The 67,783-nt window shown below is 36.6% G+C and overlaps 2 protein-coding genes across 3 annotated transcripts; one reads left to right on the forward strand and one right to left on the reverse strand.

Annotated features, from left to right (window-relative positions):
• Nucleotides 1-6,612: 6,612 nt before the first annotated feature.
• Nucleotides 6,613-59,942, forward strand: LOC140162395 (uncharacterized). The gene is given in 12 exon segments (XM_072185600.1): nucleotides 6,613-6,802; nucleotides 7,469-7,890; nucleotides 7,893-8,668; nucleotides 9,263-9,518; nucleotides 27,295-27,363; nucleotides 31,178-31,453; nucleotides 32,632-32,754; nucleotides 51,545-51,726; nucleotides 53,242-53,330; nucleotides 54,252-54,486; nucleotides 55,602-55,754; nucleotides 56,633-59,942. Coding segments are annotated over 11 exon segments (2,706 nt in total). The 5' UTR covers nucleotides 6,613-6,802; nucleotides 7,469-7,622; the 3' UTR covers nucleotides 56,912-59,942.
• On the reverse strand, nucleotides 18,273-22,253 carry LOC140162396 (uncharacterized). 2 transcript variants are annotated; one of them, XM_072185602.1, is made up of 3 exons: nucleotides 21,865-22,253; nucleotides 20,102-20,331; nucleotides 18,273-19,243 (listed from the first exon to the last, which is right to left on the reverse strand). In XM_072185602.1, exons 1-3 carry the CDS (start codon nucleotides 21,971-21,973, stop codon nucleotides 18,695-18,697), a joined length of 888 nt encoding a protein of 295 aa, XP_072041703.1. In that variant the 5' UTR covers nucleotides 21,974-22,253; the 3' UTR covers nucleotides 18,273-18,694. The 2 variants fall into 2 exon arrangements, with proteins under 2 accessions (XP_072041703.1, XP_072041702.1); XM_072185601.1 differs by having other exon boundaries at nucleotides 21,859-22,253.
• Nucleotides 59,943-67,783: the final 7,841 nt, after the last annotated feature.

Below are 67,783 nucleotides of genomic sequence, written 5' to 3' on the forward strand. Positions count from 1 at the left end.
GTACTCAAATACATTGAAAATACATATATAGGAATAATATCTAAGAATACAGTGTCAAACATTTTTGACAAATAATACCACGATACATGTAATATTAGCGAAAACGATGTTACTAATAATAAGAAATACAATGAGTTCATGAAGTCAACGGCGTAGATAAAAACACCATTGATGACAAATAAATGAGCATAAATAATTAAAAGCTGTCCTTCTAAGTTACGATCTATTTTTATATTACTACTCATAAAAAATGAAATAAGGTATGTTAATGGCCACAATAAGAGGGCAGCCCCAATGATTGGTAAACTCATTAACAAAATGGTGTACAATAATAAACTGCCGATAATGTTGAGCTTTTGATTCAAACCAAACGCTTTCATGTATTCATGTAGAAACAATAATCCTGATTCAATGGTATCTTGTAACGATGTTATACATTTTCTGCTATGACTATTTCTAATATGACTCATACATTTTTCTAGCATGTCTGAAGCTTCTAGATCTTCTTCATCCAACCCCAAATATTCCCAAAGAACATAAATTTGTAAATGGACCCGTTTCCAACCCGGATTTGTTTTACTCATATACCATTTGTTAACAGATAAAATCACAACCCAGATGAAAGTTACTGCATAATGGTTAATCAAATTTAAGTCCATTCCGTACATGATGAAGCCTATATCGGATAATAAAAAGATACCTATGAGTAAAATAATCCATCTAATTGGATTCAGAAATGGTTTACAAAATATGGTAACATATTTGAAACCAACTGGCAATGGATTAATGTTTAGATTTAGCCTACAAAGAGTTTCATTTTGAAAGCATGTTTTTGGAATGGGTCTTGATATGAAGGTTAGCATTAAATATATCAAATAAAAAAATAAAAAGTTACATGTATAATAATACCATGGATAATGATTATGAAACAAGGCGTTGCTACAATACTGACCATACATTTTCATATTAGCATGAAGTATGTCTTGTTTTGCAGAATAGTTTTGCTTGGTGAGCTTCTGCAAGACGGTTGTAGTTATGTCATCCAAACACACTTTAGTGATGTTAGCAAGTTCAGTTTCAGTTTGATTTCTCAAGGATTGGCATTCTGGTACCAAGAATCTCATACTTAGGCTGTATACTCCATCATCAAACATGCCAAGTATGATTGCTAACCATCTTGAAGGACTCAGGCTCTCATGAATCCAGGTTCCCTTTGCATCCAGTACCCAGTGGAACACTGAGTTGCTTGGTAATGATTCAATTGAGTCTGAGAAGGACACATCAAATTTTACAAGAGACAGTTTTTGTTCATCCAAAGCTGTGTGAAGCTTAACAAGGATGTCTTGGTCAATTAGCCAACCTTCAGAGTTACATTTGTACAATGCTTGATCCGTTCCATTTGACGCAGTCGCTAGATGTGCTCCTTTGTGTTGTTCTGTTGTAGGATAATCATGTGGTACACGCACTGAAGAGTCATTGTTATCCATCCACCACCTTTTGACTCTAGTGTTGACCATCTCTCCATCAACATCATAATCTGTTAAAAAATGATACAAAATTTAAAAAGTAGCTTTTGAAAAACTGCTCATTTTAACAAGAAAAACATGGTGTCAGTTAGGGGTTGTGTAATTGTCGGGGAGGGGGTATGGGATTTCAAATTGTCTGCCAAGAATGCTTTCCCCCTCCTTCAGCATGCCCCCAAAAAACCCTCTTATTTGTTACATGCAGGGTATTCTTTGTCCGTGGTGTTCATAGCAAGTTGCTGTTGAAATCCACAGACCCCTATCAAAGACAGCAGAAGCCCCCCCCCCAAATTCTAATAGAAGAAAAAAAACAATAATTGCCCTGTGCCCTTCCTTAACAGCCCAAAAAGGTTGATCCAATTTTTTTTTCGGTTGTTTGAAAAAGTGAAGCGCTCTAAAATACAATTTGTTCAGTTTTTAATACTTTTTCAAATTTTTTCCGCCCTTTTTTCTTTACTAATTCTTTTTGCCGCCCTTTCTTATTCCGCCGCCCCTTCGTTTTGGCCGCCTCCTGTATTACCCCGGGGAGCTCGCACCACCAAATCCCCCCCCCCAAATATGCGCATGAGACCGAAGACATGTTGGACAGATGGAATCAAAGAGTCTATATGATTATCTTACTGCAGCCTATCATCTTCCACAAGACCGGAGTAGCTGGAATGGCACCAAAAGGGCCACAAGGGGCGAGTCAGGACCAGTGGCGGTGGCAGGAATTTCAGAAGGGGGGGCAAAATCAATCAGTTTTGCACAAATTACTGCAAAAAGTGGAAATTTTCAGAATTTTGGGTTTTTACTGGGGGGAACTGGTGGGCAAGAGTTCTGACTGGGGGAATTTTCAAACCCATCCACCCCCATGCCAGACCTAAAGCTTCACACAGGGAGTGTGAATTTCATATGGGGTTACCTGAATGGGTGGCCATTTGAAATTAATACCCCCTTTGTGGGAGCTTAGGGTCTTCTCTTCCATAGGGTTCAGTGGCAGCTGAAGCATTAAAAATGGGGGGGGGGGATTGGAGCATATTTTGTTCAGATGTTATTGGGACATTTGCTTGTGAAGCTTTCGAAATTTTTTTTTTAATTTCAGACTCGTCAAATTGTATTCCAAAGCAGTGGCGCCTTCCAGGGGTGCCTTCCATAGCTAGGGGGTGTATGAATTTCAAATGGAATAGCCCACTTCTGGTCTAAATACTCTTACCTGCTTCTTGTAGTAGGCCTACATCTGTTTCTACTGATGTATTAGCATGGTAACCACAGTGGCTAGTAGAGAAGAGATGTGCCATATAAAGATAAATAATTACAAGTATGATCCTGAGCTTGGCCATGATAAAAGATTGCTAACAACAACCAACAAATGTCGATTTCTGTTCTGTCCTGTGTGTAGAAAAGGTGTTCGTCTGACCTCGGCGTCTGACTTTCAATTCTGTAGACTTTTATTGTTTTGGATGTCACATATACCGCTGTACAAAGTTAATTATGCTGTTGAGTATTAATGATGCTGCAGTTATATAGATAATATATATAGATATCAACTTCTCTCTGTGAAATCTTCCTACTGCTATGGAACAAGATGCTGAAAATCAAAATGGAAAATTTCAATTTTGTTCATATATGGGGAATTACCCGACACTTGTCATCATACATGGTTATGATATGGGTGAATATTTGAGGATACATGATCATTGTGTATGACGGTGTTAAATTGTGACGTGTCATGTCAAAAGCAGACACTTTTGGGCAGGTTATCAATTTTGAGGTTTTTACATATCGTAAATATAGAGATATTTTGCTCCACAACACCGTTTTCCCCAATGAAATCGGACATTCCTAAGCGAAGATATTGAGTTTGTAAGTTATGGTATTAAAAATTGGAAATTGAGATATCAGCCTTTAAAAATATTATTGACAATGTTGAGAGTAGGAATTACCTTGAAAAATGTCTCAAAAAATACAAGAAGCCAGTTATATTCCGGTCTGAAACTATCAGATAATATTTTTACCATTAATAACATCACAAATTTGCAACAAACCCAAATTGTGAAAAAATCACCCCCAGATAGATTTTTGGCTATTTTTCCATTTACGATCCTGCCCAAAAGTGTCTGCTTTTGACATGACACGTCACAATTGAGACTGGAATAAAGAATTCACTGAACCAGAGAAATAACTCTTTGAACTGGCTCTTTTTCTTTGAACTGGCTTTTGCCAAATGGATGACTGTTTTATTCAGGTGGTGATCGCCGTGCATTCTCTAAATTCAGGAAATTTTCATCGTCAACCGTGTAATTGAATGGGATTATTTTGAAATTCTAAAACGCTTGAAGTATCACAAACAAATAGGCCTATGTTAATAAATAATATAAATACAAGCTAAAACCGTTGAGGTTCGATAATGAACCCTAAAAAACTAAATGCCATACGGCTGAGCAGTTTTGCCGGCTCTCTCCTACCATCATGCCACCCGCCGCCTGGTGGGTGGCATGATGGTAATTATTATTAGTTATTGTAGGTAATATCATGTGACCATTTTGGGATTCCCAATCTGATGTTATTTCAACTTGATCTTTCCAAACTTCCTGCAAGAATCTAATCACTTGTTCTTGGTAAATTAATTAACTTTGTACCGGCATGAGAATATCCATGTTTAAAACTAAATTCAATTACTGTTTTGCCAAAATTTACTTTGAACTTCAATGTCAAGTGTTTTTTAGTATTAGGAATAAATGTTCAAAAAGGCCATTATTAAAAACATAAAAGCAATTAATTTGTTCCAATGTACCTATTGTGACTGAGCCGCAGTTCAGCACATGAGTTCCTTGGTGGGCCAAATTGAATTGAAGTATGTTATTATTCAATTGAAACAAAAAAAAATCATCAACTAGAGAAAAGTTGTGTCAGTGGACTTTTGGAAATTCTGCACCTTTGCAAGTATCCTGGCTATGGGCGTTTTTGCACATTTTTGCAAAGGTCGCAGCAGATTCAAAAAGGTGTCATAATAATTGTCCCAATGCACTATAGTGTAGCCTACAGATACCGGGGGGTGGGGGGGGGGGGGTACTCAAGTTCAGTTTTGGTAGGGGTGTGCCACTGAGAATTTGAAAGTGGACCCATCAATATACCATTTACCGCATTATATACCGCCCGAATTGTCTTAGTTTTGACATATTTTCCCCCAAATTTTATCGAAATTTCAAAAAATTGAGGCAAAATGGGGCTATTTTCCGAAAATTTTTAGAAAAATCATCCATCCATATACCAAAATTGGTCTAGAAAAAGGGGTCATTGATATACCAAAAGGCCGAAAATGCTACCCATGTTTGCGGCACCTCCAGGTATGGCTATTTGTACTGAGTATCCCCCTCCCCACAGATACTTTGTGTGTGCAGCATGGCAGCTATTACATACACTAGTCTTACTCCCATCTTTGTCAGTCTATTGTTATCATACCAAGGATAGGCTTCTATTGTATTTCCACTGATTTGTTCAGATTTGCTCCATTGATACTACACAATAGAAAGTGACACAGAGCTTGTGTTATATTTAGAGTTTTTCAAATCAGTGAGGTGTAAAGAAGGGAGTTGCTAGATTCAGTTTATAGAAGGATTGAATGCAAAAACTTGTCATTATATCATGTATGTTACACAAGATCACATGCACAGCAATTCGCTTAGTGTGTGTGAACGGGATTATGCTTTCAGTATAATTACATTTAGCAGGTCCATTGCCATTTGGTTTTACCAAAAGAATGTTATTGGGCTGTTCCGTTTGAAACCCATACACCCCCTATACCTTACTCATCCACACAGAGCCGGATGTAGATTTCAAATGGAGTCACCCATTCAGGTAACCCCATTTTTAACTCAAACTCCCTGGGGGAGATTAAGGTCTTATCTTCCATGGGGGCAGGTGTGGCAGTGGAGGAGTTTTAGGGGACTGTCTACTCACCTCCCCTTGAATATATATGGTCCTGGACATCAGTGGCAGCGCTACAGAGGGGGGGGGCATTTTTCTTGCTCGCCAGTCCCCCCAGTTTTGAGGCAAAAAAAGCCCCAAATTATGTAAATGTCCGTTGTTGATTCCCCCGTAGAAATTCACTTTGCCCTCCCCTCCCCCACCCATGCAACTGAAAAAAATTTCTGGTGCTGCCACTGTTAGACATTCTTACACCTGTAAGGAGGCAAAGAAGATTTTGAATTGACTCAAAAGGCTAAAAAGCTCTTTCCCCAAATTGAACATCAGCCTCCCATTGTGTCCGCCATTCTTCTTCATTCCCAATTTCTTATTTCTCAACCCAAGGGCTAGGAGCAAAATTGATTTGTTGGGCTGGCCTTTCTTTTCCTTGCTCTTTTTCCTCAATCCTGTTTCTTTCTTTTCAATTCATATGGGTCGATTATAAATAGCCTATTAGGCCTAAGCATTTAAGGCTTAGCTTGAGCATTTTTCTTGAGCCTGGACCCACCAGCAGGACCCAAGTGTGTGTCCGCCCAGACCGACTGGTTAAACAAACAAACAAACAAACAAACGTAATGGTACCCTGAATCTACAAAGGCAACTCACTAATATTTAACTCCATAACAAAGTCAACTCGCTAATCCGTAACTCCAGACTAGATAATTCTGGTTCTGGTTCAGTGATCCATTCACCATGTTCACTCACCAGAGGATGTTTAAAGACATTCCCACAACCCAATGGGGTTTCTGACCTTGTATGTCTGGCTTTTGTACACATATGGTACAGTTGATCATGCCTTGCATTGGAATTGTGTGCAAATATCTGGTGTTTTCATCCTATTATTTAACATTCATAACATTGAGACTTAGGAATAAAATTAATGCAGTGGGACAATATGAATGTTTCCTGTAAGAAAATCAAATATCAGTCCTAAGTCTCAACTATTAGCTCGTTGGCTGCAGTTTTAAAATGACCATTTTGTGTGTGTGGCAATGGGGACTTTGCCTTTAAAATTAGGTTATATTGATCAAATTTCCCAATCATAGTGCATTGTAGGAATGCCTTTAAGCCTCCTCTGTTCACTCACTATCCAACTTGGCTGGACTTGTCTGTGAGAAAAGATAAATATTCTTGTATTTTTGTTCAAAAGTTAGTCATTGTGTTGCTGAACTTTGTTAGAAGTAGTTCATATGGATTGGCATGCGTGGAGACTGGAATATACATGCAGAAAGGGAGATTCATATGCAAGGTATGACTGGTATGTTGACAGTGCATGCAGTGTGTTTCTTTGAGCAGATCTTGTTGAGTAATTTTGTGCAGTGCTTCAATAGGTAAGTAATAAATGGTATCAACAAGTATGCCTATTTATGTAGTAGTGCATGAGAACTGAAATTCTGGGACTTGTGCATGGTGGTGCATGGTGTAGTAGGCCTAATACTCATTATACTGGTTGGTAGTAGGGGGGTAGTACAACAAGTCATACCTAGAATATTTTTACAATTTGAATTTTATCCTTTTTATAATCCACCCAAAAATAAAAATCATTGTGTAGATCCCTGTACTGGGGGGGGCACTCGCTAAAATGGGTGACAGGGATGTGCGGCCACATTGACCCCCATTTTTCAACTCCCTCTCACCCCCAAGTTGACCCCCTTAGTACTAAAAAATTGAGCAAAATTAGTAAATTATACTGTTGTTATAAACTGTATAAATTACCTAAAGGTAAAGGATAAGTCATTAAAATGATCATTGGGTTTTGTTTCTAAAGAAAAAAAGCTAAATTGGTGACATTGGACTTCACCTCATGACAAAAATGTTAACTTCTCCATTGGGGTCAACTTGGGTCAACCAACTTGATCAATCTTGAAAAAATTGTGAACCGAGTCCTTGTTTTTCACAATGAATATTGACATGCTTGCATGTTCAATTATTTTAACATTGTTTTATACAATACTCTGTATAACTTTTTTCTATTTTCTATTTTCACTCCTGACTAGGTACATCCAGTGGAGAAATATCCAATGATTTTATTAAAGATGGTCGGCATGATATCAAATCAGTGTACCTGATACAGTAGTTGATGTCATCAATGTTTATAGCCAATTATATCTGAAGGAAAAGAACAAAACTAGGACCAAATACTCAGACAGTATGTCCCAAGCACGACCAGCACCTCGGGCTGGCCAGGGCCAAGGGCGATCAAATGGTGGTCAGGGTGGACATGTAAGTCGATCAAGAGCGCCGCAACAGAAAGTCCGGCGTAATCGTACCAAACGCAAATCACCTGCGCCGTTACCTGGACCATGGAGAAACTCTGGCGGTTGGACACAAAGTTTCGCAAGCGATGAACCGAGTCCAATAACTGTGCAGGATATAAGTCCTGGATTCGCGCAAAGAAAAGTGGTGCTCCTTGCGGAAAGAGGAAATTCATGGATGCCTCACAACTTCTGAATCAGCTCAACATGGGAACTCTTAGGGCGATATCGACCAGCTTGCCAGTCAGACTCTTCATTGAATGCATACCGGAATCTCTTATAGTACTGGAGAGCATTTACTCAAGGTTATTCATAATTAATGCAGACACATTCCCTGTTGATGATTTACAAGTGGAGGCATTAGTCTTTCACATCGTTCGTTATATGGCAATGAGGAATAGCTTAAGAGACATAACCGTGCCAACGCCCGAAGATGCTATGAACTCGATCACAAATATTTTACGAATCGTCTTATATGTGAATCCCGAACTTGTTCGTACATTGTACAGTAGGAAGAAGCTGATGGACGCAGCGTTGAAAGGAATCGGAGAACATAGCATGATTAGTATGAAAGGGCAGCTGATGAACTTACACGATGCCTTAAAAGACGAATTCGAAAACACGATCACGCAGTATAAAACTGCATTACAAAAACTAGAAGTAATGAATCTCTCGAAGTCAAAACCATTAACCAGCAGGTCGTTTAGGAACAAGCGGCCATCGCAGAGTAACCATCAGGAACTGATGAAGCTTACGAGAGATCAGATTCAGGAAAGACTTTATAAGAACAAGACAATTTTGAATGCCGTGGAAGCTAGCTTGTATAATCGACTCCCTAAATTGCTGCAGATACTTCAGGACAGGATAGAGTTTGATAAGAATGCATTGCTGACTTTTGGGCAACTCCAGAAAGAGATTACAAGCATTCCAGCTAACACAAAGGTAAGAATGAACAGAGGGTGGGAGCCACTCAAGTATAATAGCCATGTCTTAATTTTAAAAACATTTTCAAAAATTTCACAAAATCAGATAATACCACATTGTTCTGAACAAGTAAAAATATTAAGAAATGTACCAAGGAGTGTTAACCCCCTGAGCACTACCTGCCGATCTAACATTGCATCTGATTGGTCAATTACATGATATCTACACTTTAATCACCAATCAGAATGGAGCTTTGCAAATAATTCACCCTGATTTTTGGCCAATCAGCAGGTAGTTCTCATGGGGTTAAGTTTATAGCCACCTGGTGATACCTGAAATATATGATAAAACATTAGGGGTCTTTAGGTGTAATCACAGATCCTGGAAAGAACCAGGATCTGTGGTGTGGTGTATAGACAATTGTACCTCTTGACCTCTTGGCAAACTATGTCAGCCAGGGGGGCAAGACTTCTCATGGGAGGGGCAGCTGCCTCCTTTGCCCCCCTGGCTATGCTACTGAGCATGCCTGGTATTTTCAAAACTCAAACTCTGCCATATTTGATAAAAAATAACACCTGATGATCCCCCCTCACCCTCCACCCCCTCTTACAGGTGGCACCAGTCATTGCCCAGTACACATCCAGTCTCAAAGCTGTACTAGACATCTTCAGAAACCTCCTGGATGAACACGGTTCGGAGACTTCATCTACTCTTGGCTACCATACGGATGACCCGGAGGAAGATGAGCAGGTTCTCCAGCTGGAGACACAAGATGATGGTGCAGATATGCAGCTGCCTCCACCAAGTCCGGACGTATCCCTACAGGTTACGGAGGCAGAATCAGACGATAATATGTCACAAGTTTCAGGTAGGGAAATTTTTAGTTAATTTTTTGGTAATTTTTATAAGACTTAATTACCAGGCCTGTAGCCAAGAGGGTGTTGACTGCAATGCAATGTGCCCTCCTTGACAAAAAAAGAAAAGAAAGTATTATCATATTATTTTATTTCTATTAAAAAGAAAAGATAACAAAGGGGTCACTTTTTCATGTTAAATCATTCAAATTAGACTGAAACAGTAAATATTTAAGACATGCAAGCAAATTTATTTACATGTAAGAAAGAGGTCCACTTTTTATACATTCTGCACCCCATCAAAATGGGCTTACAGGCTTCAGAGTCATAGCCAGGGGGTGCAACACATCCTTAAAATGCCAAGGCGGAATAAAAAAAATGTCCACTTTTTTCAGTAAAAATGGTGAAATCAGCCCTTTTTAGGCAAAAAAGAAAGAAAGGGTCTTGCATTTCATTATTTGGTTCAACTGGGACTTACTGGGTTGCAGTATGTGGCTTCACAGACATACCCAGGAATCATGAGCAGTGAGCGCCCCGGAAGTGACAGAGCCCAATGGTAGTGCTATCCATTGGGACTGATGATATGCAAGCAAGAAAATAATAATTGATTGTATTATTATTTTAGAAATAAAGAAAGTCCATTTCTTTTTTAATCTGACATTTTCATGGACCAGTTGTTTTATGTTTTGTGCAAGCCAATAATTGTTTACAAATTCAACCATATCAATCTGTTATTGAAGCCGCAACAAGGCCACCACTGTAGTGTCCATTGATAGTGGTCACTTAAAATAATAATTGCCGAAATATTTGATATTATTATATCACACCTTTCACACCGAGGCAAAAGTTGTGTCTTTGTCTTCGATGATATGAGAGAAAACACTGATTGCACTAGTAGGTATGGGGTGTGATGAGATACTGTTGCAAAGAGGGCTATTCCACTTGAAATCCATACCCCCTATGGAAAACATGCCCCCGGTTCCCCAACTGAACACAAAAGTTGGTAACCATGTGGGTTACCAAATCTTTCATAGACCTCTTATTTGCAATGATTTTTCATTAAATTTACCCCCTTTTTCATGCAAATTCTAGGATAAAATTTGGCCAAAAACAACCCCTTTTTTGTGGTTTTCAAAGACAAAAATTTCAAACACCCCTTTGACTAGAATTTCAAACACTCCTTTTCAATGACACTAAATATTGACATAAAATTACCAGATATTCCCAAGTACTCCTTTGTTTTATCCAAATTTCACGGCCAGTGCAAATTAAATATCCACTATTTTGCTGATTTCACAGTCAAATTTCACAGACAGTGCAAATTAAATATCCCCTAATTTGCTGATTTCACGGTCAAATTTCACTGGACAGTGCCAATTAAATGCCCCCTATTTTGCAAATTTTGTGGTCCTCGCTGTTGGTAACGCACATGGTTACTAACTTTTGTGTTGAGTTGGGGGACCGGGTACCCATTCAAGTAACCCCATTTGGAATTCACACTCCCTTTGTGGAAAATTAAGGTCGCATCTTCCACAGGGGGTGTATGGATTCCAACTGAAATAGCCCATTGCAGGGTAATTACAGACTTCTGTGAAGAATTACAATGTGTTAGTAATAATTGGTCTTGGACCTGGCCAGTGCATCACACCTCAAAATAACTTCACTGACCAATTATCACTGTATAGTATTTTAATTAGAAATGAATATTAAATAAGGCAGAAAAGAAAGAAAAAAAAATCTGGTGGATCTACCTTTCATGTGAGTTCGTCAAGATCTATCTGTTTATTTGTTGTGTTTTATTTACAAATGACCCTAAAATCACACAAAATTAGCAAATATTTCTTTGACACACTTCACTCAATTTTCACCCCCCCCCCCCCCATCATGGTCAGTGCCCACCTTAAAATATTGAGAATAATTGTTTTATATTAGCTTCAACAACTTTTCAAATCCAATTTTTTTTTTCATAATATGGAATTTGTGGCATATTCACCTCAAAAGCTTGTATGGAAAAGGGCAATTTCAAACTGCTATATTATACAATACAAGGTATATCGCTGCAATTATGTACAACAATGGTGTCACAGTTGGGGAGCCCTTTTGAATTTAAAGAAAGGCCAAAGATTTTGTTTTTGTTTTGCAGTAAAGAAAAAAGAATGTAAACAAGAGGCAGACCTGGGCAGACACAGTCTATTTCTTTATGGTTAGTGATTTGGAACAACTGAATCTGAACGAAATATTGATCTGCAGTGGCGGTGCCAGGATATTTTTTTTTGGGGGGGGGGAAGAGTTTTGACTGGGGGAGGGGACATTTTCCCTATGCCACTGGGCTAGGCCAAAATTTGAGCCCCAAACTCACCGTGAGCCTAGGCATGTGCACTCAAGTGGCCCAAATCGACAGTGGTGGTGAGTGCAATATAGGCCTACAATTTCGAGTGAGATAAGAAAATTTTACAATTTTACCCTCTTTTTGCCCAAAACATGATATTTTTCGGGCTGAAAAGGAAGATGCACAGGGCAATCTTTGGGGCCCGGGTCCGGCCCTGTCAGTATAGAGAATTATGAAATGCATAATACATTTCAGTAGAAATGACCGGATGACGGTGAGAGGACTAAAAATGTGGGTGAAGGTAAATGAGTGGTAATGTGAGGTGCTCAGTAAAACACGCAGATTGATTAGGCCCTTCAAAATTACTGACAATTTCTCATGTGCAATGCATTGCTTTACTCTCTACCCAGCAATTGCACAATATGCGGAGAATGCTGGGTGTGATAGATACCCAAGTATTACTGTTATTACAGTTAGCTTTAATAAGTGAGCAAACTTTCCTAAGCTTTCCTACTCTTATTGACATAATCTCTTTCCCCTTGAGTTTGAATAGGATATGCAAACAATTTGCATGGATTTGAAACACAAAGACTCTATCCTTATAATTCCATTTGCAACACTGTCATAGTGTATTGCTCACACACCTGCTCTGTTGGCCCTTCCTGGAGCTGGAGTTGAGAGCACTGAAATGGGGGGAGAGCTCATTATACCAAAGGGTAATTAAGGGGAAGGGGGCTTCAAATATTTTTGTAATGTGTGCCACCACACAGACTTTTAGATGTTGACTTTCACTATTTTTGTTTTTGCTACCCATTTTATACCAATTTGTCACAAATGCACCCAAATTGCCAAATCTGGTGCTTTTGGGGGCACTTTTGCCCAAATATGTGAGGTTTTTATTGAAAACCCACCCATCGATATAACAAAATCACTGATAAGGTACCCCAAAACTGGGGCACATCACGACAGGAATTCCCCGCACAGCTTCAATCAGGGAGAACCCCTCTGGGGTCAGAATACATTTTTAGGGTTAGGGGTATAAAGTTATGGTTATCAATAGGGATAGGCTCTAGGGTTAGGCTGAGAGTAAGGATTAGAGTTTGGTTAAGTGAATGGTTAGCCTTAAAAGTAAGGTCTTGTTGGTTAGGGTAAAAAGGTGAAGTGTAGGGTTAGGGTTATAAGGTATTGGGTTTTGCACATATGACTCACTTTCAACCTGTATCTCTGAAATACACAGTGGCGTAGCATGGGTCATCACATGGGGGGGCACTGACCATGATTGGGTGGCACTGGATCTGATGGGGGGCACAAGCCATTTTTTGGCACTTTTCCTGTGGGATTTAAAAAAATTCAGATCGATTGAGGGGCATGTGCCCCCCCCCTGTATGATGCTATGGGCCACTGGAAATGTACCTTAAAAGGTAGATTCAAATAATGGGTACTTCTCCTACTCACACACACACATGAACATAATTTATAAATTGGTTATTTTGGTATATCAGCTTAAATACAAAACAAGAACTGTCTTTAAAAAAGACAATGACATGGATGAAGATTATATTTCATAAAACGTTTGCTTTGATAAGTGCCTGAAATGCTGATAATTAGTTTTTATGTGTGGAGTAATTAACAGGGTGCAAAATACGGGTATATTTTTAGCTCATCCTGGCAATTTAAGATACAAAGAATGAAAACAGGCCCAGGGTTCGAATTCAGTCAATTTTTTTGCATCGCAGTTTGTGCTATGCAAAACACATGTTTGCATAGCAGTATAGCACTTTTAGCTATGCATTTTGGGAAAGTGCATAGCAGTTGATGGAAATTGCATCGCATTTTGCGATGCGATACCGTCGAATTCGATCGCTGAACAGGCCTGTATGTGTACTGTACAGGCTCCTTCTTTTGGTGCAAAAATCTTACTTTTTCAGTGGTGGTACCATGGGATGCTCCCTGTTAAAAGTAAGAAATCATGAATCTAATAAACTCTCAATTCCCACTTTTTGGCCAAAAATCTCAATTAGGGCCACATGAAATTAATGTTTTGCTTCTCATCTGGAGTATTTCAAGAACTGAAACTAAAAATTGTATTAAATTGTAAATTAGCATATATGCGCAAAATATTAACAATGCTTATGTATATCAGCATTGTTAATATTTTGCGCAAAGATTTTCAGATTTTTAGCTCCTGCGTGCTAGCCATGCGCTTCAACGGAAAAAGTTCAAGTGTTGAAATATTTTCTCAAAAAAAATCAAGAGCTATCTTAAGAACTATTGAACCAATACTAGGCTTGTTTGTACTCATTTTAATGCATTTTTTATGCTGATTCCAAATATGGTCATGAATGTTTACAATTCTGAAATTTTTGAATTTCTAAAATTTGAAACTTGTCGTCTGCAGTCGACACCCACGTGAAGAGAGTTCAACTCCATTTCATGTAACTTTTTTAAAATGGTAGAACGTTTATATATGGCAATTCAAATTTGGCAAAATGTACATGTATAGCTAGTAAAATAAAATATCTTACCAATAACATGAATAAATCAGATTTTGACTTAAAGTGTTAGACCAGCAATAATGCATTTAACCTGCCCCGTACCAATCAACCAGGGGGGGGCCGGCCAAGATTGGCTCAATTTTGACGTTGTCATTGGTTTTACACGTTTAAGACAGCATTCAAGCTTTGACTTACTTTTTGTGGCCAGAATGGTGAAAACATAAAGTGAAAGACATCCTACTTAAAGGAACATTTTCTAGGTTGAAATTTTGTGTAGAAACTGAATCTGACATAAAAAATGCACAATTATCAACTTGAAAATTTTCCCCATAGCACTGTACAGGCATATTTCTGGCGAAATCCTCAAATATGAGTGAAAATTTGCTCTAAAAAAAATAAGTCCTTCAAAATGGGGATACTTAGGGCTAAATAAACATAAACTTGCTCTAGAGGGAGGTATTGGCAAGAGCAAGTTTGTGTTTGTTTAGCCTATAAACCTCCCAGTTTTGAAGGACTTATTTTTTTAGAGAATCCATTAATTTTTCACGCATCAAAATTCTTAGGGTGGGGGTAGCATATTGCAAGTTATTTTCTTTTCTGTAAATGAAGCTTACTTATTTATTATATTACCATTTAGCTATTGAAATACTGAGCAAAAAGACACTTAAAGCATCCCTGTAGCTCATACCATTGTGGAGATATGGACTTTTCAAATAGAAAATGAGGCGAATATCATACTTTTTTCCAAATCAATTGTCACCCGAACGCTCAAGTTTCTACTGCTGCTACGAAAATAAAGAAATATGTTGATCCCATTCAATGCTATTAATATCACAATTGTACCCTTGTTACACCATTAGTATAGAAAATTAGGCTCTATTTAATAGTGTTCATGTTCATACACTCACAGGAAATCTGCAAGTCAATTTTTTTGTCACCCCAAAACGGCTATTTTCGGCCAAAATCGGACATAAAATTGAATTTTTCTTGAAATCTATAAAAGATAGGGAGTTTTAAGTGCCAAAATCTGAAACTTCATGATATTTTACCCTTGGAAACATATGAAGAGCTTGTTTCCAAAAGACCTTAAGTCCATCAGAATAACATCTGAGAAAAATGACCTTTTTCAATAACAGGCTTATTTTATGTTTCATTTTTATATTGGTTGATTAAAATGTTACTTCTGATGTCTGGAACCAAGGAAAAATGTGTAAATGAAATCCAGCGCATTTATTTATTTTTTTATTACTCTTTTAATGGTCGTCCGGACGTGGACTTAAGGTCTTTTGGAAAAAAAGTATGTAAAATCAGACAAGACATGTTAGGAAATACACAAAATCACTGTTTATGAACAACAAAACAAATTTATTTTATCATAAGTACAACATTGGTAACTAATACTTACTTAATATGGTATTTTCTGGTATCCCATAACAATCCACACCCCCCCCCACACCCACATACACTACCTTGAATGTCATAACACGGAAATTGCGCTTCCATTCCACCCGGTATCTAAAACCCTAATCAAATTGATTTAATCACAGCTATAGCATTTCTAACAACTATTCACTTAACCAATAAGATGGTACGTTCTGGTACCCCATTCCCACCCACACCCCCTCAGTACACATACCCACCCTCACTAGCCAACACACACCCATGCACTAAGCCAAAAGTCAATTTCCATCCCCAATTTATGTATAACATAACACAAAGTTATTGACAAAATAACATCTATCCACTCAACATGGTATTTTATGGACCTTTTCACATAATATAAGTTGTGCTCAGGCCTGTACACGGGGGGGGTGAGGTGTACCCCACCCCACCCCATTTTGAAAAGTATACAAAAAGTCCCAAAAATTTCAGAAAAATCAGGTTTTTTACACTGTTTTAGACAAAAAAAGGTCCAAATTTTGTCTACTTTTCACAAAATTGCCCCCTTGGAGAAAAAAGTCCACTTTTTCAAAATCAGTCCCCCCCCCCCATGGAAATCCTGCATACAGGCCTGGTTGGCGCTTACATTATCGAATGGCTACAGACAAAGAATTGAACTGGAGTCCTTTACCATAATCATGTGCATTCGAACAAAATTAATGTTTCCACCAACATACAATAACAGTGTAGGCCTACATGTACCTTGGTTTTTTGGAGGCATACTTTATAGATCGAATGCACGGTATTGATTTTTGGGATGATGGTACACAGGCAAATATTTCAATGCACATATTGCATTGTTTAAAAACCTTAACAGCTGTTGTGGAGCATACATCAAAATTACAAAGTTTTTCATAGTATAATTCCAAGAAAAAAACTCACTTTCTTTTTTCTTTTTTTTTTTTTTTTTTCTTGGAATTATACTATGAAAAACTTTGCAATCTGAATATTGTATTCTGATGAATCTCTTCAAAACATACATTAAAATGTTTACAAATTTCAGCAAAATGTGAAAGTTCAGCGTAGCTTAGAATAATGCCACATTAAACAGACATTATGGTTATTTTAGAATACATTACACAATCATTATACCTTAATCAGAAGTTGTCACATTTCTTTGTTGACAAATTCAATTCAAACTCTGAAGCATTTTGAACAACCTGAGATGCAGTTTCCTTTACATTTCAAAATTGTTATGAAATTTAAAATTCATTTAAGCACCAGCTTCGTTAAATTACACTTAAAAATTGTTTAAGCACCAGTTTAGCTATCATTTGTTTTGATAAAAAAGTGCATCCATTAGAGCTGGTAGATCAACATGTTACAGTGTTTTAGCACATTTCATCACTTAAGTTTTTAGCACATTTCATTAATTTAGTGCAGTGTTTAGCACATTTCATTCACTTGTTACAGTGTTTAGCACATTTCATTTATTTTTTAGTGTTTAGCACCCGGGTTTAGCACATTTCATTAATTTATTACAGTGTTTAGCACCAATTTTTTGGTTACCAATGTTTGATTTACTTTTTGAAATGTGTATACTTATTTGTGACTAGTTTATCATCCATGTATTAATAACAGGAAAATGCTACAGGGAAGCTGGAATATGTTTAGCTATAATTTGTGCAGCATTTTGCTATGTTATACAAAGTAAATCAAACACTGGTTGTTACATGATATCACACACTTGTACATAATTTTATTCATTGTAAATGCTTTGCAGTCAAATAATACATGCAAACAAAACCTGAGAACTTAAATTGCATTTTTGACTCAAAATAGGAGCAACACTAGGCTGTTTTCATGCAGCGTCTTATACAAAATCCAATAAAAACTTGATAACTTTAAATGATGAGAAGATTTTCTTTAAGTCTTAAAAACCTCTACAGACATCAGCTGACATTGTTGTTTACCCTTTGTTTTACAATGTTTGTTTTAGCACCACTTGCATTTTACCATGGATCTTCGTTTACATCCACTATAGTCTCGTCTTCACTTTGTTCACCATTGTCCGACTCTGAGTCTGTATCCATGGCTACATCTCTGCTACAAATGTCATGGTAAAATTTTGCAACTGCATCACCACGAGCCATGGGCAGAGGAATGTTACCTGGTGGTGCTGTGGCATATCCCATGTTTTGCAAAAGTTTCATGACATCTCGCTTCTTTTCAGGTTTGACACAATTTGTGTCTTCAAGCGGTTCTACTTGCATTGATGACCACTGTTGACCACGCTTGAGGATGGTGTGCTCACAAGGGGCAGCAGTGTAGTGCCCGTAGAACTTGATGGGGGCTGGAGACGGGTTGATTTCAAGCTTTTTGGATTCCGTTATCTTGAATGTATGCTGTTTCTTCAAGCTCTTCTCGACCACTTTCTTGAAGTCATAAGAGAACCAGTCACGCCCATACACATGGACTGTACCAACTTCTTCAAACTCAGCATAATACTCCTCGGGCAAAAGTACTGTCTCAATCTTCTTGAGTCGCTTCCATCGCCAGCGTCCAAAAGCGCGGTCTGGAGGCATGTATGAATGACCACGTACGGGAAATATGTGTGTGATAGGTATGCTTAACTTTGTCGATAATAGGTTGACAGCAGTTAACACGGTGTAGTTCTTGTTTTGACCAACGCAAGAGTCACTGAATAGCACAATCTTCTTGATGCCATGATTTGGCTCACTAAGGCGTTGCTCAATGAAGTCAACAAGGGCACTGGCAATTTGGTTAGCCCCCCTCCCCATTTGGTGTTCTCCCCAAGTATAGAAATGTACGTCTTCTTTGTCCTGTGTTCCTGGAATGTCCTTGTCACCTGTGGCTTTATGTTCTATAATACCAAGGAAGTAGGCCCATAATTGTCTTGAATAATACGCCTCACCTATTGGGGATCTTGGCAGTGCAACATTTTGCATCAAATCGAATGCTACAGTCAGCACCAATTATCTTGCTTGGTGTCCATAAGTTGGTAGAATTTCCTGGCTCTGTGTTTATGCACAAGAAGTTCTGTTATCAGCTCTCTCTTCTTCTGTTGATCTGTGGTAGCTCTTATCTGTACTTTGTGCTCAGTGCAAAAGGAGCACACATCCTTTCTAGGACTACCAAATCCCAAGTTGAAGTTGCTGACAAATACCTGGTGGTAGAGCCCATACTGTACCTCTAGTGGCCCAGTGTATTCATCTTTGAACATCAGGTACATCTTGTTGATGCTTAGAGTGCTGGGAAGAAATTTCAGAGAGGGCGTCTTATTTATCCCATAGTGAGACGACCGGCACCTGAACTTGCGGATGTGATTGCAGATCTGTTGTTTGAGGTCATCATACCCTGGCTTTACCCTTACACCGCCACGTCTTTCTGGTCTTGTGTTGTTGTTTCGCCAAGTGTACCGCATCAAGTTTCTCAGTCTAGTCTCGCCAATGGACAGTAGGCTTCGGAAAGACTTTTGGCATACCTCTACTTTCTCGCCATCTTCCTTGGTCATCTGTAACATAGAAATTTATGTAGGCATTAATATCAGTTTGTTGCATATTTTATTCATTTATCAATTTTTATAAACTAAATAATTTATTTAAATAAACACAATTTTTCACCAGGTTCACCATCGCAAATAATAAAGGAGACAAGTAGAAAAAGTGATCGTGCCTGGGACTCGAACCCAGGACCTCAGGTTTACGAGACCTGCGCCTTAACCACTGGACGACGGGAGCTTCATGATTAGGCTGGTTGAAATTTGAACCCATAAGCGGTCATTAAACTTATGTCGTCCCCAAAAATGGCGACAGCGAACCTGGTGAAAAATTATGTTTATTTATAATTCCCGGTAATCATGCCACTGTTTTTCCATGTACCGGTAATATTCCCTCACAGGGAGGATGGCAATTTATTTCTCGCATTTATGGCCCAAGCTACTATGGGCTATTTTTAGGGGAGGAGATAAGTTGTAGTGACCGCTTATGGGTTCGAATTTCAACCAGCCTGCGACGGCAAAGCTGGTGAAAAATTATGTTTATAATTCCTGTCGATCATGCCATACTTTTTATCAGCTTTCTTTTTATTGCATTATTTCTTTTGATTTTTTTATTAAATTCAGATTGAAAACACTAGGTAAACAGTTCAAGGAGATAAGTTTGAACTTTATTTTAGAGAAGTTACAATATTTTCTCGTCTGACCTACCTCTGTGGGAAGGGTCAAACCCACAGTGGGTCAAACCTCACTCATGCAAACAAAGTGGATTCAAATCTTAATCATGAAAGGGAAAGCAAAATAAAAGATCTTTCACAGCGGGCTTCAGTGACAATAGTTACATGGACTTAGAAAATATTTAAAAAAAATACTTACAAAAAAAGTGGATGTAAACTCCCTCCGTTTGCTTTGATCTTCTCTTCTGAAGCGGTGCCGTTTGACTGGTGCAAGTAGTATGTGTGATGTAATGAAGGCATCTTGTCTAACCTTGTCAGAATCAGTGTACAAATCATCAAACATATCTGCAATATCACCATCACTGAGTGCTCTTGCTTTACAATAGCTGTGTGGAGGATGTGCACATGTCACTGTAGGTGGTCTCTTTGCTGTGAAATTAACATAAAGAAAGAAATTATTATTAAAATATGACAATGAAAACTTAGACTTTCATTTAAGTTTGTATGTGACATGCTTTTACTACCACTTGTCTCTTGAAATTGTGTTTTAAAAGGTTGGCCTACCATTAGGCCTACAAAAAATTGTTTGAATTGAAATTGAAAATTAGGGTAGGTCTGTCAGCATTTTTATTTTAATTATTATTTCTTTACACAAACATTTTAAGCTGTAAATTGCGTATAATAAAGGATTTGGAACTTTAAAAAAAAAAATCTTATTAGGCCCTTCGTAGCACTTGATTATTAGTTTCCTGTTTACCGCTCAGCGTCCGAAATTGAAAATCTCAAAATAATTAATTATTTTATTTTTATTTCTAATTTTCTCCTTTAAAATAACTTTCAACTACTTCTACTTGCCATTTTCTGACTTTAATAATATCAACAATAATGATGAATGAACAAAGAGTACAACTCCACCTTCACTTATTTATAAAATCAAATATTGTTATAAAATAATTAAATGCCCGCTCTAGTCAAAACGAGTCAATAGTTGCTTGTAATAGTTCAAACTAAATAAAGAAAATAAAAGATAATTAATAATTAAAAGTCACCTCGTCTCTTTTTCAAAAACCTAAACAGGAAACTAATAATCAAGTGCGAAGGGTCTTATTATTATTTTTTTTATTATTTTTTTTTTTACAAAAAAATAAGAAAAAAAGTCTAGGGTCAGGCCTATTTTTAGGGTCGGTCAGGTTACGGGAGCTTCATGACTAGGCTGGTTGAAATTTGAACCCATAAGCGGTCATTAAACTTATCTCCTCCAACAAAAATTTTAGGCCTTTGACGCATAATAATTAATACCTTTACATTACAACTAATTATCTGACAAATGCTTCTTCTGTTTATTCTGCACCAATATTCAAGCACAATTTTGTTTTAAATCACTTGAAGAGGTTTTTAATTTATAAAAGAAATGATATAACTTATCAATTAACACGTCTCACGTTATGTCATATTTATTATTGTTGTTGAATACCAAGGCATTTGATTTTAAAAAAAAAAAAAAAAATAGGAGATGGACTACTTTAATTTTACCTGTCAATTAAATAAATTAAAATAATTAAAATTTAAATTAAAATTAGATTATTTTTAATGTTTATTTCTTATAATTGTCATTTATTTATTCATTTATTTGTTTACTTTTAGTAAAAGTGTCCACCAGACATAATGATTTAGGCCTATACTCTCTGTGGCAACTACAGTATTATAATATTTGACACAAACTTCTAACCATTTAATTTTAAATGATCAACTTTAATATTTCTTTTATGTTTGGGATCAAACACAACCAGTAAATCTCTCACTTTATTGATTTATTGCCATAACAAGTCAATCCCTTTGTATTCAGCACATGAGTAAACTTACAATCAATACCATGGTATATCACACACACACACGCCCACTGTACACTGTGACTGTGTGCACTATAGTAAAAATGCATGGTGAATTTAAGCTTACCTTCACCTGAGTTTCTTCGCTGTTTTGCAACATTTTTAGCCCATTCCTTCTTCTGTCTCTTCTTCTTCCTTGGATTATCATTGATAACAACCTGTTCATCTCCACTGCTTTCCATTTTTTTATCAACTATCAAGTTTCCAAAAGTTTGCCACAAGTACAAGACGCGAAAGTGGTGTTGGAAATAATTGGCGCAATGGGTAATACGGGCTGTTGATTAGCACTATACACAGCTCAAGTAGGTATTGGGGGCAGTGTTCATGGACTAAAGGTGGTTTGGAATGAATTAACAATGGACTTAAGGTTGTTTGGAAAAAAGATCAATAAAAATACCTCCCACATAGTGGGACTAAAGGTCTTTTGGAAAAAATGAATAGGATTCCATGAAACTACTATGGAAACACTGCACAATGGTACCAAAAACTCATTTTTGACCAAGTATGGACTAAAGGTCTTTTGGAAACAAGCTCTTCATATAAACAATCAAGAATTTTTAATGTTTTCACCCCTAAATAATTTTTTCACACTTTTGTCCGCCAAACGTAAGTCAAAGCTTGAACGCTGTCGTAAACACAAAAATGTCTCAAATTATTCCAAAACTGTACGTATGTTATTAAGCACTATTTTATCAGTCTAAATCCGTTGAGGTTCGCCAGTGAACCTCATTGTAAGTACTGTTTTTTAATTTTTTGGTATGAATAACGCATACGATATGTTACGATATATACTGAAAATTTCCCCACGTGTATCAATGAGTTTACGTAGTGTAGTGGTTATGGATCTCTACTACCACGCAAAGGGTCCCGAGATCGATTCCCATCCCCAGCGATGATTAAAAATTTTCTTCTTCTTTTTTCTTTGAATTTAAAATTATTTATGTTCATGTGAAAATGTATATATTGCACTGGGAAATATATTTTGTGCATTTTTTTCTGTAATGGGGCCACCCGGCCAATAGAGCTAAGAACGGATCTTGGCTCCGGAAAAAATAATTGCGTCTATCGTGCAGGCAGTGTTGACGTCATATTGTCTGTTTTGTTTACGCTTTTGGCTGTTGCCACATTGAATAATGTAGTCCACCATCGTCTGCAATCAACTTAGAACCAACGTGGTGATATACTAAAAAAGTCATAAATACACTCAAGCGTGTACACAAATATAATGTCAACAAGTATGGACCATTTCATCAACAATGAGGCTTTTTTTCAGTTGAAAAGAGCACTAGACCTTTTTTTCTGAATTTTCCTTCAACTATAACTTCATTTGTGACCCAATCTGATCCACTCAGGCTAAAGTTGGACATTTTGAAATTGAGTTACAACCATTATTAACTTGCTCAGTGCCTACAATTACTGATATTGAATGAATCCCCAGGTCTCTTAAATACTTGGTTGCACAGTTATGACCCGCTAAGAATACGACGAACATCATTCGAACCTAATACCTATGGATTTATATCTTCCGCTCTTCTCCAACTTGCCTCTTTAGCTCAGTTGGTAATAGAGTGCACTGGCTAAAGTCCGATGTATACTCCACTTCGCGACCGCGATTTCGCAGGCTGTGAAGTAACTTGAGCTGAAATTTTACGACTTCCGCGAAGGAATTTCCTTTTGGTGGTAGGCCAGCGAAGTTTCTATATGAAAGCACAGAGCGGGCAACAATTCTTCGCGATACTCTGCTGCGATATTTTGATGAAGTATACATGAATGCCTTCGCGCGAAGCTGCAAGTTAATTTTTTCATCACAGCTTCTGGCGAAGTGGCGAAGTGGAGTATACATCGGACTTAAGAGCTGCACTGCATGGCTACTCCGGGGAAAGATTAAAATTTGTTCAAAGTTATGACCCTTTTATATATCCAATTTCTTATGTTTTGTTATTGCATTTTCTCCTCACTTTTTGCTTAAATATCTCATGTTTCATTATTGCCGAATTTAGCCTGATTTTGACCAGATGTGGTCACATTTATTCTTGATTCATAACATTTCTTATTTTCCTTCCTTTACCCCTTTACCTTAAAAGTAAAAAGACATGAAATACTGTTACACTTTGCTTTGGTCTCCCATTTTACTGATTTCTATTCTGCTATTAGTTTTTTAAAGTAAGGCCAAAAAGGTCTGTTTGCCATTTCATCTCAATTTTTTAGATAGGTCGATTTTGTTTAAAGGCCCGTATTCTGTGGTATCTACAGCTACTTGTTTTAAATATACAGCTTTCATTGATGTCTATAGGTGAATATATTGAGTCTACCCTTTTAAGATCTAAATTTCACCAATATTTAGTGCTGAGAACTTCATCAAAATGTTTTAAAAAGCTACATTTCCACTTTGAAAAAAAAAAGCGATTGTAATTTTTAAATTTTTTCATATCAAGGCCTAATTTACTCACACTAAGAATCATTTTTTACAATGGCATTGCAAAAATTTACTCATGGCCGGCAATTCTTTGCAAGGATATGCAGATTAGATCCGCATTTCATCAGGATCTTTGATTTCATTCAGGACGCTCTGATGAAAAATGACCCATCCATTATAACTTTTCCCAAAATATTTTAAAAAATTTCAAAATTAGTAAAAAAATATTGATTTGGAAAATTGAGCAAAAATGACCCATCCGTATACCATAATTGGCCTCCACAAAAAAAAAACTGGCTACGGGTCTGGTTTTATTCCTTACTTCAAAACTGGACTCCTGGAAAATATAGTTTGCTTCAGGGATTTATATTCAAGAACTTTGAGTAATGAATAAACCCACACAAAATAAAGCAACAATTAAGTATCTGGTATTAATGTTTAATACATGTCAGTCAGTAATTTTACAGAATAGTTTTCGTGACTTAATGAATAGCGTGGAATCCTATGCCACAGTTGTGATAGTCTCTCATGCACATAGTAAAAGGTCACCAAATAAACTTTTGCAAACAATAATTGCTATAGTTACTTCACCACAAATGGGTAATTCCCACGGTTCTAGATCTTAGTCACAATAAAAGGTATTAAATGAATTTTTATTATTGTAAGAATTTTAATTCCAATTTTGAAAACAATCATTATTTACTTGGTGATACACTTTCATGTCTACTGGATAGTTGCTACTTTACTTTGCAATGAGTTTGGTATATGCATCAGTGGCAGCACGGGCAGCATGGGGGGGGTGCTCAGTATACTAAGTACAAGTGACCATATGGGGATGCTGAAATTGAATTGGTCAAATATGGCCTTTGACTGGAATAAGTGTGTTAATCTAATATGGCAAATAATGAGGATAATTTGGCCAAAAACACATGCGTAATAAGGGGGGGGGGGATTGACTGCACTGATGGATCATCCATTCATCTCCCTTGTCGAATCATGGCAAAGGTAGTCTGTGTAGGGGAGAGCGGGGAGTGTCCGCCCTATATTTTTCTGACCAGCCTAGCTATGTCAATTTTAAGGTTAGGGATGACCTGATTAGCCCATGTGAAAGCCCTATGTCTTAGCTATATACGGCCACAATCCCAGAACTATAGGCCTTACAACAGCAACAGGATAGAGCAAACAAAAAGTTTTTAAAGTGGCGAACTTGCCCCATATTGGGGCAGGTTCGCCCATATGGTGGGGTAAGTTCACCCTAATCACAAAAAAAAGGTTTAAACATTGCATAACAATAACATATTAAATTCAAACATTTAGCAACAGTATACAGGGCATTCATTCTCTTCGGGGAGTCACTAAATTTGTTGCAGGGGTCGGGTCAGGGTAAAATGTAGGGGTCCAAAGTGAGCTTAAACTATCATGTTTACAACTTCGGGGAGATTATGGATTAGGTCATAAATGGTGGTATGAGTAACACTGATACCACATAACTTCAAAAAACATGCTTTTCAGTGGTTTTATGAATTTTTGTGAAAAGGGGGCTCCTTGCCCCTTTTCTTTTCCTAAAGTTGCCCTCCAGATTTCCTTTCATTTTTTGTCAGTGGGAACTTTTTGATTTCCTTCATATTTTGTCTGGGGTGGGGTAAGGGTGAGGGAGCACTCTGCCTCGTGCTGGCTACGCTACTGCCCTGTGTAGAAGATTAAGGACATGTCTTCCATAGGGTGTATGGCTTTCAATGGGAATAGCCCAATATTATTGCTGTTCTTTGTATTTATGACATTACTCATGATTAATACAATTTATGAAATATTAAACAGCCATGAAAGTTGTATTATCTGATGTGTGGGAAATCTAGCGTTAAAAGTTCATTGTTCTCTTCACAATATTAACCGCATATTGTCTCATGCCTTGTATACAGTCAAGCATTGTATGCAATGGAGTCAAAAGTTCCTTTCTGAAATATTTTATGATCATTGTGGAATAAATAAATTAGTGTATGCATGATGTGGTGGGGTTAAATTAAAGTTACCTACAATATTTGTAAATGAATTTCATACTTTTTCACACCTGCAGGCATGACAATTTTCAGCATTTTAGCTAATTACAGTGTTTTTCAGCCCATTTCTGAAACAAACCTGAAGTTTAAGCATTTTAATTATTTGGAGACGTTCATACATTTTCCAACCAACATGTAGGTGACATCATGGCATGCACCCCAACAGTGGCGGCACCAGGATTGATTTTTTTTTTTTTGAGGGGGGGAGTTCTGTGCAAAATTGCAGCAAAAAGTGGTATTTTTCGTAATTTTTGGTTTTTACTGGGGGGTGGGCAAGAGTTCTTACCCCCAATTGACAAAAAGTCCACTTACCCCCAATTGACAAAAAGTCCACTTTTCGAGGGCGAAATTCATGTAAAAATGAACCAAAGAAGGTCCAAATTACAAAGTACAAATAAAAAAATTAAAAAAGGCCCATATCAAACTTTCATAATTTGTCATAAAATTTGTGTTATATCGCGAATTTCAAAAATGTTCAAAATACCACAAGGAACCATGTACCATTTGTATTAATTCCTTGTATATTTAGGGAGTCACATATTTATTTTGTTATGTTCCTTATAAGGAACATATAGATGAGTAGTCACTTTAAGTTGTTCCTTTGTTTTTAGGGAGTAGTCACATATTTATTTTCCATTCTCTTATTTTTATTCCCTCATATTCAGGGAGTAGTCACATTATGTCCCATTTGTTTATTTCTTCCATGTTAAGGGATTAGTCACATATTTATGTTCCATTTTTTACCTTCATATTTAGGGAGTAGTCACATGTTACAATTTTTTATTATTTTTTCCTTTGTTTTTAGGGAGTAGTGAAATATTTATTTTCCATTCTCTTATTTTTATTCCCTCATATTCAGGGAGTAGTCACAGTAAGTCCCATTTGTTTATTTCTTCCATGTTAAGGGATTAGTCACATATTTATGTTCCATTTTTTACCTTCATATTTAGGGAGTAGTCACATGTTACAATTTTCCATGTTTAAGGGATAAGTCACATATTTATGTTCCATTTTTTACCTTCATATTTAGGGAGTAGTCAGTCTGGTGCCGTTAATAACACCCCAGCACACCTTATGGCCATAGATCAAGCAGCATCTGGTATGTTATACTTCAGTTATCTCTACTATGTTGATATCAATGTGTGAATAAGTGGTCGCTCAGCGCAGAAACATGCTTGGGTCCTGATAGATATATCAGATATTTTCACATTAAACATATTCCATGAAGACCACCCAGCACATTTGCGGCTTATTTGCCAGAGCACCAGGCACTGGTGTTTCTTTTGCGGGAATTGCCATTTGGTCTAATACCATTTGGTCTAATATCCACTTCGTCTACATCCATTTTATCTAAACCCATTAGGTCTATAACCACTACATCCAATAATCATTTGGTCCTTTAACCATTTGGTCCGATAACCATTTAGTCTAATAATCAATAAGTCTAAACCCATTTAGTCTAACAATCATTTAGTCTAATGCCCATTTGGTCTATAACCAATAGGTCTAATAGCCATTTTGTCTAATACCCATTTGGTCTACAAACAATTTAGTCTTACAAGCATTTAGTTTATTAATAAATAGGCGAAATGGTATTAGACTAACGGTTATTAGACCATACAGTATTAGACCTAAGGGTTATTAGACCAAACGGTTATTAGACCAAATGGTTATTAAAGAAATATTAGACCAAATGGCTATTAGACTATATGGTTAGTAGACATAACGGTTATTAGACCAAACAATTTTATACTAAATGGCCATTAGACTATATGATTATTAGACTAAGTGGCAATTAGCCTGTCTGGTAATAGACCATTTGAATATAGACTAAACGGGAATTAGACGAAATGGTATTAGACCAAATGGCATATCACCAATTAACAATAATATGGGCTTTTTAAATTAACTTATGAGAAAAAGATAACCCTTTAAGTTAAAGAGATATACGATGACAAATTTCCAAATTTAGGCATGTCTAATTTGTAACACCTTTTGAAAACATGGGACATTTTCACGGTATTTTTTATTATATTATATATTTTTTTATTTTAAAGACCCTGAGTGTTCTTAAAGGTGTTTAAAACTTAGATTGAGCACCATACACTGTTCTACACTGTCATATGCACATTTTAGAACATGTATAACACATGTCATAAGTTCTTATATATTTAAAAGGGCATTTCATGATCCACAGCCTCTTCCCCCACTTTTCTCAAAAAAGTTGAGATTTTTATATCACTGGAAACCTCTGGCTACATAATGTTTATGTACAAAATATTTCTTGCAGATTAATTCGTTTAGCAAAGATATCGTGAAATTTGAATTTCGTTCTGGTGCACCAGAACGAAATTACAACGCATTGTCTATGGAGCAGTGTAATACACATAATCATGCATAACTTCATGAACGCATAAAATCGGAATCAACTGAAATTTTGGGAATAGTTCGTGGATATCTAATGAAAAATGACATAAATAGAGGATGCTAGGATCATGAAATACTCCTTTAAGAACACATATCAGGTGTTAAAAAGGTGTTACATTTGTGAACACGTCCAAATTGTCCCATGCAATCTGCAGTAAATAAAAATGAAAAGGCCGATGATAAAATTACAAGAACACATTGATATCATGCTTTAAGATGAGATAACTTAAAGTATAGTTGTGTGACATCTTTGATTTTTTTTAGTTTCGTGAGGTTGTGGATTGTTTTGCTTGTTTGTTGTTGTTTTTTACTTGTTTGTTTACACAATGTGTTGCATTCAGAAGCTTGAAGGGTGTGTATTTGTAGAGGTTGGTGACAGATTATGATGCATTTTGTATGTTTTTAGTTTTAGTGCAGTTTATGTTAGTTTGGTGAAATTGGGGTTTCCTTGTTTGTTATTTTGCTGTCTTGTGTTTTTGTTTGCTGCTTAATTCTATGAGGAATATCTCTCTGATTCTACTGAGAATTCAAGGAATGCTGATTGTACTGAACATTTTTGGTGAAGGTGGTCAAAAACCATCATAGGCATTGTATATACATGTAGTTATGATGGTATTTTATCAGTGTTGTCGTATCGAGCCATTTTAAAGGATGAAAGAGGAGAATGGCCCAGGAATTGAACCCAGGTCCTCATGTTTACGAGACTAGCACCTTAACCACTAGGCCACAGGAGCTTCATGATTGGCTGGAAATTCAACCTATAAGTATAAGAGGTCACTCAACCATACCTCCTTCATCTAAGTAGTTAAGGCGCAGGTCTCATAAAGGTCCTGGGTTCAATTCCCGGGCGGGATCACTTTTCCTATTTCCTCCTTCAATAATGACTTGACGGCAGAGCTGATAAAATATCATCATAGTTTGCTTACTCCTGTCGGAAAAGAGCCACCGTTTTTCATATTATATTTTGATTGTTTAGCAAGGCTGAGGTTTGTTTATTTTTGTGCTTTTTTGTTTGTCTCTAGGCCTGTTTACAAAGCATGTTTAAATCAAAATACTTAAATCTTTGGTTGTAAATAGTTGGTAGCTATAGTGCAATGCTATTCCAGTTGTAATCCATACACCCCCTGTGGAAGACATGACCTTAATTTTCCACACAGGGAGTGTGAATTCCAAATGGGGTTACCTGAATGGGTGACTCCATTTGAAATTCATACTCCCTATGTAGGAGATTAAGGTCATGTCCATGTCTATTGATATGTATTTCAGCTGGAATAAACCATTTTACTTTCTGTTAGCAAGTGTCGGGTCTGTTTTGTCGCATATTTTTTGTGTATGTTATAAAAGCTACATGTGTTCTTGGTGGGAAACCAAGGTTTGTGTATAGTAAATTATTTGGCCAGATGTACGCTATCTGTTTTTGGGTCATTGCGTGAAATCGGAGGGGTCTGTTTTGGGCCGAGGTAATTTTCCCAGTGAGCACCCAAGGAAAAATACAGAGGTCTAGCACAAACCCCAACAATTTCACACAATGTCTGTAAAATTTGTTTTTATCATTAATTTTGCTTCATGAAAGTAACATAATTTTTTTTGGTTTAAAAGACTATTGAAAATGTATCTTTCGCTCACTGTGTTAGTGCGCATTTAAGTATGCAGGCTTGTTCACGATTATTACGCATGCTTGTTTGTGCGTGAAGAGAAATAATATGCAAACGCGGGTTATTAGATTGGAACAATTACGCACTTTCCAGTCAAGATTGTGAGATGTTAATGACCTACATTTGCATCCAAGATTTTTTTTCAGTGGAGGGATTTTAAATCCATTTCACTCATTGCAACAGGGATGTAAATCTTCCAGAAATTTGGCCCAAAAAATATCCAAAAATGCAAATGATATTGAAAATTTAATTTGATAATTTTTAATTTTTAGCATTTCCTGATTGGATAATGATAATTCGGTGGTGACACAGTCCAGCGCATTCCACAGACAAACCCCCCTAAATGTTCAATACCGCACACAAGCCTTTGGCTACCTGTCCATCCAAGGATCGACCAGATGGATTTTCAGGAAATGGATATGCTGCCCATTTACATCCCTGATTACAAGACTTCTTGAGTTTATAAATGCTGATTTATAACAAGTAGGCCTTGAAACATATCTTTACCAATGAAAAGAAAAAGTAGGTTGTTATATTGCTTTAAATGCCCCCCTCATGAATATAATTCCAAAGGCCTTGTGATTATGAAGGAAAGGTGTTGAGGGTCCAAATGGCCCTTGAAATCATCAACTCATTAAAAACACCGCTTCCTACAAAATCATGGAAATAGTGCAACCGAGAGATATATCTCATTATTATTCATCCCTCTTCTTTTACAGATGGTAGCAAAGAGTTTAAACATTTTTGCAAGCAAGATCGATATCAATATCCTATTTTCAAATTTCAGTTGATTAACCAACCATAATCATAATATTATCAATGCCATTCCAGATTCCCCCTCAAATGGCCATGTCAGTCTACGAGACAAACAAGTGCACCAAGCGCCCTCGCAGCGCAAAATCCGTCAACAGCAACAACAACAACAACAGACACGTAGGAGCAGATCGGAGGATAGGAAAGGTTTCCGTGGCAGATCAAAGGAGAGGACACGTAGTAGGTCCGTTGATAGAAACTCAATATCAAGACCACGGAGGGATAGCGTAGATGAGAGCAGTCAATTCCAACAGATGATGAAAAGAATTAATAAGGTGTCTGCTTCTTCACCAGGTTAGTCTGTTTGTATGTTCGTTTGTCTGTCCTTCTAAATCAGGAGTTCTCAATTGTTATCCTGCAGAGGGGGGGGGGGAGGTGTGGCTGACCAATTGTGTTCATGCACCCTTTGAGCACCTGTGAAATTTACAGTAAACTGAACAAAACAAGGTATTTTTGATCTTTGATTGGAGTTTGGCCCCCGGTTCGGCCCTCTGTGGCTTGTGAGCATAAGTGCCAATCTGGCTTGAAATGTGAAAGCCCCCCCCCCCTTGATTGATGCCCATGCCTGTGAGCAAATATAATTGAGAACCCTGGTTTAAAGGGACATTGGGAGATCCGTTGAAGACCTTGAAATATGTAATATTGATTGCAGTTGCTTAAAAACAGTTGATGAAAATTGGGAGAATACGTACCCTTTAATTTTGGTGAAAATTCCAGTGTACTTTACTTTCTTGTCTTTTTTGCACATTGTGTCTCTACTATAGGGACACATGCTTGGATCCATGGAAAATCCATGATCCAGACCTATGCGAAATGCACAAGCCAGGCCTAGTAGCTTAGCATAAAAGCCAGGGATGTGAGAGTTCCTCTTTTCAGCTGATTTCCTCTTTTTTTGTTGCCAAAACTTATGCGTTTTTCTTTTATTTTCAGCCCATATTTGGCGTTTTTACCCTGATTTTACGCTGTTTTTAGTGATTTTCCTCGTTTTTGGTCTGTGGCCTCTCACACCCCTGAAAAGCACGCTGGGCCTTATAGTTAAAATAAATAGCAATAAATAGAAAGAAGCAAAGACGGCCACTTAAAACAATCAATATAACAATCAAGGCCTTGGGTAGAAACTGGAAATTCGGCTTATCGATTCAAATTGTTTGCATTTAAGTAACATTTATTCATAGCTCTGGTTAATTACGCAAGTATGCAAATAATAAATCAGCTAGTGCTATACATTATGGTAATATAGAGAAGAAAACAATCTCTTACACAGTATTTTCAAATTTAGCGTAGGTATGTGTACGTGGAAGAGAGATTCATGCCTTTATGATATATGGAGAATAAAATGCAGTATATGGTTATACTTGTTATGTTTGGAATTGATTTTTTCTTCAAATTATAACTTTTAATAGCATAAAAATGCTTCTTTTTCCCCATTTATCTATAAACTATATTTTATCCACATCATGTTCTGATAATAGCGGTTGGTCGTCGCAAGCTTGAAGCTCGCGGAGTAAGTCCGTCTCATAGCAGAGAATCGTCCGTCTCTCCCAGACTAAGACGTCGCCTCATCTCCGACGCAGCACATTCCATAATGTCACAGAGTGAGCCTCAATAGTTTACTGATTTGCATAAATTTGCATTTTATACATATAGGAGCTTTGCTGGTTGCAAACATTTGGTGGAGTTGGGCTATGGGATATTATTGCCATATGAGAGCAAATTATGTTGTAAGATGAAAGGCTGCCTTGTGAAGTTTAAAAAAAATAAGGGCTGTGCAATAATTATGAGCCGGGGGAGGGGGGGGGGGCTAAAATTTCCAAATGGCAAAAAATGTTTTTCCCCCAACATTACCCTCCCCAGGGCTCATAATTATTGAACAGCCCCTTATGTTGCACTTTGTACATAAGTGAGAAAACTGTCTTGGGCCACAATGGGCTATTCGAGAAAATGTGTACATCTTCTGGGTATTGACCTTTTCCATAAATCCCATAAGCCTTTCCGAGTACACCTGAGATATCGCCATTTGATGTCATGCCGATGCACACATTGTTTAGTGAACATTGTAACTGCGTATTGCAAGTCGGTGTGATGTCAAATGACAACATCTCAGGTGTACTCGCAAAGGCTTATGGGATTTGCAGTAACAGGCAATTGGTTTCCAGATTCCCCCTCCTCATAATCACTGGAAATTGCTTTTTCATTTTATCCAAAAGTAAGAAATTTCAGCAAATAATAATTATTCTCGATTAAAAATATTAATCCTATATTTGAGTGAATTATTTTTGAAGAATTATGAGCTTTTTTATTCTACAACTTTTTTCCTGGAATTTCTGTTGCTTGTAGGAAGTAAACTTCGGATTCCATATACATCCTGCATTGAAAATGTACTCCTCCTATAGGTTTGTGCAATTTTGTTCTGCAGTAGCCCAATGTACAAGGCCTTCAGTCTTCACAATATTTTGCTCTCATACTGACAAGCTTGCAGTAGTAATTTGCATATTAATTCAATAATGGAATTCATTTGATTTCACTTATTTATATTCCACATTTCACATGTTGAAAAGAAACAGAATGAAGAAAGACAATATTGTTACATTATTTTAATTTCAAATAGTCGTTGCATTTGGTTATTCTGAATGAAATCCATACACCCTATGGAAGACATGACCTTATCTCCCCCCCCCCCACACACACACAGGGGATGTGTATTGTGAATGGGGTCACCCATTCAGGTAACCCCATTTGAAATTCACACTCCCTTTGTGAGAGAATAGGTCATGTCTTCTGTAGGGGGGTCTATGGATCTCATCTGGAATAGCCCAATAATTTGTTTTTTAGTTTTGTTTCGCCCAGAGTATGTGGAGTGAAAGTAGCGTCTTTACATTGCTGGTTGCTGTTATACTACACAGAAAAACAACACAATCTTGAAAAAATAAATTGCACAATCAAAACTTCCTAATTGTGCATGGATTGTGGTACGAATATTCTTGAAGAGGTTCATTAGGTTTGTAGAAAAATACAATATTTCATCTTGACAAAACCAATTTGTTTTACTGACCTGATAGTTTCGACCATCTTGGACGATGGTCATCTTCAGAGTGATGTTTTTTATTTTTTATTTGTGGTACGAAGTGATAAAAAGAGGGGGAAAGTGTCCACCTCAAAAACAATTATAAGCCTGATGGTACCCAAAAACCTTGATAAATGAGATTCATTTTTCAATTTGTACCACTCGAAAAAACGTCCCATGTTTAGGCTAAAAAAAAAGTTTGGTTGCCCTCGACCGACCGACCCAAAAACTTGGAAATCTTGGGTTTTTTTTTTTCCCAATCACTTTTTCTTAGAAGAAACCTTAAATTTAGACAGAATTAAGGACTTTTATATTTGTTATTCATTCATTTTATTGATTAAATGCATATTTGATTGAAAACAAGAAGTGTTTCCATTTAAATCCAGTCCAAAAACACACAACTTTTTTACCATAAAATGATCAAGCATTTGTCAATACTAGCCTTTTCAAAATGGAGAAAAAGAGTCTTTGAAAAAAAAAAAGATCAACCTACCGACCCTCCAGATTTTTGTCTCGGAAGGGCAACCAAACAATTTTTTTGGCCTCACTATGCAGTATTTATTGTCTTCCATGTTGCTGGATGACTCCAGCAGATCAGACTAGAAAAGGATATAGACCTTTTCCCTCTTTCCCATCATGCACTATTCCAGGGGGTATGAGTGTCATAAACTACATCATCTCCCGGGGAGTACAGAGTTAAGTTCATTACATTCTGGAATACGGACATTTCGGCTGGTGCCTTCATCACAAAAAAGGAATCCCCGATAATCACGATAATGGCGCCGCGATCACTAATACCTTTCGGGGCAAAAACAACATTTTTATGCCTTATGGACATGGTGTGATCAGCCAAAAAAGTTTCCTGCTATTGAAACCTAACTTTGTATACATTTTATAGACCTAATGGTAATAAACTAATGACGGGACACGCCGTGATATTTTGTCGGCATCCGTTTCACTTTTTTTTCGGAGATGAAAATAAAATGTAAACACAATCTCTTACACAGATGTTCTGCATCGCTCCGTAACTGCATCACTCGTGTATTCAATAATTGCATAATTAGTAACATCGATGGCCTTTACGATAATCCGCATATATGGAATCAGTATGCCCATATTAAGACAAAATAATTGCAACGGTATGGCAAAGACCATCGGATGCACACGATCTATGAGGTTGATGAACTACGTCATACCCCCCTGGAATAGTGCATTGTGGGTAGAGGGAAAAAGGTCTTATTTTAAATTTGAGCGGAACTTACACAATAGATATAAAACCTGTGTCAAAAACTGCCAGACAAAATACCAATTTGAAGAGCTCTACTTTCGCACTATGTAAACTAAAGGTGTATGAAAACGCTTTGGTTGGCTAAGCAAGACATTTAAATCTGCCAAGACTTTTATGGATCAAAATGTATCACCAGTTGATTTCTCTTTCAGATTTAGCAAGTACAGGGAAATATTAAAGATTTAAAGAGGATAAGTTTGAATGCCTGGGAATGTTGAATTTTTGTGGATAAGGATTTAATAAAATAAATCCCTGATAAAACTGACAATCACAATGCCTGGTCTGCAAGATCATAATGCTGTGAATAAATTATGTGAATATAAATATTCATGGTCAGTAGGCCTATATAGCAATTCTTCTGAAATTGATTGAATGCTTGCTTGTCTGTCATTGAATTGATTGTTTAGTTGATTGATTAGTTGATTGACTGATTAGTTGATTGACTCAGTATCGATTGGTTGATTGATATACAGTAAGCCAAAAAATTAAGGTACCAGTTATGTTTAGCCAATAGCTGCATCTTTTAGCTTGAATTTAAGACCTCATTTGTTGAAATTGTTCTAGAAATAAAAACATGACGATCCAAAAACCCAAGGAAGACGCCAATGTAAAAGTTGCAGTTTGCTACATTGCATGCCCTATTGATTTATACATAAAACGTTCAGCAGTACAAGAGGACTGGCGCCGTGTGCTTCCATTGATTAGAACACAAAAGTGCAACTTTTGATTTTGTTTCTTCATTAGGTTTTAGATCACTGTTTCTTTAATTCTCAACCAATTTCAACAAATAAATCAGAGCTAAAGAGTCCAGGTAGTGGCTGCTTGTTTTAATTTTGACATACTTTAGCATAATACAGGGGTGAATACAACTGGCTTACTGTACTTGTTAATTAATTGACACTGGTTGATTGGTTGTGTGCCATTTACTGATTTACTGATTGATTGATTGATTGATTGATTGATTGATTGATTGATTGATTGATTGATATGTTATTATTGATCCATGAAATGTCATATGCATACTTCACTTACCCATTGCAGGCAAAGCTTACACACATTAATTCCATGTGATGTGATCAATCAAAAATGCTGTTTAGATCTGACCAAAAAAGTAAATTTGGCTATTCCATTTAAAATCCACACCCCTGTGGAAGATTTTGGAAATATCTTCCATGGGGGAGTATGAATTTCTAATGGAATTAACATATTATGTAGCTCCATTTAAAATTCACCCTCCCTCTGTGTGAGATTCGAGTTGAATCTTTCTGAAAGCGTGTATGATGGAGCTGCCTAATATGTTCATTCCATTTGAAATTCATACTCCACTCTGTGGAAGATATTTCCAACATCTTCCACAGGGGTAGTGTGGATTTTAAATGAAATAGCCCCATTTTTCTGCTTCCTAGTTTCAGAAATTTGAAGCTTCTTCTCTGAAAATTTGGAAATTAAGGAAGTGTTCATCAGTTTTTGGAATTTCTCTCCTGGTCAAAATCTTGGGAGGCCAGTTTTCAGAACTCACTAAATGACATCTTCACCCAAACCAAATGATTTTATCCAGGGATTTTATTTGATCACATAAACATTTGCATTGCAAACATGCTAAAATACTAACATTACCGCAAATAAAACGGATACTGTATTTTCGTGAACATATGGTTGCAAGTTCAAAATTGGGGGTAGGGGAGCAGAGGTCATGACGATTTCATACATGAGCACCTTTCCGGGGGGGGGGCCACTCAAATATAATGATGTAAGCATGCGTGACCAAAAAAACGCGTGAAAAGGGGTGTTTTTCTTGGTTAAGCACGTTCTGCGTGACGCGTTAAGGGGTAAAAACGCTGATTTTCATGAAAAGGGTAGTTTTAAAATCGCTTGTAACGCATTTAGGGTACCATTTTATTCCGATTTTCAAATCTGCTGACACTCCGATCCCAGAATTCCCCGTTCGTAGAAATGTTTACAGTATACTCCAAATCTAAAGTGTCACGGTGTTATGCAAATATTTCATGACGTGTTAGATGTGATTTAATCATGGCCTCGTGCTTCCATGTAAAATACCGTTTAGAATAAAAAACATGCATATTCATTTATGACGTCATATAAAATTTGATGGGTATATAGTTCAGTGGACAGGCGGATCGAGCGAAAATATCGTGTGTTGGCCTACTCGCCGACATCATCCGAATTTCAAAAAGATTTTCAGGACTTTATAGATTCCTCATGCATTATTTATTACTACTGTAGTAGATTTTGAGCTTTCTCAACTGAAAAATGTAAACCTTCTCTGGATTACTTAATGAAAATTTGCGGTAGAAAGCACGGAAAGGGCACATGATACCGGGACACGATAATCAACTTTATGTGCGAATTGAATCAAATACAACGTGAATACTGAGTATTTAAACGTTGCTTCTGTATAAATTACGCTGTATACTGGTATTTTATATTCTCACAAAACTACTTTATACAAGAATCCAGCAGATTCACGAAACAAGCTACGAATCTGAAGGCCTCATATACACTCTGAATTCATCGTGTCATTATTTAGGCTATGTATTAAAGCTTATTAAAGTGGTATGGTATGGGCCATATCCAAGAGGGGCCTGTTCAATGAAATGTTAAGACCAAAAAATTGTTCTAAAGTTGTCAAAATCCATCAAAGCTTGTAAAGTGGGTCAAATTTATAGGCCTACTCAAAACTTGTTCAGGGGTCAAAATTAGACAAAAACTTGTTTAGGGGTCAAATTTTGGGGAAAGCGCTAAAAACTTGCTTAGGGGTCATTTTGCTCACAGAGGAAAACTTGTTTAGGGGGTGTTCAAAAAAAATTTGGTCACGCATGCATACACTGTCATATTTGAGTGGCCCCCCCGGGGCACCTTTTCATAGGCCAACACACAGTGCATAATTTATACTTTTTAACCCATCAATAGAATATCATAACTAGATGTATTACTAGCAGGGGGGTCATGTGCTGTAAAATTGACTGTGTTCTCCTGCGTTGTAGAAATTGAATTCTTTCAGTTTACGCCTGTTACTTCTAAGGTACACTAGTCCTTAGGTCTGCTTGTCCTAATATTTTCTAGTTGTAAAATAGTTTGCTTGTCTGAAAGTTTGGTAGTATACTAAATCCTAACCCTAACTCTGACAGAGATCCTAACTGAGGGATTAGGATTTTGCTATGTTTCAAAACAAGATAGATAATATTTTGATATTCCAAAAAATGAGTGCTGTATTTTTCTGGAATCAGGAATGGGCTTACTAAACTCTGATTTCTCCTGAGTACTCAGGAAGCTATTGTCATATTATTGTGAAATATGAACAAACTTGTCATTCCTATAGTTTGCTTTAGATACCATAGTCATAGCTTCAATTATACCAGTGCAGTAGACAGTGATAATATTATCATTATGAATATTATACATTAACATTTTATTTTTCTGAGACAAAGTTAAGTTTTGTACAACAGGATAAGTTATCATTCAAAATGTGTTTTGTTTTGTTAAATTTTTCTATTGTGCCAATATTAAAAGACATCAACATACAATCAAATTATATTTTTGTCATTATAATTTTCCCTTTTAAATAACATATTGCAACATTTGGAATTACTTTGGCAGATTCTTTAATAGAATGTGCATGAGTTCTCAGGTATTAGCGAGCCTTTAAAGATTTAAAAAAAATTAAATTATTACAAAATCAGTATTTTATTTTTTCATTATTATTAATACAATACATAATTACATGAATTTGTATCCCAGAGCGTTTTGACGAGCTTCTGCGACAAAAGTTTCCAGATTACGAGAACAAAAAGGTTAACAGCGATTCCGATTCATCAGCATCTTTACGTAAAAGCGTCTCCCAGCAGGCAGCTCAAGAACCGAATCCCGATCAAGGTCCAGGTCCCGCAATAGGCTGAGGAAGAGACTAGGTGGGTGTTGTCAAGACAGTGTCACACTTTTCATTGGCTAAGCTAAATGCCAAAAAGTCGAAAGGGCAAAGGTCATAGACCAGCATGCACTGCTTCTTCTTGTGCTATCTCTGCAGTGCGATCATAGCCTAAATATAGTACTAAATCTTTGTTGCATTCTGCATTAGTGTATTGTCCGCTCCTTGTTTGATAGCAAAAAGAAAAGTTTCCCGGTGACTACCCGATGACCATTCGGTGGTCATCAGAAACCTTTCGGTATTTTTTCCAGAGTTATCCGAAAGTGCCGCTAGCGGATACCTTGCGGATACCTAATTAAGTTATCCAAAAGTTTTCGGGTAGACATCCGGAAGTCTCCCAAAAACTCAAATATTTCAAATGAGTTACCCAGAAGGTTCCCAGAAACTTAGATTCTTTGCAGGAGTTACCCGGTGGTTATCCGCTTTTAATTTGACCTTGAAAATAGCATTAAGCATCTTAAGAATGTATTGTGGGTGGGTATATGGTCAAAGGTCACTGAATGAATTCAAAATGGAGAAGCTAGCTGTTGGCAGTTGGAATATATTTGTGCAGAATATTCAAGTTATTTGTGGTCCAAAATGTATGGATTTACATGTAGGACATTACAAGATGTTTAATAATTAATCTGGAACATGCTGTAGGAATTATAAAGCATTGAATGCTTGATTTCAAATGACAATGCAGGTAGGAAAATTTGCATGAAATGATTTGTATTGATGCAGTCTTTTATACACTATGTACATGTACCTAAATATATGACACATTTGAGTGTTTTAGTTTATATCTTTTCTAGTAAATCATACATGTACATTATGTTGACAGTAAATTAATGCCAATTAAATTACTAATCATCAGCTAATGTGTCAATTAACTTTTAAGCTTGATGTTTTTAAGCTATTGTTGTAAATAAATTATAATATTTGATATAAAAATTATATAGGCTGTGTTAGTAATGTGATCACATTTAGGTACTGTAATACATGTATACAATTTCGTTGTACATTAATTGAAATGTATGCACCTTATAAAGGTGTGAACCAAATTAAATCAGAAGAATATTTTTGTACAATAACCACAATTACATTGTACACTTTCAAGTTTCTTAATAGCAAGATAGCACACTGCCATGACTGCAGGTCGAGTTGTATTTCTCCAAAAACTACAATTCAAATAATAAGCTAAGTTGCCTAATACATTTGTGCATACTCATGAATTTGTATTTCTGCATTCCCCAAAAGGTCAAAAGGAAGTCTCAAAAGAGGTCACCAGGTATATCGTCACCAACAAAGTTATCCGCTAGGTCCCCGAAAAGTTATCGGGTAGTTATCCGCTAGTTCCCCAAAAAAGTCACCGGTGGTTACCCGCTAGTTTCCCAAAACAGTCATCGGGTACCTATTGCCTGAAAGGTATCCACTATGGTTTCCCAAAATTTATCGGGTAGTCACCCGCTACCTATCTAATTTGCATGTGAAATTTGCCGGTGTCTACCCGGTGACTATCGGGAAGTTATCCGAAAAGGTCTGATTTTTTGCTATGGGAGCTGATCTATATTTAACGTGGTTTTTTTTTAAACAAACATGATTGTATTTTATGTTACTGTACTGGACTATATATATGGGCCAGCAAAACCCCCTCAAAGTCTACATAGGTTTGGTCTATAATAGTATATAGTGGTGACAAATAGGATTTCTTTGACAGGTGTGACAAAAGACTATAAAATTTTCTCTTAGTGGCCGCATATATGCCGATTAGCACATTTTTACTCAGGCGGAGGCGTCTCCCCATTTTCCCATAGCCTCAGAAAGCCCCATTACTTTAACTCAAAATGTAAACAGGAGAATTACATGCTGTCACCAATAATGGACCATATTGCCGACAGAATTGGATTGGACAAAATAATTGTGGCCGTACACTACGAATGAGCAGTAAAGTCGGCAAATTGTATTCTGAGTTACAGTGTAAAATGTTCTAGTCTTTGTTTGCTTTGGCTAAATCCTGTTCAAGTGGTGGGTTACAAAGCATTTTGTCTAGGTATGTGTAACCAACAATTAACAATAAGAGGACAATTCTGAACCTTGTTGACTTGGGGATGATTTGAAATGACCGCCAATTATGACTGCTTGATATTTATTACCAGCAATGTGGAAAAATAGACACATGTAGAAACGAAAAAAGGTAGGCCTGCCATTTTGTTGAAGAAGCAGAGTTCAACAAACCATAACCCCACTTTTAGATATCGTTTGAAGTCAAATGATATACCATTTTAAAACTTGGGATACATTACCGGTATATATTTTCTAAACACGAAATAAAACAAAATAGACCGGGGCCGACTTTTAAAGCTGATTCGTAGTGTACGGTCTCAATTATAATGTAACATTTTGTCTATTTTCCTAACATGCGTTGTTCCATTTACAGTGGCAGCACCAGGAATTTTGTCGGGGGTGATGGGAAATGGCGGAAGGGGGAATCTCTAAAAAGTTTTTTTTCCTGAAAATAGTTAAGACTAAAAAATTAATGTCCCCTACACATTATTAGACTGATTATGCTGAGCGGTTGGTCGTGCAAAAGTTTATATTGGTTTTTTTTACCATTTTATCAAAACTTTGCCTGAAATTGACAAGAAGAACAATTCTACATGTAAGCTAATCATTATCATTTGAGAGGGAAATAGCAGCAAAGAACCACAAATCACGGAGTATAAAACAGTTTAAAATTGCGTCAAAGAATAAAAATAAAATGCAGCCGAGAACAAATGCAGCTTTCCTAATTATTGTCCTTTTGAGAGGTTTTCAGGAACGAAGAAAACGCCACTAAAAAGTTAGTAATAGTTAAAGAAAATTTGAAAGAGGAAGCTTATGTCATTTTATTATTAATTATCAATGTTTAATCTTTAACTTGACAATATAGTTTAGGCCTAGATAGAATGATTATGACATTTTATCGTGGGAAAATTGATGCAAAACAAAAATAAACCAGGGTCCTATGATGTACAATGGAATATTATATTATATTACGATATATTAGGCTATTCCATGTAAAATCTATACACCCCCTATGGAATTAATCTCACACACAGAGGGTGTATATATTTCAAATGGAGTCCACTGCCACTGCCACTGGGGGGATGCCCCCAGTCAGAACCCTGCCACCTGTTACCCCCAGTAAAAACCCCAAATTAAAAATATTTCCACTTTTTGCAGCAATTTTGCTCCCCTCAAAATCCACTTTGCCCACCAATGCCCCCGAAAAAAAAAAATCCCGGCGCCATCACTGATGGAGTCACCCATTCAGGTAACCCCATTTGAAATTTACACTCCCTGTGTGGGAGTTTAAGGCCATGTATTCCACAGGGGGTATATGGATTTCAACCGGAATAGCCCAAGTTGTGCTCTGTAGCTTTTGAGTGTATTGAATAGCAAACTTGACAAAGACGCACCTTAAATATCATTGATAAAATCCCGGGATAAAATAAGGTATTGTTATAGCTAAAATAAGTTATTGTTATAGCTTAGTGGATTGGTGGGAACAGATTTTTTATAGCCAATAGTTAGACTATAGTTATAGCTAGTGAACTATCACAGTAACTTATAATAGAGGGTATTCGTGCTGAAAATATTATATAAATCCCGTCACAGTAATTGTAAGCATCCAAAGACCATGAAGCTGCACAGACCCACAGACCAAAGATAATTATGTCTGACATGTTTGAGATATCATCAACCTGTAGCACTCCTGGAGCATAACTTGTTTACTAGAAAAAGTTGCAAGGCCTAAGAAAATGTTTGATTGACATAATATAAAGAAAAAAATAGGGTAGGTTAGGCCCGGGGGGCCACTCAAATATGACAGTGTACGCATGCGTGACCAAATTTTTTTCAAACACCCCTTAAACGAGTTTTACCCTACCAGCAAATTTAGCCCCTTAATAAGGTAATTTAATATAGAATTTAGCCCCTAATGAGTTTTTGGCTGGTGAAAATGCAACAACTGTACACTTTTTGGACTCATAATTTACCAAAAATTTGAAGAGGTATCCCAAACAAGTTGTCCAGTTTCAGAAAACTACCCTTATTCTTGAAAATCAGTGTTTTTTAGACCCTAAATGCGTCACACCCGTAACTTGCCTTGCCTAAAAATAACACCCCTTTTACTTGTTTTTTTGGTCACACATGCGTACAGACCATTTATGTGAGTGATCCCCCCGGGAGGTTAGGTAAAGATTTTTTAACTTGCATTTGATAAAGGCCTTGGAACATTTTTTCTTCTTTTTAAATTTTATGTATTTTTTTTTTTTTAATGTTTTTTTTTGTGCCAAAAATACAAAAACAAAAGGTCTAGGGAGGTAGAGGGTATTCATGCTGAAAATGTTATATAAATTCTGTCACAGTAAAAAATTGTAAGAACCCACAGACCAAAGCCAATTACATTGATTGTTTGACATATTTGAGATATCATCAACCTGTAGCACTCCTGGAGCATAACATGTTTGCTAGAGAAAGCCTGTGAAGTTTTTAAACTAAAAACCTCACAAAAAGAAACACAGCCATTAGAAATACAGCTATAGCTTCAGAAAACAGTTAAGCATATTTTGATGCTGAGTTCGGACTATATTCGGCAGCGGGACTCTTTTTAAAGAAAAAAAACCCAAATTTGAAAGTAGCAGTATATTGTATTGATTAAAATTCAGCGCAAAGATAATGGTGTGTTTTCATGCCATCATGATGCTTATATCTTATTCGCTGCCATAAACCATGTTAGTAACCATGTGTTACTGGTTCAAGCATGGGGGAAGGGGAGAGTCACCCAACATATTTGGCCATAAGAGGTATTCTCCCCAGGAAAGGCTGTTGCTTTTGAACTGCGCAGCTCCAAAAGATCCCTGAATTTTACCAAAACAGTGCTGAAAGACACTCAATTGTGATAATTTAATTTCAGAGACCCCCAAATTGCTCAACCCTCTCATTTGTGAATTTCTGCCATGATATATCCATCCAAAAAACGATGGAAGATCCTTGATTTTGATGCTGCGCAACTTGGAAAGACATTGTTTTGGTCATTGTTTACATCTTCAGCTCGAAACGACCCACCCCAGCTCCATGGACTGCTTATCAACTGCTCACTGCCAGAAGTGGGTAAATGCAATAATAACTGCCCTGTGAACATTTGGCAATTTACACACAGTATATTCTACTCATCTACACATGCCAGCTACACATGGTGTATTACACTTACCAACTGAGCAGTCGATATACTCACCAAAAATGCGATGTTCAGTTGAATCACTGTGACATTTTGTCAAAAAAAATCTATTATTAACAAAAATAACAAAAAAGTTATGGGTGGCCTAAAAACTAAAATATTAAAAAATTTGGTTTTTATTTTTCAGGTCCTGATTTATCCTAAAATATACCTCAAATTGACCAAGTCAAGCAAGTCAAGTGTAAAAGGAAAATTACACGATTGTGCAGCACATTATTAGTTTTGTATTGTTTGTTTGTAATAATATTGTTTGAATCATTTTTCTTTTTGGTGTGCATGGAAATATTTGCCCTATGTAAAACACTTATTTCAAAAAACATGCAAAATAATATGCCTGTCATATGTGACACGATCTGGTCCATGGGGGCCAAAAGGAGGCATTTTTGAAATTTGAGTTACTGTAATTTTTACATAATACATACAATTTGCTATCATTTACTGAAAACACCAAAGGTCTAGCATACTTGGTTCTAAAGTTATAAAGTTTTTTGATGTCTAATTTCTTATGTATTTTATTGTTTTTTTACTACATATTTTTGCCTATATCTCAGTTTCAAATTTGCCGCCTTTGGCCCCCATGGACCAGATCGTGTCACATTATTACTTGATCTATGGCATCCGATATCGGTTTCTTACAAAAAATAAAACTAACAAAAAGGTAAGAAAGTGGCACCTGACAAAAACTAGGCAAGGTTATGTTTTTCTACAACAGGTGGAAAAAATGCTGTGTTATTTACGTTGCTGGTATTTACTTTACGCTTGATTGATAATTCTGTCACCAATTATTCGGGATGTTTTGTGATGGTTTAAAGGCATGGAATAATGTTCACAAATTCCCACACTGAACTTGAATAGCCCGTCAGTTATGATATGACCACAAAAAATGATATGACCACAAAAAATCAGTGAAATGGATTGATTTTGTGTATACACACTCTTGTGACAGCCTATTCATTTTTTTTACTAGAATGCCTAATTCATTTATTTTTGATGCTGGAACTCAATAGCTTGACTAGATTCCTAACCATTTTGACTTTTGCCGTATCGTTTTGAACCGATAAAGTGTCACGTCACAGCTAGCTATAAATCGACTATCTCATTAAAACGTTTAGAAGTATGTATTTTATTGGTTGAACCATGGGCGTTAGAAAAACATGTATTGTCCATCAATTTTTCTCAATTGCAGTGGCATAGCCAAGGTGGGGAAGCTGCCCCCCTGTGAAAAGTCTTGCCCCCCTCTTTTCCCCCCTGTGGGATGGTGGCTGCCCTGATATTTAAGATTTTTTTGTGTTTCTGACCAAATTGACATTATATTTTGCCATTTTAACCTAAAAAGTGCCAATTGTGGCGCACCTCACATGAATTTATTCCCTTTTTGTACCATATTTCACCAGTTTAGCTTTTGTCGCCAAAAGGTTCCCCCCTTAAAATTTGCCTTGGCTCCCATTGCCCCCTGTCTGAAAAAGTGCTGGCTACGCCATTGCTCAATTGTGTCAAATGTGTGCTATAATATGCATACATGACTCATACAAGTTAATCGGCATATTTTTATTACTTTTCCTATTATTACTGTTATTGTTTTACATAGTAGGCTATCCCATGGCATGCTGACATAAAATAGGTGACTTTTGTATGATTAGATTTATATTAGGTGCCCGGTATCTTTTGAACTATTCTAATCAAATTTGAATAGATTCTTTGTAATTATATCAAGTCACCTATTAATTTTCTGACAAGTTAACTTTTCATTTTTTTTATAGAATTTTGGATCATTTATTTCAATAGAAAGTTCTCTTAATTTAAATTTGAATAGATTCTATTCATTTAAATAATAATAAATTGGAAATTTTTGGTGTTTTTAAGTTTAAAATTGGTGCACTATACGAGCATTTAAAAAAGTTCATTTTTATACAAATATATTTTTGGGCAGTATTCATACTTAAAGATATTAAACCTTCTACTGAGGGGTTGGGGAGCAATTTTTGGCACACCATTTGGAAATTTACGGGGGGTGGGCTCATAATTATTGCACAACCCGTAATATCACCCTGGAATATCACATGTGAATAACAAGCCTTTTCGTTTGAAACAAACATCGTTTTGCAATGTATAACCTCTTGATGAGGTCATTGGGCATATAGTGCTTATGACATGACTATTGTGGAACTTAAATACCTGACAAATTTTTGTATGAATGAATCAGTTCATGGATGAAAGCAGAGGTATAGTCATACATTTTTGGAATAATCATATTATACTGTTTGTACATATTCCACTTGGATGATTTGGAATAAAAGTTCATGTGAAATAATATACCCAAGTCAATATTTCTGCAGGTTGTGTTAAAAGAAAAAAAAAGTTTCTGCTTTTTGATTTGTGAAATCTTTATTGAGGGATTTAAACTACTTCAGTGGCAAGCACTGCTTTCCAAGCAGGCCCTCATACAATGATATATATACAAAGTTTCTGCATGGGGATTACCTGCACCCCCGGCCTGCACCGGAGCAAGAAAATGAAGATATATAATAGGAGCTGCAGCCCGGGAGAGGGGGGGGGGTTTGCATTTTAAGTTGATAGGTATGCATGCACATATATTGGGGGCTTTGGGGGCACAAGCCCCCGGGGTAACAGCTAGCATGGGGCAGCAAAAGGAACAGGCAGCAGATGAAGAAGTGCTGCAAAAAGAATTATTCAAGAAAAAAAGGACGGAAAAATTGTACTACTGGTGATCAACTTCACCAAAAATAGACATACTAGTATTTGAAATTTGGGTGAAAATTATGCAAATGATGCATTTTGGGGGCAAAATTTAGCATTTTTTAAAACCATTTTTGGTGAAAATTTCTCTAAGTTTGTCAAAGTTTGTGACTCTATGGTTGAACTCCACAGTTAGAATGTGGGAAACTCCACAGTTGAAAACTCCACACTTTGGGTTCATAGAAGAAGGGTATCTGTGTGTGTTTATGAACTTCATGGTATTTGTAAGAGTGTTTTGTGAATTTTTCCTAATATAGGCATTTGCTTGTGTTTTACTAATGTATATAGTCTTTACTTGACTTTTTTAATACGTATCTAAGTTTTTCTTATTTCTCTGTACACTGGCATCTGCTTTATTATCATAGCTGCATCAAATGTGCTGTTCAGCTTGTTATTATCATGAAATGTTGCATATTATTAATATTCTAGGCCTATATAGGCCTACACCACCACAAACATAGTGCACAAAATTATGTTCACCAATGGTGCTTTCGCATAATGATGCAACTCAATGTAAAGCTATTAAACATAGATAATACTTTGTGACACATATACAACAGAGTGTGCACAATAATAACATGCACCTGGAAGGGAAAAAACTTACCACATCACAAAATTGTATTTTGCATGGTCTTGTATACTGTTATCACATGCATTTATTCTATCACTTGCACTTATTCAATCATTTGCACTTAGCAAGTTATATGTTTGCGCAAATTATTGTTGCAATAATGTTGTGTTGCTAAATAGTTTTGTTTTGTTTTAAACTGTTAAATTTTATAGATAATAGTGACAGTGACACAATCTGATCTACGTGGCGGTGAAATTAATCAATTTTGCACAAAATTGCCACAAAAAGTTGAAATTTGTGTGATTTTGGGTTTTTTGCCTCAACAGTGTGGGGGGGGGGGATTTTGTTGGCAATTTTGGAATTTGACTCACAGGATCTGTATTCCATAAAAGAGGCATACACCTCATACTCAGTTTATAGCCGTTTCAGACACGCTTGATTCCTGATGGGAATTGAAATTGTCAAGCCAGGCTAAAAAGCTAAGTATGCTGGCCTAGATGGAAAGAAAAGAGAGTTTCAAAAATACTGATTTCAACTTGCAAGAGTGTATGCGCACACAGGTTCCATGCATGTCGAATTTTATGCGCTTACGCGTAACGCTTATGTCCGCTTCTGCCATGTCTGCAGTCAGGTATTGGCTACTGTAAAAGTGTGAATTTTCTTACGGATTAACAACAGTTGACTCCTGTACAAAGGCATAGGAAGAGTTGCAAATTCAAATTTGTTCAACTTTGGTCTTAAGTAGATCAGATTGTAGTACATGTAGGGGAGAGCGGGGAGTGTTCGCCCTATTTTTTTCTGACCAGCCTAGCGATGTCAATTTTAAGGTTAGGGATGACCTGATTAGCCCATGTGAAAGCCCTATGTCTTAGCTATATACGGCCACAATCCCAGAACTATAGGCCTTACAATAGCAACAGGATAGAGCAAACAAAAAAGTATTGCACAGTGGCGAACAAGCCCCATATTGGGGCAGGTTCGCCCATATGGTGGGGTAAGTTCACCCTAATCACAAAAAAAGATTTAAACATTGCATAACAATAACATATTCAATGCAAACATTTAGCAAGAGTATACAGGGCATTCATTCTCTTCTGGGGAGTCACTAAATTTGTTGCAGGAGTCGGGTCATGGTAAAATGTAGGGGTCCAAAGTGAGCTTAAACGTATCATGTTTACAACCGGGAGATTATGGATTAGGACATAAACGGTGGTATGAGTAATATTGATACCACATAACTTTAAAAACATGCTTTTCAGTAGTTTTACCTTGTTTAATGGTATAATTATCAATATTTTGCATACTACGCTGATGGGGCAGGTCCGCCCTCCAGTTTGGGGTAAGTCCGCCCGGGAAGATATAGGGAAATAACATGCCCCATCCTCAAAAGGGCTTAACGTGCCCCTTGTGCAATTTTTGGATTTTCTTCAGGGTATGCAAAATACAAATCGAATAAGGAGTTTATAACTGCATTAAATCTTTGAGAAATCCCATATGTTCCCAACACAGATTTCCATTAAAACCATCTGTATTTATGTATCAATGATAATACAACATTATTAATGCAACAAAAAATTACGTTTTGGTGTAATTTTTTTGTTTTGGCTGCAGTTCGATGAACACGCCCCTATATGTCGCAAAGCTAATATGAGAAGTTTATAATGATCTATGTCACCTAATTTTGCCATCACCAAATCCCCCGATAGCCGTAGTGCTGAGAAACAAGGGGTGGGCGAACCTACCCCTAGGGCGAACACTCCCCGCTCTCCCCTACTCTTTTTTTCTTTAATTGCAATATTATGTAATCTATGCTTTTTTTACTTTGTGAATATTTTAATTATGTTGTACACTTGCTTTATGTATGCTTTTCACTATAGCAGCTTCACATCCATGCTTACATGTGCTTATCATTTTGCTTGCTTTTGTATGTGTTGCATGCTTTTGCTTTTCATATGCTTTTGCTTTTCATGTGCTTTTGCTTTTCATGTGCTTTTGCTTTTCATGTGCTTGTTCTGCGTTCCATCCTTTTCATGCTTGTTTTAGCTAATCGTGCTGCTGTCAAATCTGCCGCTTTAAGAAAAGCTTACTCGGAAATGAACCTTAACGGGATGAAATATCGGCCATTCAGTCGACTAATTGGTGATGTTGGTATGTATATTTTCATAAATTCACATTCATAAAAATAATGGGAAAACAAGCCAGGAATGTTAACCCCATGAGAACTACCTGCCGATTGGCCAAAAAGAAGTTTTCATTATCAATCGGACCAATCAGCAACAGTGTTAGAATGATTTCACCACACAAAAAAATTGGGGTGAATTACTTGCAAAGCTCCATTCTGATTGGTGATTAAAGTGAAGATATCATGTAATCGACCAATCGGAGGCAATGTTAGATCGGCAGGTAGTGCTCAGAGGGTTAAAGAGGTTGCACTGGTGATGGGTATTAAAGAGGATACATTCACTATGGTTTCATAAAAAAGTAAGGTATAGGACATTTAATTTTGAAAAGTTTCGACTAAATAGTTTTTAAGATATAAACCTTAAACTGATTGCAAACTGAAGTTATAGCCAGTGGTGTAGCTGGAACCTTTTTGTTGGGAGGGGGCTGTGTAATGGTAATTCTTAAAACCGACAAGTAAAAAACCAAAAAAAAAATGTTGCACCTAGTTTTTAGATGCAAAAGTCACAGAAAAAACAGCTTTACAACTGCAAGGAGGGGCGGGTGCAACTACCAAATTTTTAATTGGGGTGGACATCTTCCCCCAGCACCTATGCTACTGGTTATAGCACCCTCATTGGCTATTATCATATAGCCACAGTGGCGTGCGCAAAGGGGGGGGGGCAGGGAGGCCATGGCCACTTTTGTTGGTGATTCGGGGGAAAAACGTTAAAAACATCAAAATTTGCTCCTAATCAGACTCCATTCGGGGAACTGAACAACCTAGCCCCCCCCCCCCGCTTTCAATGTGCTGCGCACGCCACTGTATAGCCAGTATGTTATCAATTATCATTCAATTATTTGAGATTGTCTTGATAATAGAATATTAACCACATTAACTTTTAGAAGTTATCTTGTATTCTTTACCCATTTTGTCAACTAAAATAAATAAAATTTGAACCGAATTGGCCCAAATTTCTCATGTAGTGAAAAGAAGTAATTAACAATTACTTGACATCCTTTAAAAATTTACACGTTTTAGTGCGAGTGAATACTTAATATTGTGAATTTCTTTACATATATATAGTAAGTTATTTCATTCATTCAAATAGAGTAAGAATTGAAAAGACATACAGGCATAAAAATTTTCAGCGTTTTAGCTGATTTCAACGTTTTTTGTTACTGTTTTCAGTGTTTTTCAGCCAATTCCTGAATCAAATTCACAGAAAATGGTAAAAAAAAATGATTTCAGGTTTTTTTTCCCAAGACCAGTTTCATGCCTATAATAATACAACTATTTCAAGATATTAATATAAGAAATGATTTCCCTTTACAGTTGAGAATCACAAGAGGAAAGATTCTTATTCTTCAAGCGAGGAGTCAAATACCGCCACGCCAAAAGGATCACTGAATGGCGAACAGAAAGATGCCATCTTGAGGGAGGAGAGAAACATGCGACACACCTTGGAGAAAGAACGACACCGGCTGTTAATGAGAGAAAGAGAACTCATGACTCAAGTATGTAAACTTTTGGAAGCAAATTGATTTTTGATTTTCTACAACCAATATGTTAAGGGAAGGATAGCAATATGTTTGCAGAGTATTTTACAATACTGTGCAAACGTTGCTATCTGATTCCTTAAGTGTTTCTGAGTTGAAAAAATCAAAAAAGAAGTTTGGTTCCAGAGAATATGAATATGTATTGGTCAGGAATTATTTCTGGATGATGATCTGAGAGAAGCTAGGGTGTTTATGCTGACTGGTATCCTAAAGGCTAAAGCATTGTTAGTTTTGCAAAATTCAAATTCTGATATGCATATAAAGAGTTCAAAACTTCTTTTTTGATTTTGTCAACTCAGAAACCCCCAAGGAATCAGATGTGATGTGAACAAGCAAAATCAGTCAGAAGTTGGAAATATTAATGTTCAGATATAGCCAAACAAAGAAAATTATTTCTTTGGTTGCATATTGTTTTGGAAACACTTCAACTGTTCATATCTTTGGAACTAAATGTTCAATTTCAATGGGATTTTCTGCAAAATTTAGCTTTACAAAATGCAATTATATGGAAAGGTGAAAATTATATATGCCCGACTTCAGACTGCTTGATCACACCACATAATGTCATTTTTCTGAAACTTTATGTAAGGCCTCCAACAACTGCCTTATAATCCTAGCTTGTAATTGACACCCTTCTTTAAGGGGGTACTACACCCCTGTGCTAAATTCAGTAACTATTTTTGCATTTTTCTCAAAAAATAATAACACACTGGTAACAAAAGTTATGTATATTATTGGGGCAAGGAATCCAATTACTACACTGAAATTTCAGTGACTCAAGACAAGTGGTTTAGTAAATATGATAGGAAATGAGGTACATTCTAGCGGTACCTCTTTTCTTATCATAAATAATCTAACCGCTTGTCTTGGGTCACTGAAATTCCAGTGTAGTAATTGGATTCCTTGCCCCTATAATATAACGTGAACTTTTGTTATCACTGTGTTATTAGTTTTTGAGAAAATGAAAAAATAGACACAAATTTATCGAGGGATGTAGTACCCCCTTAATAATTTAATGTATGCTTGATACTATGATAAAAACAGCACATATTTTGTCATTATGTTCTTTATATTTGACCACTTCTATGTCCGGAGTTTTTACTCTGGTTTATCTACATATATATGCATGTTATGTTTCCATTGTAATTTTTATATGTTTAATTGTGCTAGTGTGCGCTGCACGATTCTTCTTTTCCCTGTACACTGCCTAAAAAATGATTCATCTCAAGTTTGGTGCCACAATTTCAAATCCCGCGCGTAAAGTTAAACGCCCTAAGTGTGCACACACGCGTACATGAGCGTTTTGTTGGCACGCTTGCAGCGCAACCCCGAAGAAGCATTGACGTCACTACCAAACTTGAGGTGAAAAAATTATGTATTGGTTTTTGCATCTACATCTGTAATATTCTTCATTATTATTGTATAAAGTATTATTTTGATAGTAATTTCAATGGTGCTGTGACTTATTTTCAGGTTGAACAATTAAGGCGAGAATTGAGCAGAGCAAAGAAAGAAAACGAAAGATTACAATCACGACAAAGAGAACAGAAACTTGTCAGAAGGTCAGTACCTGCAGAGGGTTGGGGTTCCTAAGAAATGGGGCTGCAGTGCATAGGGATGCACTACATGGACTTTGGAATGCTGACTCTCTCTAAATATGCTGCAGTATCTAAGTTTTTGATCCATCAGTACACCTACTTTTTACAGAAATTGGGTCCTTTTGAAAGGAGATTGCCAAAATGCACCAAATACATGGGTGCACCAAACTCTGTTGAAACCCACTGAAAATGGGCATGTGAGTGGCATATCGCTATACGCTGGCAAAGTTACGCAATTAATCGGATTAACTACCATAGCAATAGGTACAAACAATTTTGAATATACCGCGCTGCACTGCTGCTAATCATAATAATAGATTGAATACAATACCGCTCTTTTCAAAGAGACTAATCTTACAGGTGCAAGTGATTAGCATTTCTTTGACATCTATGGTTCAATGCAGAGGTACTGCATGAACGTAGTAGTGCAGCGCGATATATTCAAAAATTGTTTGTACCTATTGCTATGGTAGTTAATCCAATTATTACGTAACTTCGCCAGCGTATACCAAAATTTGCTGACAAAGCCATGACCCTTATAATTATATTATCAAAGTGAGGAAATGTGTCCCCCATACCCCTATGACCCTATGCCACTGGAACTACTTGCTTGTCTTGGTTATCCATGGGCTAATCATCACTTGGGGCTGTGATGATTTCACGTGATTGTATAGAGTGTACATTTGGAATCTTTTGGAAATCCGTATTGCGAGTGGTTTATATTGAGCCACAGTGGTCAGCAAATTCTTGTAAAGTGTGCTGAGGCTTGTGGGTTTATACCTGTACTATAAATCACTGCCTTATTTTAGTCTTCTGAACCCTTACCAAACCTTCTGTTCTTTTTCTTGCATATTTTAAACTGATGTTTCTTTTTTTCTACTTTAGAGCATCAATCAACAGCAACTCCTCAGATACACCTATATTCATTCAAGATGTGCCACCATCCCTACCAGCTCCAAAACCTGTCAGATACAGCATTGGTGACCTCCTATATGAATATGATAAGCTGTATTCAGAGGAGAGAGCCGATGCGTGGACTGCATTACCAAATGTGACGGATGTTGATGAGATGGAGGAAAAAGATGAGAAAAAGGACAGGCTGCTATTTTCTGCTGTTGAGGTACGATACTGCTTTGGGACTGATTTCATCTGAGGACATAGGCATCAGAAGCAGGGGAATGGAGGGAACATGTCCCCCTAAAAATCCTAAGAGCAGAAAATATAAAACCAGAATTGCCCTCTGCTTCTTCCTTAAATGCAATATTTTGGGCCAAGATAGGGTGAAATTTCAAAACTTTGCATGCGTTCGTGCACAAATTCACTTTCATTTTGGACTAAATAGAGGTCTGAAATTGCAATTGTCCCCTTACAGACACTTGTCTTCTCTAAATTGTAATGTTTCCACTGCCACTGTCTGAGGAGTAGTAATCAACACTGTATTATTTTTAGTGAACACCATTTTTTTTTCAGTAGAGTCAGTCCAACACCGTATTTTAAATTATTAAACTTAATTTGATTTGTTTTGTTAAACCGTTGAAGTATAGGACATTAGTTGGGTTATTCCAGTTGAAATCCATACACCCCCTATGGAAGACATTACCTTAATCTTCCACACAAAGGAGTGTGAATTTCAAATTGGATTACCTGAATGGGTAACTGCGTTTGAAATCCAACCAATTGAATTTCAACTTGAATAGCCTATAGTTAAGGATGTGTACGGCCTGGGGGACACACGACTTTTGAAGTTAGTGAGAGCCTAGACACCAAAAAGGGGTCTTTCTGAGAAGGCCCCCAAAAGGTCTTTCCATGAGACTGGGGAAATTCTGACCAAAACAGGGGGTCATTCAGTGAGTCTGTGAAAAATTTTGGGTCAAGATAAGTTCATACAAAATTTTCAAAAATTTATCAAAATTTTCAAAATTTGAAGAAAAATAATGAACAAATAGGGTCATTTTGTGAGAGATTATTAGAAATTTTCTTTTGAAAAAAGGGAGTCTTTTGGTGATGGAAAAACATAAAAGGGGGTCATTGGGTGAGAGGGAGTTTAGTAAAACAATAAAGGGGGTCATTGGGTGAGAGGTAGTTGAAAAATGGGGGTCAATGTGGCCGCACATTCCAGTCACCCATTTTTCGTGTGTACCCTCCCCCAGGTGTACTGGATTAGGGAACTATAAAGAACATTGAAAAGTTCAGATGTTAAAAGCGATATATCAATTTTTCCCAAATTTTTTCCAGCTTGCATTTGGTACAGCACAGACATACCTACACCAGATTATGACAGGCGACAGGTCTGTTAAGGCAGAAGGGGCAAGTGGGCTAGACGATGAAGAGTTACTACAATTCTTGCAGATGTTGGGGGATAACTTTGACATCACAGACATGGTGCAGGTATGTATTCCATGATCCTATTTGGGCCCCCTCCCCCTAGTGCAAGGAAAAAAGAGGAAAAAAGAGGGAGAGAGAGGAAACAGAGAGGAGAGAGAGGGAGAGGAGGGGAAGAGAGATGGGGAATCCATACGATATGCAATACCATACGATTATTATCAATAAGCCTGGCAATAATTGTCTATTTGGGCCCCCGCCCCTAGTGCAGGGGAAAAGAGAAAGGTTTGGTGGATTTGGGCCCCCTCCCCATACAGGCTTGCCCCCTCTGGAAAAAATCCCAGCTACGCTGCTCAGCCGAATGGTGGGACACTGGCCCTACTTTTTCCATGAATGGGACATTTGTTATTCATTTACCCTGTGTCCATATTCAGATGGAAAGTTAGGTATCCCCCTGTTATTATGTCCAGAGATATGTCCCGGGAGATATGTCCTAGCTATATCTATCCAGTAAACATACTATATAAGATCATCCGTCTTTGAATATCCTATAGGCATCTAAATACAAATCAGGACGAAATTGTTTGTTTCTAAGCCTAATTCATTGAATAATATGCTCCATTTCTGCTTAAAAACTGATTTTTGACCCGGAGGGTATCAGTAAATTCCAATTTACAAATTTACACCCTACAGACCTTAACCCCATGATAACTACCTGCCTATTGGTCAAAAAGAAGTTTTCATTATCAATTGGACCAATCAGCAACATTGTTATAATAATTTCACCACACCAAAAAAATTGGGTGAATTGTTTGCAAAGCTCCATTCTGATTGGTGATTAATCTGAAGATATCATGTAATTGACCAATCAGAGGCAATGTTAGATCAGCAGGTGGTGCTCAGGGGGTTAAATATGTTATTCTTATGTTGTGTTCTCTTTGCAGGATGTGCAGACCCTTATTGTTCACATGGGAGGTCCCCACATGGAGATGTCTACCACATTATCCTATTATATCAACCACTGTGTCAAGCTTGCATGGAAATTCACCATACAGAAACCACCCTATATGATAGACACGTCTCTCAGATCATTTGTAGCGACAAAACATCAGAGGGCGCCAGGCTCGGATCGTAAGAACGTACAGATTAAGAAGTATATCTGGCCGTGTTTGGTTGGAGGAGATACCCAGCAATGTGTGTACAAAGGTGTGGTGGTGACATAGTGTTGTGGGAAAAGGCATTTAAGTATGATGGTATAAAAAGAATAGTTAGGCCTATGGGAGGCCTGTATGCAAGGGGCAGCACCCCCATCCACAAAGTCCGCTCTTAGCTATATTTTTCAATAAAAATGTCCAAAAGTGAGAGGAAAAGTAACAAAATGCCTACTTTTTTGTGATAAGGCATTCAAAAAGTCCAAAAAGGGCAATTTGTAGGGGTTAAGGTCCACTTCTTGGACATTTTACATCCCCAAATAAACCCTGCTAACGGGCCTGGTATTGTGAGGACACAAAATGGACAAGAACACAAAACACAAAGAAATGATGACTAGTGGATATACCTTCTCAGCAAACTTTTAAATTTCAAGTTTTTAATATAAAGGGTTCAAACGTTTTAATAACATTAAAATATGTGAAAACTTGCTGCAAAACATTCTAACATAATGTTATTTAAGTGGTGACAAAATATTTTGCAGAAATGTTTGCCGAAAAATACTTTGACAGCCTTTATCTGGATATAACCTGACAATTAAATGTTATTAAAACATTTTGATCATAACCAGTGGTGTAGCCAAGTAGAAGGGGGATGCGAGAGTACCACCCACAGAAATTTGTCAGGAATAAGATGGGGATGGCAAAGAGTATTCCTTGAAAATGACTAAAAATGGGATAAAAAATTTACAAATGGGGTGAAAAATTTGGCTTTGCCTCCTCACACCAAAATCTTGGCTATGCTTCTGATCAAACCAAAACAGAATTAACAATAAAGAAAGAGCAAAGTTTGATGCCAAAAATTACCAATGATTTTGGCCATGAAACTTTGGTGTCGGTCTGTTGTCCCTAAGGACTGCTATCTCTAAGGTTTGCAATCTGTAAGGTTCACTATCAATAACATGTAAATTGAATGGGGATAAAATGTTCGCTATTTCTATTACAAAAAAGGTTTCGCTATGCCTAAAATACAGTCTGCTACTTCTAAGGTTTGATATGACTATTAGTCATATATCAAATATAAAAAAAAAAGGTTCGATATCACTAATTTTAAATAGTGTTCACTATCACTAATTTTAAAAAGGTTCACTATCGCTAATTTAACACAAGGTTCGCTATCTCTAATTTAAATTAGGTTTACTGTCACTAATTTTAAATATGGTTCTCTATCTCAAACTTCATATAAGGTTCACTATCTGTTACTTTAGATAAAATTAGAGACAGTGAACCTTATTTGAAATTAGAAGCTATAAGAGATAGTGAACTTTTAGTTTTACAGATAGCAAACTTTATTTGAAATTAGTGATATTGAACCTTAGAAGTAAAGAACCTTATTTGTAATTAGTAATATGTGACATGATCAAGGGGAATGAGTCACATGTCGACCCTGGTCAAAAATGAGTTTTATACGTTTCTAAAAAGGACATTTAGAACTTTCAGAAACTGAAAGTTGTCCTCTCAGGAGAACCCTTAGAGGTTCTCTTAAGAACCAAATGGTTCCAAAACCATTGAAAATAGCCCTAAAAATGTGATACAGAACCGTTTTTGGTTCTTTAGAGGACCTTTAAATGTTCTCCAAAATTAGAGAACATTTTTTAGAGGTTCAAGAGGGAGGGTTCTCCTGAGAGGACAAAAAAGGTTCTATCTAGAACCTTTATTTCTTAGAGTGTAATATACACACCTATTCTACATCAGTACTGAACTGTAAGTGATACGTGAATTAAAGTATATAATAATTTGTGCCATATGCCATGCCAAAATACACTCTGAATGGGTTCACTTAAAACCCAGAGGATGATTTAAGCAAGCCCCATCATGCACTGTAAAAGTATTATCACTAGAGTTTCAACTGCTACTTTACTTTCCAAATCCCATTGAATTCTGTGCAAAAGATGTTGTTTTAGAATTGTGTGTGTGTGTCATTATTACTTGGTCGATTTCAGATCTAAAGTGATGCATGCATGAAGGCTAATTCACACCTTCTGTAGATAACATAAAATGTGAAATCGACCAACTTTTTGACGGTGTTTTTATTGTAAATATATCTGTCCAAATTCAAATTTAACCATGCATGTGTGTATGCAGTGGGCGGGCAGTGGTGTCATGTTCACTCACACAGCTGTGCTAACCGCAAGACTTGCTGGGAAGTGCATAAATCATCCTCTGCTTAAAACCTATACAATTTCAGTCAAATTTTAATTTGGTTATTGTTTGCCAAATATTATGATTCTTTGCCAAATATGAATTATTATTTAAATGGGCCTTCTGAGTGATACAATAAATCTGCGTTTTACAAAGTGTCTACAAAGTACATGGATGACTTCAATATTAAAAAAAATATTGTATGCACAGATGATGTCCGCTCTTGTACGTTTAGCTATTGGCATCACACACCAAGTTAATCTGATATAAGGCCAATCTTAATTTAATAGTTTGTCTCAAAGCCCTTCCCTCCCAAGTTAAAAACCTAAAACGGAACACATTTTTTAAAGGTTTTTTTCTTTACTTTAATTTTTTCTATCTGTGGACAAGCTTTTTGTCAAGAATAGACCACCTTTTCATCTGTCAAGGGGCTTAGATGAAGATTTTTATTGAGTCAGGCTAGACTCGACTGTGATTTTTGTGCTGAGGATTTGAAAAAAAACACACAAAAAAAGCACCTGAATAACACACAAACAGTAGGCACTTTTATGTGTGCAGGGGCTTTGAGACGAACTATTAAATTAAGATGGCCTAATTAATAATTATGATATTAATGGCTTATTTTTTGTGTGATACAAGAATATCTTGCACTCGATAGTGCAATATATTCTTGTATCACACTCAAAGCCATTCAATATAAATATTACGGTATTAGTAACAACTGTCAGGAAAGTTTTCTGGTCATTTTAAGCCGAACTATTGGGGTAAAATGAGTAAGTAAAACTTACTCTGTTGTCCTAAAAACACATTAAATTTGGCTGAATCCAGATATATTAGGTTTAAAAGGGCATTTTTGTGATCCACAGCATCATCCCCCCTTTCTAAAAAAAACGGTTGAGATTTTGATAGCACTGGAAACCTCTGGCTGCATAATGTTTATGTACAAAAATTTCCCAAGAATTTTTTTGTTAGGATGCACGAAAAAGAAGTGGGCCAAAAACCGTTGTTTTGGAGATTTGGGGCCAAAAATGGCATTTTGGCCCAAATTTGACCTCACAGATGAACTTATCAAGTCTTTGCCATTCTAAATATGTATACTTTTATATCTTTAGACCAACAATTTAGAAGTTATGGGGCCGAAAGTTTTCATAATTCCAGGGTTCAGACCAACCTTAATATACAATTTCAGTCAAATTTGAATTTGGTTATTGTTTGCCAAATATTATGATTCTTTGCCAAAAATGAATTATTATTTAAATGGGCCTTCTGAGTGATACAATAAATTAGTGTCTACTAAGTACTCGGATCATGGTTACCCTTAATTTAATAGTTTGTCTCAAAGCCCTTCCCAAGTTAAAAACCTAAAGCGGAACAAATTTTTTTTTAGGTTTTTTTCTATCTGTGGGACAAGCTTTTTGTCAAGAATAGACCACCTTTTCATCTGTTAAGGGGCTTAGATGAAGATTTTTATTGAGTCAGGCTAGTTTGACATCTGGCGATGTCAGACTTGTGATTTTTGTGTGGCGGATTTGGAAAAAAAAAATGTGAAAAAACACCTGAATAACACACAAACAGTAGGCAATTGTATGTGCGCGGGGGCTTTGAGACAAACTATTAAATTATAAAGATGGCCTAATTAATAATTATTATAATATTAATGTCTTATTTTTTGTGTGATACAAGAATATCTTGCACTCGATAGTGCAATATATTCTTGTATCACACTCAAAGCTGTTCAATATAAATATTATTAGTAACAACTGTCAGGAAAGTTTTCTGGTCATTTTAAGCCGAACTATTGGGGTAAAATGAGTAAGTAAAACTTGCTCTGTTGTCCTAAAAACACATTAAATTTGGCTGAATCCAGATATATTAGGTTTAAAAGGGCATTTTGTGATCCACAGCATCATCCCCCCGCTTTTCTCAAAAAACCAGTTGCTATTTTGATAGCACTGGAAACCTCTGGCTGCATAATGTTTATGTACAAAAAATTTCTTGCAGATTAATTTGTTTAGCAAAAATATCATTCTGGTGCACCAGAACGAAATTACAACACATCGTGTATGAGGCAGTGTAATACACATAATCATGCACAACTCGCAAATGCAAAATCGGAATTAACTGAAATTTTGGGAAGAAGATGGGTCACTAAAAGGAGATGCTAATTTGGGTGAATACAGTTTTTCAACTTAATTGAGCAAAATCAATAGGTTTGAAAAAAAGAACCCCTCATTTAAAAGATTGTACATTATACAGATGTAAGTTTGAAAAGATCACTAAATTATGGAGGGATGCTAATTGGGGAAATATTGATTTTACTCAATTAAGGGTGGTCTCAACCTTGGTATTATGGAAATTTTTGGGCCTCATAACTGCTAAATTGTTGGTTTAAAGAACATAAAAGTATATATTTTTAGAATGGCAAAGAGAAATGTACACCAAAAATGGTAAAAAAAATCATAAAAAGCCTGATTTTTGCCCTAATTTCAAATATTTTTGTTGAAGTTGGTCAAAAAAAAAATGGTTTATAGGTGTTTTTATCTACTTTTTAAAAATTAATGAAAAAAATCGTTTGGCCCACAAATTCTTTTGTTACGTTGAACAACAAAATTTGGGCAAAAAAAACAACAAAACCATTTTTTGTCATTTTCTCCAAAAATGAGTATTTTGGCCCAAATTTGACCTCACAGATGAATTTGTCAAGTCTTTGCCATTCTAAATATGTATACTTTTATATACTGTTGTCCTATACCAACAATTTAGCAGTTATGAGGCCTGAAAGTTTCCATATAGTGATTTTGCAAGGATTTAACATATTTTACCCCCCGGGATTTTACCAATCATTAGCAGAAACTACATTTCTAAATGCTATTTCCACCCTATTTTGCCACATGTGGAACCTTATTTTGCATGATATCAGTAAAGTGAAATATATATAAAGTGCCTGAAATTAGGCCATATTAATGTAGTGCATGAAATAACGGCCACATTAAAGGTTTAAAAATAAAAAAATCTCATGCAAAATGCAGGTATTTTGTTTTAAATATATATATATTTTTTATTTTCATTTCATTATAATTGATACACTATAGTGATGGGAACGCAGTTTCCTTTTAATATTGTACATATGCTGTACAAAATAAATCACTTACAAAATGTATGCTTTGAATCTTGTGTCTTTATTTTAATGCTGTCTATATTATAGTGCTAATGGAAATCATAGCATTCTTTCATGTTTTCAATGGTAAATTATTTGACAATTGAGGGTGACAAAGTTACTGACATACACAGTGGTGGCGCAAGGGGGGCAAGGGAGCATTTTCCCCCAAATATTTTTCTTGCCCCCCCCCCCACTTCTGAGGAAAAAACCCAAAATTACGTAAATTTCCACTTTTTTTTCCACCTCAATGCCCCCTCACCACTGGACACGCAGATATTTTGTAGCCCTAATGCGGGTGGGAGCTTTGAGAGAAAGTGGCATACCCCGATCCCTAATAGCCTCATCCCAGACTCCAGAACCCCAGATTTTACCGGAAGTGGTAAACATTTTGGTATCAGAAGAAAGATACTGTTTTTCTCATTCAGGGCGCAAAGATATTTAGTTTGAATGAATGAATGAATGAAAAGGTGCACCTTTTTGGTGGCTTTAAGTCGACGAATAATTAATACACAGAGTTCCTCATGGGGCTAGAAAATTATATTTTTTCACGGCAGTGAAATGATGCCACTTTCCCCCACATCTCATATGCACAGTTTATCCCTTATATATCCTGTGTCATGAATAGGTATTGTAGCCCACCAGCCCTGTGGTTATTAGTCTAGGAAATAATTCCTAATATCTCATACCCTAGTTTGTATGCCTTTATCTAATCTTGCCACACATGACAACTTACTAATTAGCCCTAACCCGGAAAAGAGTCTGTCCAGGAGTAGAAATTTTTTAGCCTTTTTTAGAAACATGTTTGTAATTGGCTTATAGCCATCACATGCTGACAATACACATAACTGATTGGTTAATCAAAACTAGCAGGTTCATGGCCATCATTCTGTATAGAAAACTATGCAGCAAGCGATTTACTTCAGAAAATTACTACATTGCACAAAACTAAGTCCATTATCTATACTAGTTAATTGAATGTTAGCTAATGTTTATTGACTCTTGTAATAACCCATGTGTAGACCTATAAACCTGTATAATATTGGTGTTCATACATATCCCTGACCCTGACCAAAGCTAACAAGAGCAAGCTGTGTAATTATTTTGTTTACTTGTGATAAGATACAATTTTCTTCGTAGTTACAGCAAAATTTGTTTCAAAGTAGGTGACTTAATAAAATTCCTTTAAAAGGAATGGGCGCCCAATGTGAGCTTGGTCGTGATGTGGTAAATTTCATGGGGTTTAGATTTGGTATTATTATCTCTTGCAAACCCGGTGACACCTCATAGAAATCAGACCTGACGATAGGTTGTAAGAGGGGATAGCCTTTTCCAGGCACGAATTTGGGCCATATAAAGAAAGTTTTGCTACTTTGCAACGCAATAAAAACCTAAATGCAAAACGAGATCCTGTAGGTGGCTCCCCGGGTGGCTTAAAAAACTAAATGCAAAATGAGGTTTTTAAAAAATAGACAATTTTTGCCAGGCTTATTGATAATAATCGTATGGTATTGCATATCGTATGGATTCTCCATCTCTCTGCCCCTCTTCTCCCTTTCTCCCCCTCTCTCTCCTCTGTTTTTTCCTCTTTCTCCTTCCTTTTTCCTCTTTTTTCCTTGCACTAGGGGCGGGGGCCCAAATAGGCAAATTTTGCCCCGCTGCAGCTACGCCACTGCCTGATTCCTAACTAAATAAAAACAAATCTGAATCGGTAACTTCAGTTTATTATAAATTCCTATAAAATTCCTAATGTACAGTAGCGGGTAGCTGCCGGGAGTAGTTCAAGACCCATCAGTGATTTGCTCATCCGGAAGATCGCCGGTAAAAATCATCAAAATTCAGATTTTGGTACCTTTGTCATTGTCATAGAAACATAAGTGTATAAAAATGTCAGCCATTTAGCTTAAAACAACAACCTGTCCCTGATTTATAAAAACCGTTTTGCAATGTAATCGTACTATCGTTGTTTGTGGAAGGACGGAAGATTCTTCCAGTATGTCGACCTGGCAGAATTCCAATTCAACAACTGTCCTTCTCACGTGCATGCACATCCGTAAAGGTAGACCAACATGTTTCTCTTTTGATGAGTTAGTTAAATGGCTAAAACTGGAAAAAATGGCTATAATTTTAGTACCATCTCACTCGCCTTTAGACTATGCCATAGTCGATTTTTGATAAATAAAAATATGTTATTGATCATGATGAACGCATTCAGTTGAACTCGAAATTATACTGATATTTATTACATCAAAATACTAGTATAAAATGGTTATGAAAAAGTTTATATAATTATATTTGTGACAGTAAAAGTAGAGTATACGTAGGCTTATATTATTGAATGTAACATATCATAATGGCATAACTATAATGGCACTTCAATACTGAACAATTCTAATTTTAGAATCTGCCAGTTTATTACGAGTTAAAAATCCCACTTGGGAAGCTAACAAACATAGGGAGTAGGGTGACTGAAAAGATCCCATGTGAAAATCTATCAATTGTGCACAAATAATTGAATCGGAGTTTTAAGCTTAAATGTAATAAGCTGTAATAGCCAGAGTATGCACAATTAGCAAGTGGCCTACGGAGAAGTCTAACTCGCCTTAAAAGTGTTGAGGTAGTGAATTTGTCAAACTAATAGTGTAATTTGATCATATAGAGAGGGCTCAAATCCTAATCAGAATTACTGCAGCAGGGAATAGGTGCGTGAACCTGTTTCTGGATCTTGTGTCGGATGAATTCAAGCAAATCTGAATTAGTAACAACTATCAATCAAAAAATACAAATGTAGGTTAGTGACTGATATTACAGATAGGGGCCTAATTGTTTTAACCCTAGAAATTGTCATAAAATTTGAATTATATCGCGAATTTCAAAAAATATAAAATTATTTGATATCATCAGGACATTCTTTTTCAGAATGCAATTCGGTATGTCTGACGTGCTCTCAGGCCCCACAAAAAATACTGTGTAAAGGTGGGTGACCGGGGCCGACACCTTAAGGGTAGACAGGGTATTGTTGGTCGAAGCAGCCAAAAAAAATCGATTTTTATTGTCTAAATCAATATATTAGTGAAAAATAACACTTTGATGTTTTGCAAAAGTTCATTCTACAAATCATATACTTTGAAAACTTGCTTAATTTATTGTTGTTAATGAGTTATGTACATTTTACAAAAGTGTTGTTGTTTTAGCCCTCTTTACAACACAACTCAAGAACCACAGGACCTATAAAAGCATTTCTGTGATATGTGAATTCTTCTACACGCTCGCAAGGAAATGAGCAATGCAATTTTTGCCGAAACTCACTACCATTCGCAAGATGTTGTGAACTACCAAATCGCAACACTTTAAAATTGTGTATTACCTTAATTAAGCAGCTTGAACAAAAAATTAGTTTGTTACAGTAAAAGTTTGCCCTGACACGTAATCAATCAAAGAAAAGGGAAGTAGCATGCAAAAAATAAGGTATTATTACTTCAGTTTTGTAACAAAATATTAATGACCCGTTAACAAACCCTTGTAAATCGTTCCACTTGATTAATCAGCTAGCATTTACTTTTTAGTCTTTTATTTAGCGGTTATATCATCTGGCTTCAAGTTTAAATTCATCCACCCGTTCCCAACTATAATTGAAGACAGAATTAAAAGACTAGTTTGCGTATGACGTGCTGTCAACCAGACAAAAAATGCCGTACTGCGGAGGTCAGTAACCACTCACATTGTGCCTTTGACATGACGTCAGACGCAAACTAGTCTTTTTAATTCGGTCTTCAATTATATTTGCGTGGAAATTCACACTTTCACCAAACTGGTTTATTTTGCAGAGATATTTTGCGAGAATTGCATGGCTGACAATGTATATATATACATGTAATGCTAACAGGGATATGCGCGGAATAAAAATTTACTGAAGAAATAATGACCAAAATAATACTCTTGATTTTGTTAAAACAATATCCACCAAAAAACAAAACAAAACAAAAAACACCAAAAAACAAAACAAAAAAACAAACAACAAACAAACAACAACAACAACAAACCCGTTGTCAACGTCACGTATTAGAAAGCGGTAAGTTAAGTATGAAAAAGGCCCACCTCTGCCTACTTTTTGAAACTTGTTTTTGTCAAAAGCTTAGGAAGGTTTATACTACAGAAGCTTAAAGTTTTACGGTATTAGGAATACAATTTCACGGTGGATTGAAGATTTCCTCCTGCAAACAAGTCCTGAGCGGTGTGCCTCAAGGCATAGTGCTAGGCCCGAACCTTTCCATTTTATTTTCAATGACATCGCCGATGAATCTACCACAAGACTGCTTACAGACGACTACATCGTATATAAAGCGAAGCCATCAATTCGCTAGAGGACGAAACTTCTCTGCAGTCCGACCTCACACGTCGTGTTAACGGCCGGGTCCAAAGATTGGGGCATGAGCTTTAACACATCCAAATGTGAAGTAATGAGGGTGACCAGGATAGGAAACGACAACCAGGTTCAGCGAAGTATTCTATGTTGGGCGAAACCTTCGAGGAAGCCTCGGAGGATAAATTCCTCGGTGTCTTCATACAAAGCAACCTAAAGAGTAAATGTATTTTTATCATTGACATTGTAGTTATAGTTGTAATCACATTTTTATAATCATTTATAATTGTAGTTGGATTATAGTTGCATTTATAGTTGCAGTTAGAATTGTAACTGGATTGAGAGTTATAATTAGAGAGTTATAGTTGAGTCTAGAGTTATAGTTGAGTTTATAGTTACTTTATAGTAGTTGTAGGTTTAGAGTTAGGGTTGAATATTTCACTTATGCTACATATGATCACAGAAGTAAGAAATCTTTCATGATGATCAGGTATTAAACCTAGTAAATTCAAAACCTAGGTCTATAGATTCAAATCTTCATAGACTATACTCCAACATCAGATACTCTTTTTTTTCTGGAAGACCTGGGTAAATTACTTGAGGGCACAACAAAGGGAATTAGTTTTATGGCCATATTCAATGTTTTCACTGTGGGAGACTATTAGCATGACTAGTAGTTGTGAAAACAGACCCTGGAAATAAATTCCAGGATCTGTGCTGTGACTTGGTATAGATCTGATCACCTACCATGCCTATAGTGGGGTGGGTGTATTAAACAATGCGGTACTTAAAACCAATTGTGCCATTTAGTACCATTTAGCATAACATAATTAGTGCAAATTGCACTCTATTAGTTTAATTAGTGTTCAGTGGTGCAATGGTGTAGTATAGTTCAGGGGTTGTGGTGCCCAGGGGCCAATGATACATGATGGTGCCCCTTTTTTTGCATCAGGCCCCCCTTACAAGTGTTTGTGAACGGTCCCTAAATAGTTTATTTGCGAGCATAGCAAGCATGACATTTTGCACACATTTCTGTACTGCCCGGGGTACTGCCCCCTCTTTTAAAGTGCCAAATCCCCACAGCTCATAATTAGTGCACAGTCCAAAATGAGGGGTGATGGGTGATGGAGCCAAAAGTAAAACCACTGACAGGCCTGTACATATAGAACCCTATTTATTTTCACCTTCAAAAGACAGCGTATAAACTCTTCTACAGGAGTGGGAG

Source organism: Amphiura filiformis, chromosome 10 (assembly GCF_039555335.1).
Source record: "Amphiura filiformis chromosome 10, Afil_fr2py, whole genome shotgun sequence".
In the NCBI taxonomy this organism is placed as follows: domain Eukaryota; kingdom Metazoa; phylum Echinodermata; class Ophiuroidea; order Amphilepidida; family Amphiuridae; genus Amphiura; species Amphiura filiformis.

Bases quoted from the DNA above. Each gene is read 5' to 3' on its own strand.
- LOC140162396 (XM_072185601.1), bottom strand. From the start codon at position 21,973: ATGGAAAGCAGTGGAGATGAACAGGTTGTTATCAATGATAATCCAAGG. The intron at 20,332-21,858 runs GTAAGCTTAAAT...TTAATTTCACAG, and splicing joins GCGAAGAAACTCAGGTGAAG to CAAAGAGACCACCTACAGTG. The intron at 19,244-20,101 runs GTAAGTATTTTT...TCTATGTTACAG, and splicing joins AGTTTACATCCACTTTTTTT to ATGACCAAGGAAGATGGCGA.